General features: G+C 31.0%; 3 long non-coding RNA genes across 3 annotated transcripts; 1 reads left to right on the forward strand and 2 right to left on the reverse strand.

Moving 5' to 3' along the window:
* Positions 1 to 24,362: 24,362 nt before the first annotated feature.
* Positions 24,363 to 37,941, forward strand: LOC139492435 (uncharacterized). The gene is made up of 3 exons (XR_011656836.1): positions 24,363 to 24,440; positions 32,490 to 32,567; positions 37,870 to 37,941. It is a non-coding gene; the product is annotated as an uncharacterized lncRNA (long non-coding RNA).
* A 12,929-nt stretch (positions 37,942 to 50,870) lies between these two features.
* On the reverse strand, positions 50,871 to 57,800 carry LOC139492436 (uncharacterized). The gene is made up of 3 exons (XR_011656837.1): positions 57,753 to 57,800; positions 52,837 to 52,943; positions 50,871 to 51,963 (listed from the first exon to the last, which is right to left on the reverse strand). It is a non-coding gene; the product is annotated as an uncharacterized lncRNA (long non-coding RNA).
* Positions 57,801 to 58,521: 721 nt separating this feature from the next.
* LOC139492437 (uncharacterized) lies at positions 58,522 to 65,174 on the reverse strand. The gene is made up of 3 exons (XR_011656838.1): positions 65,139 to 65,174; positions 59,799 to 59,844; positions 58,522 to 58,599 (listed from the first exon to the last, which is right to left on the reverse strand). It is a non-coding gene; the product is annotated as an uncharacterized lncRNA (long non-coding RNA).
* Between the last annotated feature and the right edge of the window lie 6,915 nt (positions 65,175 to 72,089).

Consider the following 72,089-nt stretch of genomic DNA (forward strand, 5'->3'; position numbering starts at 1 on the left):
TAGGGACCATCTGAAAGAAGTAGAATTATTGATTTTCCATGATACAATAATAACTTTTTTGAAATTGCCACAAGGGCACAGATTCTTATTGTTATATTTAGCCCTGGTTTGGTCGAAAGAGGTCACAATTTAATTGAGTGAACATCATATATCTTTTATCGTGCTTCATTTGATTTTACTTTATACATTATGTCAACGATAAAAACAAAAACAATCAATACATCGTTTGAGACGATCCCTTTACGATATAAATCGTCTCTTTACAGTCGTTTGTTACCTGTCAATGTAATCATTTATCAAACACGTCAAACAGGATTAGTACATTGTACCTTCATCATTCTCCAATTCACAATTTTAAAAGTTTTCCACATTTATCTCCCTTTCGTGTACATCCTTGTAAATTATTTAGGTCGTCTATTAAAAATGAAATACTAAGTACTTGTTGGAACAAATTGTTTGTTACTTCCGATCTTTTCGTGTTGTAAGTAAACGCAACTTTTTATACAACAAAATATGTTTTTTTTTAATTTATTTTCGTTATTATTTACATAAAATAATCCGAATTGATCACACAATAATTTAACTTGGAACACTAGTTTTGGTCTAAAAAATGAACCAACCGAAAATTGGTGCTTGAAAACTCCCAACGTCAAAGAACAGACACATCGATTATCAAAAGACAACAAAGGTAGGAAATCACCCTTGTTCTTCGTCTGATCGGCAACTAAACTCTTGCAGAAGTGTGGCGTCTTTTTTGCTGTGCGGGATGTATGAATATGCAATCATATTTGGTAAGAATGGGGATGTTTAATCCGATGCCTTGTGTAAAGCGAGTACCAGGCTCATTGCACCTTAAACAAAACAGCAGCAAATTTTTTTAAGGGATCAGAATGTGACCTGTTGCAAAGCTAACTTTCTACGCCTATATAGAATATGTATGAAGTTTTAATTTACCTAACAATGTTAAATTTATTAACTAAACAATCGAAACATGTTTGTTGATTTACAAAAAAAAGCCGAAACTTAAAGCATGTCGCCTTTGCATCTTTCTTTTACAAAAACCGTAATTCTCGATTTTCTCATTTTTGAACATTCAATATACCATATCAAATCCTTACATTGTACACATGGTCCCATTCCGTAGAAAGAACTAAAGGCTTTTAAACAGGTTTCTGTCCAAAACCAGGGGTTCGCTCCTATATGTATTCTTTAGATGATTATTATTACCTTATAAATTATGCATGATTTCCGTAATAATATACAGAAAAACAATGCTTAAATTTCGTAGTATCGCTGTTGACGAATATCAACACTATTTAAGAATGCTGCATTATTTTTCAAACAAATAACTAGGTTAGGGGCACTATTTTCAACATTAGTTTATAGTTACAGGCCTGAGTAAGTATATTTTAAAGTTTATTGTGATTGAGTAAATGTTAATGCTATTTTTCTGTTAAATTAAGGTTCATCAATACACTTTGGTAAAAATGGCTGTGTTTACACCATCACATTTTCTCTTTGAGTACAGATAACACTGAGTAATTTGAAACGTTTTACAGTCTGGCAGCACCTAGAAAAATAAATGTTACATTCATTTTATGTGTTAAAAAGTTAAAAACCTTTATGGATTTTGATGTACATGTTCCTTCCTTGCAACAGAAAATAGTGAATCAAACAAATACCTGATTTTTTTTTATACAATCAACTCATTTACACTTTTTATATCACCTCTGTTGTGTTCATTTCTATTGCCCCTCTTTTGTCTATTTAAATAGATATGTCACAATACAATCAATACCTGAACTGGACCCTCTCAATGATTTTACCAGAATATGTTTATTGTATCACCACATGCAGCATTGAAAAAAAATGTTTAGCTAAATCAACAAAATACATTCAACTTTTATATACTGCCAGGATTTTAAAATTTTGAAATTACACATACAGTTTTGTCTGTACTCAAAGAGAGCTTCATGGTGTGAAAACAGCCATTTTTGTCAAAATGTATTGATGAACCTTAACAACTTTTTGGAATTTTGGATCCTCAATGCTCTTCAACTTTGTACTTCTTTGGCTTTATAATATTTTGATACGAGCGTCACTGATGACTCTTATGTAGACGAAACGCGCGTCTGGCGTACTAAATGATAATCCTGGTACCTTTGATAACTATTTACACCACTGGGTCGATGCCACTGCTGGTGGACGTTTCGTCCCGGAGGGTATCACCAGCCCAGTAGTCAACACTTCGGTGTTGACATGAATATCAATAATGTGGTCATTTTTATAAATTTTCTGTTTACAAAACTTAAATTTTTTGGAAAACTAAGAATTTTCTTTTCCCAGGCATAGATAACCTTAGCCGTATTTGGCACAACTTTTTTGAAATTTGGATCCTCAATGCTCTTCAACTTTGTACTTGTTTGGCTTTATAATATTTTGATATGAGCGTCACTGATGAGTCTTATGTAAACGAAACGCGCGTCTGGTGTACTAAATTACAATCCTTGTACCTTTGATAACTATTAACAGGTGATTAAAAAAATGTACATTGGAAAATATGTTTTTGTATATTCAAGACAAAAAACAAACAAAAACAGACAATTTATTCATAACGTATCTACATAGGTTCTTCAAAAGTACAGTAGGAAGCGAAGCATATTTTTTTTAATAATCACACAGTGTTTGACCTCAAATTGATCATTTTGTGGCATCTCAAAGGGGTTGTTTATATAGGTGCCTTTCCAAAATACAAAACAAAATAATTTTTATGAGCAAACCTCAAAGAAAATAAATCATGTCCCTAATATTATAACTACATCTTGTTTATCTTATACATTTAACCGGTTGACAATTATCTAACCGAACGATTGGAAGGTCAATGAATAGTTAAAGTAGAAACGGGTTATTTGTCGGTGAGACAGGCACCTGCAGACTATTAAATACCACAACATTGATTTATTTACGCTACTAAGACCGCGCCTTAAGAACACAAATTGGATGTTACTGAAAATGCTCAATAAGCAAATGTTAGACAAGAGGACATTTTGATTTCTTATCTTTGAATGTTATATCAATGTTTCATAAACATCAAATGAAATATTACGAGTGTCGTTATTTTTCACCTGCGTATGAATAAAACAGCGCACAAAGTGTTTAGTTTAACCAGAAATCTTTCTTTAATTAAATCTTTCCTATGATTCGGATTCTGATTCTTAAATATGATAAAATTTATATTATTTTTATTTGCAAAAAAAAGTTTAAATTATTAGTTATAATGTACAGGTGACAGTATATATAATATCTTAGTGGTAGCCTTTTAACCTTATGATATTATTGTCAAAAACTAAAACCTTGTTTTCATGTCGTGTTTACTGGAGGAAATCGGGTTGACTCACCAATATGTGTGCTATAAATTAAAAAGTTGGCGGTAAACTTTATCATCAAAATTTAATGATCTGTTTCTGTATGCTCTTTTATGTCATCAATTTCAATTCGCTGATATTTAAACGCTCGTCGTTTAACAATACAATATTTTTTAAAATTCATAGCTATACATGTTTTTTCTCTCACCCCTATCATTTTGTACATAAATCAGGCAATTGGTGTTTATGTATGAAATGTTTTACAGTTGATATTTTTCTAGCCTTTAATGTTTAACATATAATCATTCATTTTATTGATTTTGTATTTACATTGTGTCATGGATCAAATTTATTCATTAAGTGTATGTTCACCTTTGTCAATATGTCGTTTGATTGAGTTAAGCAATTTCGAATGATATTTTATAGTGTGACTTTTTTAGGTTGTGATTTTACACTATTATTTCAAATCAGGGCGACGGTTGGTACCTATTGAAACGTTTAAACCCGCTTCATTTGTTTGCCCCTGTCCTAAGTCAGGAATCTGATTTTCAGTAGTACTCGTTTATTGATATGGTTCATAAATGTTTTTTGTTTTTTTTTATATAGATTACATTGTTGGTTTTCCATTTTGCATGGTTTAACACATGTCATTTTTGTAGCCCTTTATAGCTTAATGTTCGATGTGAGCCAAGTTTCACCGTAGAAGACCGTACTTTGACCTATAATGGTTTACTTTTACAAATTATGACTTGGATGATAGGATTGTCTCATTGGCACTGCTACGACATCTTCTATTGTGTAGCTTTCTATGTTTTATGTTATTTGATTTATTGGTGAATGACGTATTAATACCCAAAGTTGTTAAGTACAACGTTATTTTGACTTTGGTGGGGAGTTGTCTCATTGATAATCATACCATACATTCTCGTTTAACATTAACCAAATCCTATCCAGTAAACGAATAGTTATTATGGGTTTTAAATGAAGTAGGAAAATAGTTCATTAGAAAAAAAAACTCATGCTGTACGGAACTATTTCTTTTCCTTTCACAGAAGAATATTAGATTGTCCACTAACAATATATAAAAAGATTGTAAATAATTTTGATAGTTTTGCATTTTGTAAAGTATATTATTTGTTATGGTAACGCTGTGCGAAAAGTTATTAGAAAATAACTTTTAAATCCACAAATATGGACAAAAGAAGTGTATGGTTATTTGTTTGTTCTAATAAATTTAAATCAGATTGTTTCTGCTTTTACAAAAACGAAAATATTAAATAGTGGTCTCCGCGCGATCGCTTTTAACGAATCATATGCCTAGAAATATATCGGAGAACAGACAAATGTTAATTTTTATTTATTTTGACCCTGTTTTATTACATGAGTAATATACACCAAAAACTGCTCGACAGTTAATAAACAAAAATATGGTATCATCTGACTTTAAATCGTGTGAATATAATACTTACAACTCAAAAGCAACATGTTGTCTTAAATTCAAAGAAAACATGTGCCTTTTGAGTCAGGACACTGAAACATTGTATCGATTTAACAGTGATGGTGATAGTTAAACTAATCCGGTAACGCTTTTTTTTCGTTCTTCCTCATAATATTTATCAAGGTAAAACTATTTTCGTGATCTTTAAGAGTTCCTACAAAATACAAACAAAGGTATTCGACATTCTAGAATAACCACATACAATGATTATGTGAATACCTATATATCTATTTCGTTTTCAGACTTGCTGATAACACTATAAAATGAACCTTCTCACTATTTTATTAGTGTATGAGGTGTTGGTACTTGTACAGTCTACTAATCTGACATGTGAGCTATTTGGAGTATGTTCAATTGCAATGAATGGAACCGAATTCAGTTGCGGAGAAGAATATGAAAATGTAACCAGAGCAGACAACCTTCTTGATCTCGAACGTTTTTGGTGAGCAATCTTAACTGTTTCACAATCGAAAAAAAAAATGTTTTGAACAAAACTATGAAAGGATTTTAATTTTTATAAAGACAAATTTTAATGGATTGATTTACATTTTTATGAATTTCAGTTGTGCTATAATTTATGATGTATGTTTACATAATTGTAACTGCATGATCCCAATTACTGTCTAGTATCTATTTGCGGTACACATATGTTATTTGTTTCACCGGCAATCCAAACTTTTTTTTTATTTCTTCTTACTGTTTAAATTTTTAATATGTTATTATAAATAATAGTTGACTTTGAGCGATTTATTAGTGTTGATAATGCAAGATTCAGTTTGGCATACAGTCACTAACTGTGTGTGTGACTTTTTTTTATATTACTACAATGATCTCAAAGGGAAAGTAAATAAAAGCGTAAGTATTTTGAATTGAAAATGTATGCAATAAAGGTGTTGTTCTGTCTTTCAGGTAAAAAAAAGGTGCAATGTTATATGATAGTTATGGTCAAATAATTGCATTTTGTATTGGGGTTTTCATTGTATCATTTGATAACTTATAGTAGGGTGTCCATTGTCTAAAAAGTCCTTTAGTAAAAGAGTTTAAATTAACGGATAACACACGGCTATTTTTATTTTGCAAATTATATGAAAATCGTGATATTTTATAATCATGATTTTCATCGCAAGTTTTAATGGTCACGATTATCTAAATGAAGTGTTTTAAAAGGAACCCCCAGATCCTGTATTGTACAGGATATCTTTACATGAAAAATATAAATATTACGCTCTTCGTTGGTGTTTAGAATAATACTTTTAATATAGTTTTAAATTGTATATATCATATAAAAAAATTGGAAAGTTTTGTATTGATGTTGCTATAATTATCTCAGCATTTTAACCAGACTAAAATGTTACCCCCAATTTATCACGTTTTCATCGAAAGGGAAATAATTACGTGTACCATCACGATACTGTCAACTCTGATTAATGAAAAGACATGTGTTCATTTTGTACGGGCGCGTATTAGAACCATCTTTTTTTTCAAATTGTCGGCTTTAATCTGGGAATTATCAACTTTAATCTTGGAATTTTCTACTTTAATCTTGGTATCATCAACTTTAATCTTGGAATTATCAACATTAATCTTGGGATAACCAATTTGCAACTCTCACCTTGGAACTATCTATATTAATCTAGGAAATTCAAACTTTAATCTAAGATATTTCAACTTTAATCTTAAAATTCTCATGTTTACTTGTTGTTTGGTTGATTCATTTGTTTTGAATAGCCAGCTAACTTTGTGAATGTACTCGTTTGGCTTAATTAATATTTTGATATGAGCATCATTAGTCTTATGTAGACGAAACGCGCGTCTGGTGTAATAAATTATAATCCTGGTGCCTTTGATAACTATTATCATTTTCTTCAAAAGAATATGTTATGTGTCTCTTTAACCAAACTTTAAACTTTTTATTGAATATATATGTTCGTTATAATTGTTGATAAAATCAAATTGGTCGGGTTCGTGTCACACAAGGAATATGGAACATCAGGTGTTTGTTATGGTCTTGCATAATGCTTTGGACCTAAATCCCCCTCGGTGTGAAAGACAACAAAAATGTATCAATAAATTATACATCAACATACAGAAACAACTGCACATATTGCAAAGCTGAACAGGCATTAGGTTTTTTTTCGAGCAAACCTCTTAAACCATTGACATCAATGTGCCAAGTTAGCTGCAGGAAATTTTGTCCGTATTGACCATGTGTTTTTTTTTTCGTCTGTCGCAACGCATTTGCATTTTTTATGCCTGGCTTTATAGCACCAACATTTATTTTCACTTTTGTATAAGTTTATATTCCTAAACATCCCGCATTTCGATTTTCAGAGTATTCATTTTCATCTAGTCATGTGCAAAAGCAATATTTTTTAGTTCCCACCAGGTTAAGTTATTAACTTTCAATATCCTCTTCTCCTCCCTCAGGATTAATTGGTCGTTCCCTTACTGAAAGCTAATAAAAAGGACGATATCAAGTGATAGTCTGAAGAAAAGTATTATCATAAACATCATTACCGTACAAACTAGGATTATATTGGTATCTATAGTTTGTTTTGCTTACTGACTGAATTTTGTTGAAATTCTTAGAGAAAAGGATTTTATATACTCTCGGCACGATATAACCGTTTTGTGTGAATATGGTGTAAAGCTATCAAGAATCAATCAATACAAATTTGACATGGAATTGACATAATCAATGTTCAGTGCAAAGGAGGTAATTTAAGGTCAGATGAATTCGGCCACAAAGACATATACACTCAGCCACCATCATACACACTAAATATATATTTGACCCACTACTTATAGTATCTGAGATAAGGACTAAGCCACTAAAAATAACCTTGTTTAGTGATAAATGAAATAAGATCGAGGTCAAAAAATTTGTTTACGACTAACATGTAGACCTTGCAAGGATCAAACAATTAATAACCCAATATAGTTATCTTAGAAATCGTATTAAAAGAGATGCGAAGTATACCAAATGGAAATTCAAGCTCACGGGGAATACTCGTAGGACGAACAATTGTTTTTTAACAGTCATTAAGTTACAATGAAAATGAGATCAAGGAAATTAATTATATGACAGACGAGAACTTAGTAACATAATGGATGAATATACGATAATCTATTCCTCTACCCTCTGATATATGAAGATATACAAAATTGTACAGAGTTGCAGACTCCACTATCAGAATGTAAGCTACAATGTATCTGCGAATTGCTTCGAATGCGATTTAAAAAAGAAGAACTGAAATCTGGTCGGTGGGCTTTCGACTTAAATGAAGACAATGAAACGCAATAACTACTGCTACAAGTAGCTTATGCAATTTGTCTATGTTGTATCAAACTGATGAAATCCTTATCTATATTAAATCGCGCGTTTGTATATATAAGCTGATATGAAGATAACTCAGAGATCTGTATTTGTGATTGATGTTGTTACAGTCCCCTTTTGGAACATCAGTTTCATGGCAAATGAAAGCCAATTGGTGAAAAGTGTGTAAGGTGGAGTGGTGAACCTGTTTCATGTTGTCATTTTGTTTTACTAATTTTGACGGACAACCCTCCCAATTTTTTCTCCGTTTACAGTATTTCTTATTTCTATAAAGTTAAGATATACTCAGACCTGCTAATCAAATCCAGTGTATGTTAATATGGAACTGAGTACATTTGTATGAGCTTCCGCACTCACCAAAAGAAAACTGGATTTTTCCCAAAAAAATATTAACGAGCACCTTTTATCAGAACACGGAAAAAAAAATCATTAGAGATTACTAATATCTAATTTATTAAAATTCCGAATTTGGAAATTCTAATAAGCCGAGGTAACTGTTGTTCAACAGGTGAATGGAACGATATGCATCCTGTAAGCACCAATGTCCATCTCGACACCTATTTGTCAACAAAAATATCGAATTAGTCCTCAATATAGAACTATAGTTATATTCCTTTGAAATGTTTGAATTTATTTTGCTGTAAATGCATATATGTAGGAACTACCAGCTGTTCTAACATGACTCTGTGTTATTCTTGAAATTTTAGCTGTCACCATTAAGCCACATTTAAGAAACCCGTGACCACTGTAAACAACAACAACATTAATATTTCGATAAGGCTTGTTGTCCTCTTTCCAATTATATTACATACAGTCGTGTGTTATTCCATTAACCCAAATCGATAAAACTCGTTGACTGGGCACCCTAATATTAGAAAAAATGGTTTTTAATTTTATATGTATTCCCTATCTCAATTGAAATATACATTTCAACCAGTTTAACAAGTTGTCTAGCTAGGACATACATACATTGTTCTTGTTGGGCCATGCTATTTTATATACGTATGATATTTTTAATAAAAAAAACTTTTCAAACTTGCAAAAAAGGGGACAAAATTCAAAGTCATAATCTATGGTTGGACTTCCATGTTTTAATTTAATGAACAATCTTTGAATAAAATATATATAAATAAGACATGTAGGTAAGAACGTTAAGATGAAACGAGCGTAGTAAATGGTGAGCCTGTTATATATGATTAGCGTATTCATATATGTTTTCATAAATATTTATTGTAGTAAGCTCCAGGAACCTTCAATTGCAAATTTGAATTTAAATAAGTGTTAAAAAAATAGAATTCAGGTATCTGGTACCTTTCATAACTATTCAATTTTAATAGTACCGAACCTTTACATGCTGTATCAATCTTAACTTTGTCGGCAGTCGTGAAATAGTCCTTCTAGGACTAAGTCTGCTTTTCAGGTTAACTTGATTTTGGTCCTAGGTTTGTCAGTATATGAAACGCGCATCTGATGTATTAAATAACCTTCAATAACTATAATCAGATCAATCTTAAATCATGTCAAAGGTTAACTTTGACCAGTCAAAATGTGCAGGTGAGGACTCCACACATATGTATTATACGAATAGTTTATATTTAAACCAGGAAAATAAAAAAGGTCAATAGTTTATGCCTTGAAGCAGATGTCATTGAAAGTTTATATCGTCCGGGTTGATTTTTCAAAAATGAGACCTACATGTATCGTTCAGAAAGAACCTCCATGCAGGTATATAAACTATGATATAACAAGTATATAACCATACTAGTTCTTATTTACCTGTAACATACACATTATAAAACATTTTCAATGTTCTACAAATCTTTTATGCATTTATATGTGTGTTTAAAAAATGTCCGAACAGTACTAATTCACTATATATTTCCAAGGCGGAGACATGGAAAATCAGAGGCATTTCACCAACCATTTTCACCCCTGACCGCAATCACCAATCAAACAAAATGACAATTCCCTTATGATTTTTTTCTATTATTTTGACTTTTTCTCTTCCAGTTTTGAAATATTTTTATTTCACAATAATTTGTGAACCCTATTGATTTTTTTCATTGAGCTTAAGGGACTTTCTTATTATCTGAATTCAAATTTTGCTTTACTTCTACTTGGTATCTGGCGCTATTGATCGAAGCCGTTCCCCAATGGTACCGTTAGTCAAATTCTGTTTGTGATGGAAATTTCATCTGGTCTTATTAGACGAAACAGATAGGATGCAAAATGGCTACTTTTGTAATTTCCTTGTTTTGTTCCTCTCTAGATATCGGTCTTCACTCTTAATCTATCTTATAATTAACTGTCGTATAAGTAAGAGGTGTAGCTAGATAATATAGGTGTTTGTATCCCTCATTTTCTAAACAACGACATGCCAAGTCATGCATTTACAGTTGTTTTCTATTCGTTAGGTTTGTTTGAGCTTTTGACCTTCGGTTTTGAATTAACATTGGATTTTTTGTTATTAGACTTTTTACTTGATATTTAAATGATCGTTAACATGCATGGGATATATATTTAAACAGTTATCATTGCATGTATGTATGGTGCATGTGAATACTGCATTCGAGGCATCAAAATTCCTCTTATATCTACAATTATAGAATTATGAATATCTTAATATATGTGCGAGTTAACAATTGAAGATTGTGCCACCTGTCAATCACGAGTATCTGTTTGTATTTGTATCTCTTGTCAGGAATATAACAGATGTTTTCCATTCGTTTGGTGTGTTTGAGCTTTTTATTATGCCATTTAATTAGGGACTTTCCTTTTGAATTTTCCTTGGCGTTCAGTATTTTTGTGATTTTACTTTTTGTCATGTCCATGATGTTTTTACATTTAATTTTCCTTCTCAACAAAGTTGCAGTGTCAATATTATATTAAAACTGTGATTTGGTCCGTGCGTAATATACATATGTATACTGTAGAGCTAATGCTTCTGGACCAATCTTCACCATTCTGCATCACAACATTATTGATATCTGGTTCTCTTTGGTAAACAATTCAAACGTAAAACGATATCGTCTTATTCAAAATAAAATTGTCTAATAATTCTATTTGAAGTAATGTAGTAACGACACTTGATTAGATTTCGCAGTACTTATATTCAATATGTCAATTTCGCTATACATCTTATGATATTGTGAAAATGATTTTCCTGTAAAGGCTTGTCATAAAAGTGAAGGACCATGTTTTCCTCTTGTAGAAGTGCACTTTTATGGATATAGTTTTTAATTCTATTATTATCAGTATATCTTTTAAAGTAGTCAAAAAGATAATTCTGTGTTTCAATGTTATTTTTGCAAAAAATGCTGGTACCTTGAAACAAAGACTGACCTAGCTGTTGCAGTCTAAAACTGGTATAAGTAATGCTATGTACATGTATGGACTTTCAATGAATTCACAATTTAAATTTGTATACCAATATTTCTTAAATTAGCAATAATCGATTACCAGAAAATACCAAAAACTTTGTATTTATTTAAATTGTCTAATTGTTTAACAAATTGACCAGCTGACTCGGGACAATTTTTGTATTCCTTTGTATATCTATGTACATTTTGGGGTATGGTATTTTTAATTGTTGAGTATTCACTTATCTAATTCCCTATATCAATTACACTACAAACTATTAAAGTCTGAAATGGCCTATATCTGTACTCGACTGTACTGATTTTTACTCGACCAGTCTGAATTGGTCTGACTTTTACTTGACATTACTCGACCCCAGTCTGAACCATACTTGACTGTACTGAATCGTACTTGACCCTTATTTTTGCCGTTGAAAATAGTCTGAACTATTACTCGACCAGTCTGAAACAGTCTTAACCCATTCTCGGCATGTACTCGACCTATTTTTCCAGTCTAAACCATACTTTACCAAAGGTCTGAACAATACTCGACCAGTCTGAACCATACTAGACCAAAAAACCTCTAGTTTTTTAACTGTTAAAATAAATTTCTTTTTAACTGACATATATAACAACAGCCAACAAAATTTATAAAAACATTTAACCTTATAAAAGAAATATATCTCTGATTATATTTAGGATAAAAAAATATATTATATATAACTTATATCAAAAAGGGATAAAATTAAACAAATAAATAAAATTGTTTTTCTGATTAGTGGTGAAATATAAAGTATAACCTCTGCTTTGGGGCAAACTCATAAATAAGATCACACCTGGTCAGAGGTATTAAGTTCTAAAAAAACATTGATTCAAAATTGCAACATCCTGTTTAAATTAAATAACATCATATACATGTATGTACTAGATAAGTAATACACGAACTTAAGAAAATAGGGCTTTCTTTTTACCTGTAAAACACACATGTACTGAGGTAATTAGAACATATTAAAGTGCTTTATGTATGACATGTTAATTTGACAAAAAAATACTTAAAGTAATTGAAATTTTTTTTTACTGATACTTTGGAATACATTTCCTTTTTTAAAAAGGTTATAAAGGATTGCTATGGAAATTCTATTATCATGATTATATTAAATTCTTGGTTTAATAAAACAAAACAATTAAGCTCTCATTTTTTTTAAATTTATTAAGTTGTTTTATATACTATTTTATATTATCTAAAAAAAAAAACATTCACTGCATTATCACCTGAACTCAACTGACACCATACATCTATACTAGGCTTTAGTTAATGGTGAAAATAATCCGGTTACCATAAAATACTACAGAAATTTTGATTAATATTGAAAATATTAGTCACAATTCATTTTTTTTAGATTATTTGATCAGCTTGTTTTATTTATATTTTAAAAGTTGATATTTATTATTATGTAAGTGTTGATTAAAATTGAGTTGAAGTTAGATTATGATTGATTATAGTGAAATTTTAATTTCAATACTGTATTGAATACATTTTTAATTTCAAGTTGTTGTTCAAATTCCTAAATTGATAAAATTCAGTTGATAGATACAAAGAATAGGTCTAGGTTGGTTAAGACTTGGTCGAGTATGGTCGAGTATGGTTCAGAATAGGTCGAGTAAGGTTCAGACCAGGTCGAGTACGGTTCAGACTAGGTCGAGTACGGTTCAGACTCGGTCGAGTACGGTTCAGACTCGTATAAAATGGTTAAGTACTGGTCAAGTACACATTAAGACTGTTGAGTATGGTTCAGACTACAGTCGAGTATTATCAAGTAAATATCAGACAAATTCAGACTGGTCGAGTAAAAATCAGTACAGTCGAGTACAGATATAGGCCATTTCAGACTTTTAATGGTTTGTAGTGTTAGTCGCTCATATAGAAGAACAGTTTTTTTAAAGTACTCTTTTTCTGGATTTAATATTTTTCAATTATAGATGTTATTTAACTCTTGAAAAACGATTTCATTCAAGTTTTTCTTTGTTTGTGTTTAAATTTATTTTTACTTTACCGACTGTGCTAGGGCTGTATAGCAAGTAAAGGTCTTTAAAAACTCTCATCATAATTTCTTCATGACATGTTCTCGCTTGCAGCATTAACAGATACAATCGTTGCCATTACAATAAAGAGCTGTATAAATTACGAAATATTTCCGTAATGATATACAGAAAAAGTCATGCGCGTATTTTCCGTTTTATTTGCTGGCTTAGAAAGAAACTGCCTTAGCATGCTGCTGTATTTGGCCAACACACAGTCACAGTAAGCTAAACATGGTATGCATTTTAAAATTCTTTGTTATTGATTGACATATGTAAATTCTTTTTCCTTTTTTATGTTTTTTTTTTTTGCTGCGTAGTTGCTGCGTAGTTATCAATTAATAATTAGTTTTTTTCAATACAGTGGGAAATATGTTAAATGTATATTCACAGTGTAGATACTATTCTGTACGCTCTCCGAAAGTCGCGATTTTCGAAGCGAGAACTTTTTGGATCACATTTTAAATTTGATGGGTATAATGAATTAAACGGTAAGTTGATCATCTGTACATTGCTTAATGATTAATTCAGCCGACATCGATATTCTCAAATGGTTTAGAATTAAATTCTGCACATTCATTATTCATATCTTTGCCTTAATCAAGAGATTTTCAAGTGCATCACTAAGAAAAAACAGTCGGCGAACCTAAAAACAACCTGTTTACCCTCTTAGTGTACAAATTAACGTAAAAACCTGACTTAATTAACTAAATGAAGTATATTTCAAGTGGTGGTAAAAGTTTCAACCAGATCTTTGAAGCCAGAAATAAGAAAAGTACACTTGTTTGAATTTCTCACTGTACGATCAGTCTCGCTTGTATATTTTAAACTGTATGATCAGTCTTTATGTCACTGTATTCTAGTGGTGATTTCAAAGTTATTTACGATCCATTAGAAGGTGGCATTTTTCTAATTAACACAAATATATGTCAATACATTCACATCCTGAAATTTTATGAAACATGTTTTAGCTTGATAGGGTGTACTCGACTTACTACATTAAGTATATAAGGATGTTTAAATGTTGCTAAAATAAGAGGAAGGTTTGATTTATACTAGTATATAAGTTTCAGAAATGTCCTCCATTATTCTTAAAATTGTACAAACACACAGATTTAGTTGCTATATAAAAATGCATGTATTTACATACATTCGAGGCTGTACTGTAGCCTATAATTGATCACAGTTCCTTCACTTTGTTTAAGATGTAGAGCTGTCTCTTTGACACTCAATTGTACACCACTTTGTCAAGCGGGGGGTTATAGTGATAAAGAAATCTGTCTTTCTGGTCCTCCGTTGGACAGGTACAATATGTTTCGCCGGTTTTGTAAGCGCATCTCCTCATAAACCACTTAATATACATTGGGGGTTCCGGCCATTTTTAAATGGAGAGGGGGTCCAATCCAGGAGAAAAGGGGGTTCCAAATATATGTTCCCATACAAATGCATTGATAGTTAAAAAAGGGTTTCAAACTGCCGGATCCCCTTTTTTGAATCCGTCACTGATATAACTATTAATTAATCTTATTAGGTTCCTTATCATAAATGTCATTATGATAATGACTGTATTGTGCACCTTCTATTTCGAATTTTAGTAAAAATCTGTTATGGGGTTACTTCATATAAGATATTACGGACTTGAACATTGCCTTATATGGGGGCACCCATCAGGTATTTCCAATACCTCCAAAACCAATCATTAAAGTTTTCTGAAATTGCTCGAATTATCCCCCTACGCAAAGCTGTCTTTATCCATTTTTTGTTATTTTAAAAGGACAAGCTTGATTTATGTTAATATCATCAATTGGTCAACGGCGGATGGTGTACATAATCTTTAAAAATGTAATAGCTAAACAGATAACTGTAACGATACACTATTACAAAGTCCACATGCGAATCATGTATTACTTTTTAGGCATTTGATTTAAAATAAGACTGATGGAACAAAAATACAATTATTTTGCCGTCTAAAACATTCATCAGAAATATATTTGTATTGTCTGATGAAAGTAATTACACGTTATAGTTCCCTGAATAGTTCATAATATCACATAAACAAGTATATACCTTCAAATTGCTGTTGTTTTTTCTTCAAAATCACGACTGGTCATACAGTCAAAAAATCTGAAATCGCTTCTAGAATACAGTCAGTTCTAGACTGATCGTACAGTAATTTATTTTGGGATCCTCAAGGAAAACATATTTTTCATGGGAAATACGAATATTCTACTTAAATACGAAAACAATATTGAAACAGTATATATTTAACTGTAAACTGATGCAAATATTTGCAATAAAAAATTATTTGCTTTGTACTACGAGAGCAAAATTGTCCATCGATTTCACTTTTTTTCTACCAAGTTGATGTGATGCACACGTATATTTTATATTCTAATGAATGTTTTTGTTACAGTTACTCATATTTATGATGCTATATATACCTTGAAGATGTTCAAAGCACTCTATAGATATAGGAGTAAACAAATGATGAGAAAAGTTACCGTAGGCAAGACCGTCCTGTTAGCCAGTTGGAAATCATTGCTTCGAAAATCGCGACTTCCGGATAGCGTACAGAATAGTATCTACACTGTGATATTGATTCTAGAAAATGAAAATAAAAACACTTGATTCAATACGTATAATCTGAAAAGTCTGAGAGGGTTAAATGACTTACGGGTTAGTCGTATAACATTTGACTTTGATATTTCATTACATAGGATATTATACTTATTGGTTTTTTTAAAATCTGATCAAACATCGTAGTGAATTAATCAAGTCTCTTGTATTGTTACTGCCTCATGTTTAGCTTATAAAATGTTCCTGTTTACCATTGGAGGGATTTGAATTTTAATAAATTATCAATATATTTAATGTCCCGACAGAACAAAAAATAATTGTAAGGTTTTTGAAAAATGTAGTGACTGTAGAATATATCCCCTTTACCAATTTCATTGTATGTATAACAATGCTGTACCATGCAGTACCACACATAATGTTTTAATAACTGTACATAATTTGACGACTGGTGGCGAGTTAGGCATGAATAGTGGCAGAAGCACTGCTTGTCGAAGAAAAAGCATATCAACATTACTTAACTCAAAGGATTAAAAAAAAGGGGGCCATAAAAAATCATACAAATCAAACGTAAGACTTATCAAACCAAGATATATTGACATCTCGATTACGCTTTTTGTAGAGTTCATGTGATTCTCTGTGTTTATTACCAAGACTTATGTAATTGATTTATAAGATTGGACATCAGTTATTTCAACGTTGGTGACTTGTTTTACATCACGGAAGAAATTAAAAGTGTCGCTTGGAAATCGAATACGTCATTTACAAACCATTATTTGTTCTTGTCCATTCGTTTTTGATGTGTTTTGTTTTTTGATTTTGCCATGTGATTATGGACTTTACGATTAGATTTTCCTCTAAGTTCAGTATTTTTTGTGATTTTACTTTTTTCAAGTTGTTTTATGTTACTAACTCAAATTTTCCTTAACTATGGTAGCCTATTTAAGGAATATTATTTCGCATTGCTGCTCACAGATTACCAATATATTTTAAAAGAAAAGAGTTTGTGAATTTATGGAGACAATGCAAATAGTCTACCAAGTCAGATCAGTCAGATTTATTAACACCTCTGTAAATTGACGTACTTACAACCTAACAATTCCCCACACGATAAACCTGGAATCAAACTTTGGTTTTCCTAAACAAACTCGACATTCGGAATTTTATTCAGAATAGGTAATGTTTGCAATGTTTTTGAAAAATATGGAATAATTTAGAATATTAAGACACGTTAGGGTACCTTCGTGCTAGAATAAGAGTGTTTTATAAAGGAATGTTTATATTTTCCTTACGTTTTGTTTTTAACCTTGAATTAATTAGGATCATTTTTTACTATAGCTAGTTCAGAATTTTAATATACAGGTGATAATATCCACAATATCTCTGTGTCTGACATAATCCATTAAAATATCAATTTCTACAATTTAAACGTTGTTCTAAATGTCGTGTTTACCGGGTGAAAACGGATTGTACAATCAATAATAAGCTATATAGGAAACTTGGGTTTGTCATTCTAAAGTTATTCGGGTTTTTCTGTTCGCCAATTTATCTGTTATCAAGGTTTTTAACACAGGGTTGATATATAAACACATATTATTCGATAAATACAGTTTATTCAAAACTAATAAGTATACCTGTTTTTGTTCATCGGAGATTTTGTACCTGCATCCGGCCGATAGAGTTTTCGTACATATTTACATGCGTTACATTATGGTCTTTTATAGTTTACTATGTGGTATGATCTTTGCTCATTGATAAAGACCATACGTTTACCTTAGTTGTTACCTACTGTGTCATTTGTTTTGTTTTTTTTGGTCGGGGATTATACATTAACAATGATATCCCTTTTGTAATAGAGTCTGAAAAAAATGCACGAACTCCACTAAAAACCGGGAGTAAAATCAGGTGCTCTGGAAGGGAAAGCATTTCCAGCACCGTAGATGGTCAATTGGCAATATATGAAAAGTTTACAAATATTACTCGTATTGATTTCTATATGATAGGAACGTTTTCATTCGTTTTTGGATATGGTTTTGATGTTTAATGAGTTATCTATATCTTTTGACACTGCTGTATTTGCATGATTGAGATACAGGTGTAATACCGCCATTGATTTTCCCCTATTAGTCTTTGTTAAAGTGGCACTTTAAAAAAAATGTACAGTATTTACATTTATTTCAACCAAAGAAATACTTTGCATGAATAAAGTTTAATCCTTTCCAGTGCTACTGTGAAAATTTCACACTACCTTCATTGCATATAAGAAAGTTACCATCACCGGAATTAAACAACCTAATTTTTACACTGTTATTTACTGGTTACCTGCTTTGGTAACTATGTAACCTTAACTTTCCAAAATATTTTATAAGGCCATCAAATAAAAAAAGAATGATGCTTTCAGACACCCAACATACATGTTTATGACTCAGAAAAACTTAAGTGCATTGAAATGAAGGGTTAATTTTCTACAACTGTTAAATTCAAGGGAATATTTTTTTAGATCTACTTTCGTATACAACCGGATGTGACGTACCATGATTTGGTGGTATTACACCTACAGCTAAAAAAGCTTATTATCATCGAAATGTATTTATCTGATTAAACGTATGTCAAAACACCATGTATAACTAACAAACGGCATTTTATATTACGATTTTTTAAAACATGTCCCTTGATATCGAAACATCGAGTAGGTCAATAAATTTGCTAAGTGCAAGTTCAAACGACATATAAAAAAACTTTATAATTTCTGTATGCCGTCTGCCAATTCTGCTTCTTTTCTCCTTCAAATAAAGAAATAACTAAAACACTAGTTTCAGATATTGTCAGGCACATAAACAGGAAAAGTTTAATCACAAAATTGCTGAACTCCGAGGAAAATTCAAAACGGAAAATCCCTAATCAAATGGCAAAATCAAAAGGACAGACACATTAAACGAATTGACAAAAACTGTCATGTTCCTGACTTGGTACAGGAAATTTCTTATGTAGAAAAGGAGGGGGATGAAGTTAAACCTCTTACTTGTATGACAGTTGCATCTAATTCCATTATGCTGATAACGATGTTGAAATAAATGAAACATGTTGCACTTCACTATCTACAAAAGACAAACAAATTATGTTTCAATACGTATTTGATACAGTTTTCGAATAAATATATATGCATACCTTTATCAAACGAATACAAATACGTGTGATCAGGCAAATAGTCAACGCCTTTGTCGGTACATTCAAATCGAGTGCATCGTATTTATAAACTGTGATTTATTAAACCCTTTACAATTCTATTGATATAATATTTATATTGCCATACAACAAAATTAATCTGCCAAGTATATAGATATATTTCTAAAATACCAACATACAATATTTATGCTAATGTATATATATGTTGTTGTTTTTTTTTTGCCCAGACATTGTGCTAACCATGATCTATATCTGTATACTATCCTTGCTTGGGTTGCTTCTGTGCGCAGAGTCGACTTCATTTGTATGTGAGCAGATGGGAATGTGTTCTATATCTATAAATGAAACGGAATTTAGTTGCGGAGAACAATACACAAATATAACCTTGTTTGACTTTCCTCGAGAACACCGTACGTTTTGGTGAGTTATCTGTACTGTTTTATAATAAAAAAGGCTCCCAAATTTCTTTTCATGCATATAATTTGCATTATTTGCATCCATTGAAAGAGTTTTCATTAAGAGAATTGGGCCAAAATCTGTACGCCGCTTATTTACTGTATATTACAAAAACTTCCAGAACTTGGATATTCAATTATCTCCCATATTGTTTTGTTGGGGTTTTTTTTTTTTTTTTTTGGCATTTTTACCTTTTGTTATTCTACTGGTGTTTTTTTTTTTCTTTTTCTAACGCACTTGAATTCGAATGTGTGTAATACAGAATTAGAAATCTGATTAATATAAATTAAATACGACCAAAGATTTTTTTAAATGCATCAAAGTTCTGCTTAAATATAACATACAAGACGAGTATATGTTATTTGTGCATTTCAGTAAATAGTAAATGACGTTAGCTCCACTGCTGTGAAATAATATCAGAGAAAATTGGCGCGGTCTCTTTTTGTTTCAATTTCTTTAATTATTATAATTGATTTTAATTATGTAGATAATAATAGTGTGTATTCTTCTTTGACATTTAAATTGCTACAAGAGAATATAAGAACTAAAAATTGTATTGTGAATCGGCATTTATACATCCCGACGTTTAGTTATTTTGCTATGATAATTTTTATATTCCTGTCTTGTACTTATGAACCGTATATATATATAGAGTATCAATATGCAATTTTAATTTTTCTTTGTGAAAGTAGATATTTATTTTATGTCGATTACGATTGTAACACAATGTTAACTTTTGTACTCCATTTTTTTACATTGGTATCTATCATGTCTTTTGTTTTTTCTAATCACACATTTATGTCAGTACAATGGAGTTATATTCAACTATCATACAGGTAAGATGCTAAGCTAGCTATAAAACAAATTAAATCTACCATTTTTAAAATAAGGAATTGTCTGTAGCACTTCAACAATATGATCATTTCATTTGATTCATTTGACATGTTAGAGCTTTTGATTTTTACATTAATGAAAGAATTTCTTGTTAAAAAGAAAAAAAAATCGACCGCTTAATCACATTCATTACGGAAAGTCCCTTATCAAATGGCAAAATCAAAAGCGGTAACACATCAAACGAATTGAGAAGAACTGTCTTCTTCCTGACTTGAAGTTCAGTATTATTTGTTTTTTGTTATCTTACTTTTTTCAATTTTGTAGGAGATGCATATGTGATTACGAAACAGATCATGACGGTGATCACGTGACTGACGCAAGCGACGCAGACATTTTGATATACCTAATGTGAGTACACAATAATATTATTTAGATATATGAGAAATACTTGCTTTTACAAAAATATACTTAGAAATGAAAATCAACATAGAATAACATTTCCAATGATAATGTAAAACAAATGACAATCTTGATTATTGAATCAGTTTATTTAATTAATACGTTACCGGCATGACTTATGAACGTCAAAAATATGTCACTCGAAGTTAGCACACGTTTGTTGCCCATGTTATACAAACCCGGCGATAAATGTTTTTTTTTTAATTTTGATAATACCTGTTGTCATCTGTAAAAAAATATATTCAAACTGCTCCAACATGAGAAGGAAAGATTAAAATGACACTCCACAAATGTATAGAAACCATCACAAGCCATTCTTGTACAGTACAACCTGTCTAATCCGACCCCTGATTATTCCAACACCCTGCGCATGCTTTAGTCGACACATTTTCATGGTCTCAAATTATGCCTTATCTTACAAAACAAAACTGAGAATGCCGACACCCTGCTTAACCTGACCTTTTTTCTTGTCCCCCAGTGAGTTTGATAACACAGATTACGCTGTATTTAGTTTTGATATTATGAAATCAGTTATTAATATAAAACGATGCGTTAATAGTACTTATAAGACAAGTCACCATCCAAGACAAAATATGTAAAAGTTAACCAATATAAGTCAAAGTGCAGCTTGCAACACGAAGCCTTTCCTCCCACCGAATGGCAATCTGAACCGAGATCCCAAACTGACTATAATGTAAAGCCAAAGAATGAGTAACGAGAAACACTTAGGAACCTCATCAACAAACGACAACCACTGAACAACAGGTTCCTGAATAATAAGTCAGAAATCGTCAGTCTACCTTTCTACTGGTATTGACAGTTCTTCCGTACACCTAGTTATGACAGACGTACCCTAGAACTGATCATCATGATCATAATAAAACGGTTTAATACAGGTTACTCTGTAATTTAAATGCATAAAACGATCCAAGAACTGTTCTTCACATTATCAGTTCTAGGGTACATCTACCCACAAGTTATCTAGAGACTTACATAAGAAAAGACCTGTCATTTCTACATTTGTAATGGGATAACTTTAAAAAACGATCGGTGGCTTTTTGTTAACCATATTTTGAAATCTTCTGAATTGCCGGATTCGAACAAAGACTTGCATTTGAATGCTGAATTGAATATCTTAATTTAAACAATACTTTTGCAAAATTAAGGAAACAGTAGTATACCGCTGTTCGAAGTTCATAAATCGATAAGAGAAAAAAACAAATCCGAGTTACAAACTAAAATGGAGGGAAACGCATCAAATATAAGAGAACTACGACACAACAGAAACATAACATTAAAATGTAACTCACACAGAAACGAACTACAATATAACAATGGCCATTTCCCTGACTCGGTAGAGTGCATTTTAAGATAAAAAGGGTGGGTTGAACCTGTTTTTGTGACATGCCAAACCTCCCGCTTTTATGGCAATGTTAATTATAACATTACAATGACAACATTACATGACAGGACTACAATACAAATAAGTTGGAGAAAATATAGGACAGCGAAACAAACGATTAATAGCTAACAAATGGTACCTAGTTAAAAATTTAATACGCCATGCAGACGAACGCCGTGTCCACACAAGACTAACCAGTTACGCCCAGATGAAAAACGTTTGAAAGCCAAAACAAGACAAAGCTGACAAGCACTGAGGGCCAAATGTTCCAAAAAGATGCGACCTATACGTCCAGGGTTATCCACGTGGGACAAGAACATCCTTTAATATTATTTAGAATTTAGAATAATACATACTTTTGCAAACAGTAAATTTTATAAAATGGCAAAGGTCTATATGTTATACATATTGAGTTCGTGTATAATTTTAGGGAAATGCGCATGTTCGTTACTTGTCACATGATACTTTTTTACAGACTATAAATCGTCAGCAATAGATTATCATCTTAGTAAGGTTAGTTTAATATAAACAATGTGATCGAAAAATGATTGTTTCGTTCTGTAACGACATGATCACATACAATTTAGTTAATGCGATATTTGTCCACGAAATTGAAAAAGCTTAACTTTGCCTCCATCAAAATTATATATATAATTTAATTTTGGATGTAACGCGTGTTCTGATTGGCTGACGTTATTTTGTTATCAGTCCATAGACATAATTTGGTCATGTGACCGTGAAATTATCAATGTTTTTCATGGTTTTCTACAGTTAAAAATGGAATTTAGAATTAAATTATAAGAAATGACAGAACCGCTTATTTTTTTATAATTTAATTGATAAGGTGATTGAGATACATGTGTTTTTAATTCCAGGTGTAAAGTTGGTGAAAAAGTGAAAAAAGTATTTGTTTGTTATCAATTTAATACAAATCTGCAATTGATATATCGAACGTAAGAATAAATATTAAATTAAGTTTTGTAAAAAAAAATGATACATGTGTACAATGCATTTAAGAAGGATTAACAAATATGATTGATTTCTTGTTTATACAGCATATTTCTAATCGAATGTTAAGTGACAAAATTAAGAATACAAGACATATAAAGTTATGATCCATTATGACATTAGAAAATTCCTACACTGTGCACACTTTCTTAAAGCTAAGGTCCCAATAATCAAAACAATGAATACCAACTCATGCAAATGCGATATTGTATGCGGTGAAAGATCTGCATACCTTTCCGGAACATCAAATATCAATCCGGCTACTCTTGTGTTTTGTAATGCTCACCAGTTAGTTTCTATCATATATTTTGTATACCGTTGTTTGTCTTTTGTCGTCTTGGTAGTGTTTATTAGTTTTTGACTGAAATAATTCTTGTTTACGTTAATAGAGTCAACATTATACTGTATTATATTTCCACATCAATTTTGATCCAGAACTTAGATTTCTGTATTCAAATCATAATTGAACTATCTTGAATTTCGAAACATGTGTTTAAAGTTGTTGAACACGAAAACATTGCATATAATGCTGGTTATGTCATTTAGCATAATATCATTTAAAAGAGGGACGAAAGATAAAAGAGGGACAGTCAAACTCATCAATCGAAAATAAACTGACAACGCCATGGCTAAAAGTGAAAAAGACAAACAAACAATAGTACATATGACACAACATAGAAAACTACAGAATAAGCAACACGAACCCAACCAAAAACTAGGGGTGATCTCATATGCTGCGGAAGGATAAGCAAATCCTGCCCCACTGCTTAACTAATGATTAACGTTATAATTTTGAGAAATATTTTAGATCAGGAAAAAACCCGATGACTATGTTAACAACGTGTCTCTTAGGAGAACCCAGTGTTTTGTCGAAGTTCCGTTTTGTGTAAGTTTTGATTACTGTTGCCATAATTAGTTACCATGTTTAGGTAAGTAGATATAGATTAAGGACAATAATACGTTATTTGTTTGTATATTATTTTTTTCTGAACTTTTTTTATCATCAATATGATAAAGGTTGTCTCTGAGAAAAAAAAATATTTCAGGTATTGTTTTAAAAACGAAATTACCTCTGATTACCTAGTTCCTTCCCTTAATATAAGGCCACCGATGTAGTATTTGTTTAATGGACGATGATTATCACGTTTAACGTCTGCCTCATGTTTGAATATGGCATATGCAGATATCCGTCTGTGAGTATTCAGGTATTGTTAGCGTGGACAAAATGTGTGGAAGAATAAAAATAATAATTAAAAACCAATTGTTCAGAGAACAATTGAAAGTCTTTCCACAACAAAGAAATTTGGATCAGAAGGTAGTTTCTTCATACTGATGATATAAATAATGGTTTAATTATCTTTTTGAGTGATGTAAGGGAGATAATATGCTACTTCCGGTCTCATATGATAGCTTCTTTCACACTGATTCCAAAAATATATAGTTTCTATGTACTTTTGCATGTAGAATGGGAGATAATTGGTTACTTCCGGTTTGTTGGAAGTCATTTTTATTCTTCAGTAATCAGTTTATGTATCTATATGACAAAATATATGGATTCTGAGTACTTGTATGTGAAAAATCTGCAAAAAAAGCTACTTCCGGTTTTCTCAAGGTCACTTCCGGTAACCATTTTTCAAGGTCATTTGTCACTTAACCTTTTGTATAAGGTCAAATGTCTTTGTAATGAACTTACTTGAAGATATAATCAAATAACCTCATATCAAGACATTTCAGGGGCAACAACTCCTATAAGATGCCATTTATTTGTATAAGACTAAATGTAGCATATCTTCATTACAATTAAGCAGACATTTTGCACTTGTTCTTTTTTATGTATCTCTCAAAGTGAGTGAGAAAATGCAAAAACAAGCAAAATTCACAATTAAGAATTTGACCTTGACCTTTGACCTTGACCTCATTTTCTAAGTTAAGACCTAAGGGACTCAAATAAAAGCATTCCAGGGTTATACGATTAATTGTTTATGAGTTAAATAAACATACCGACAAATTTATTCCGTAAAGGTACATAACTCCTATAAAATTTCATCGAATCGCTTCGATCCAAATTAGCCAAAAATTTCTGAGGATGTAACGAACAATTTGTAAAAAGAATTTTGTCGCTTTCTTATTTTGTTACGAAGGAGATGCACACACATGACAAACAGTGAATAGGGAGATAACTCTTACAAAGAAAATGGTTCGGCTTAGCAGGGTGAAATTTAAAAGCGCATAAACTATACGATACAATATGAAAAAAATCTAAGCGACATATTGCGAAACAAACATTTATCGCAAGAACAAAATTTGGCGGAAAAAAAAAAATAATAATAATTAAAAACCAATTGTTCAGAGAACAATTGAAAGTCTTTCCACACCAAAGAAATTTGGATAAGAAGGTAGTTTCTTCATACTGATGCGATAAATGATGGTTTAATTCTCTTTTAGAGTGATATAAGGGAGATAATATGCTACTTCCGGTGAAATAAATGTCACAACCGGTCTCATATGATAGCTTCTTTCACACTGATTCCAAAAATATATAGTTTCTATATACTTTTGTATTTAGAAAGGGAGATAAATGGTCACTTCCGGTTTGTTTGAAGTCATATTTAGTCTTCAGTAATCATTTTATGTATCTGTATGACAAAATATATGGATTCTGAGTACTTTTATACGAAAAAATTGCAAAAAAAGCTACTTCCGGTTTTCTGAAGGTCACTTCCGGTAGCCATTTTTCAAGGTCATTTGTCACTTAATCTTTTGTATAAGGTCAAATGTCTTTATGATGAACTTAATTGAAGTTATAATCAAATAACCTCATATCAAGACATTCCAGGGGCACCAACTCCTATAAGATGCCATTTAATTGAATAAGACTAAATGTAGCTTATCTTCATTACAATAAAGCAGACATTTTGCACTTGTTCTTTTATATGTATCTCTCAAAGTGTCGGAGAAAATGCAAAAACAAGCAAAAGTCACTATTGAGAACTTGACCTTGACCTTTGACCTTGACCTCATTTTCTAAGTAAGGACCCAGGGGACTCAAATAAAAACATTCCAGGGTTATACGGTTAACGGTTTATGAGTTAAAAAAACATACGAACAAATTTATTCCGTAAAGGTAGATAACTCCTATAAAATTTCATCGAATCGCTTCGATCCAAATACGCCAAAAATTACTGAGGATGTAACGAACAATTTGTAAAAAGAATTTTGTCACTATCTTTTTTTGTTACGAAGGAGATACACTCTGATGATAAACAGTGAATAGGGAGATAACTCTTACAAAGAAAATGGTTTGTCTTAGCAGGGTGAAATTTTAAAGCGCATAAACTATACGATACAATATGAAAAATATCTAAGCGACATATTGCGAAACAAACATTTATCGCAAGAACAAAATTTGGCGGAAAAAAAAAATAATAATAATAATTAAAAACCAATTGTTCAGAGAACAATTGAAAGTCTTTCCACACCAAAGAAATTTGGATAAGAAGGTAGTTTCTTCATACTGATGCGATAAATAATGGTTTAATTATCTTTTTCAGTGATATAAGGGAGATAATATGCTACTTCCGGTGAAATGAATGTCACATCCGGTCTCATATGATAGCTTCTTTCACACTGATTCCAAAAATATATAGTTTCTATATACTTTTGAATGTAGAATGGGAGATAATTGGCCACTTCCGGTTTGTTGGAAGTCATTTTTAGTCTTCAGTTATCTGTTCATGTATCTTTATGACAAAATATCTGGATTCTGAGCACTTTTATGTGAAAACATTGCAAAAAAAGCTACTTCCGGTTTTCCCAAGGTCACTTCCGGTAGCCATTTTTCAAGGTCATTTGTCACTTAACCTTTTGTATAAGGTCAAATGTCTTTATAATGAACTTAATTGAAGTTATTATCAAATAACCTCATATCAAGACATTTCAGGGGCATCAACTCCTATAAGATGCCATTTAATTGTATCAGACTAAATGTAGCATATCTTCACTACAATAAAGCTGACATTTTGCACTTGTTCTTTTATATGTATCTCTCAAAGTGTCAGAGAAAATGCAAAAACAAGCAAAAGTCACAATTGAGAACTTGACCTTGACCTTTGACCTTGACCTCATTTTCTAAGTAAGGACCAAGGGGACTCAAATAAAAACATTCCAGGGTTATACGGTTAACTGTTTATGAGTTAAATAAACATACCGACAAATTTATTTTGTAAAGGTAGATAACTCCTATAAAATTTCACCGAATCGCTTCGATCCAAATACGCCAAAAATTACTGAGGATGTAACGAACAATTTGTAAAAAGAATTTTGTCGCTATCTTTTTTTGTTACGAAGGAGATATGCTTTGATGATAAACAGTGAAAAGGGAGATAACTCTTACAAAGAAAATGGTTCGGCTTAGCAGGGTGAAATTTAAAAGCGCATAAACTATACGATACAATATGAGAAATATCTAAGCGACATATTGCGAAACAAACATTTATCGCAAGAACAAAAGTTGGCGGAAAAAAAAAAAAAATAATAATGATAATAATTAAAAACCAATTGTTCAGAGAACAATTGAAAGTCTTTCCACACCACAGAAATTTGGATAAGAAGGTAGTTTCTTCATACTGATGCGATAAATAATGGTTTAATTATCTTTTTGAGTGATATAAGGGAGATAATATGCTACTTCCGGTGAAATGAATGTCACATCTGGTCTCATATGATAGCTTCTTTCACACTGATTGCAAAAATATATAGTTTCTATATACTTTTGTATGTAGAATGGGAGATAATTGGCCACTTCCGGTTTGTTGGAAGTCATTTTTAGTCTTCAGTAATTTGTTCATGTATCTATATGAAAAAATATATGGATTCTGAGTACTTTTATGTGAAAAAATTGCAAAAAAAGCTACTTCCGGTTTTCTCAAGGTCACTTCCGGTAGCCATTTTTCAAGGTCATTTGTCACTTAACCTTTTGTATCAGGTCAAATGTCTTTATAATGAACTTACTTGAAGTTATAATCAAATAACCTCATATCAAGACATTTCAGGGGCGACAACTCCTATAAGATGCTATCTAATTGTATAAGACTAAATGTAGCATATCTTCATAACAATTAAGCAGACATTTTGCACTTGTTCTTTTATATGTATCTCTCAAAGTGAGTGAGAAAATGCAAAAACAAGCAAAAGTCACAATTGAGAACTTGACCTTGACCTTTGACCTTGACCTCATTTTCTAAGTTAGGACCTAGGGGACTCAAATAAAAACATCCCAGGGTTATACGGTTATCTGTTAATGAGTTAAATAAACATACCGACAAATTTATTTTGTAAAGGTAGATAACTCCTATAAAATTTCATCGAATCGCTTCGATCCAAATACGCCAAAAATTACTGAGGATGTAATGAACAATTTGTAAAAAGAATTTTGTCGCTATCTTTTTTTGTTACGAAGGAGATACGCTTTGATGATAAACAGTGAAAAGGGAGATAACTCTTACAAAGAAAATGGTTCGGCTTAGCAGGGTGAAATTTAAAACCGCATAAACTATACGATACAATATGAGAAATATCTAAGCGACATATTGCGAAACAAACATTTATCGCAAGAACAAAAGTTGGCGGAAAAAAAAAAAAAATAATAATAATAATAATTAAAAACCAATTGTTCAGAGAACAATTGAAAGTCTTTCCACACCAAAGATATTTTGATAAGAAGATAGTTTCTTCATACTGATGCGATAAATAATGGTTTCATTATATTTTTAAGTGAAATAAGGGAGATAATATGCTACTTCCGGTGAAATGAATGTCACTTCCGGTCTCATATAATAGCTTCTCTCATGCTGATTCTAAAAATATATAGTTTCTATATACTTTTGTATGAAGAATGGGAGATAATTGGTAACTTCCGGTTTATTGGAAGTCATTTTTAGTCTTCAGTAATCAGTTTATGTATCTTTATGACAAAATATATGGATTCTGAATACTTTTATGTGAAAAAATTGCAAAAAAAACTACTTCCGGTTTTCTCAAGGTCACTTCCGGTAGCCATTTTTCAAGGTCATTTGTCACTCAACCTTTTGTATCAGGTCAAATGTCTTTATAATGAACTTATTTGAAGTTATTATCAAATAACCTCATATAAAGACATTTCAGGGGCAACAACTCCTATAAGATGCCATTTAATTGTATAAGACTAAATGTAGCATATCTTCATTACAATAAAGCTGACATTTTGCACTTGTTCTTTAATATGTATCTTTCAAAGTGTCTGATAAAATGTAAAAACAAGCAAAAGTCACAATTGAGAACTTGACCTTGACCTTTGACCTTGACCTCATTTTCTAAGTTTGGACCTAGGGAACTCAAATAAAAACATTCCAGGGTTATACTGTTAACTGTTTATGAGTTAAATAAACATATCGATAAATTTATTTTGTAAAGGTAGATAACTCCTATAAAATTTCATCGAATCGCTTCAATCAAAATACGCCAAAAATTTCTGAGGATGTTACGAACAATGTGTAAAAGAAATTTTGTCGCTATCTTTTTTTGTTACGGAGGAGATACGCTCTGATGATAAACAGTGAATAGGGAGATAACTCTTACAAAGAAAATGGTTCGGCTTAGCAGGGTGAAATTTAAAAGCGCATAAACTATACGATACTATCTGAGAAATATCTAAGCGACATATTGCGAAACAAACATTTATCGCAAGAACAAAAGTTGGCGGAAAAAAAAAAAAAATAATAATAATAATAATAATAATAATCAGAAGAAATACAATAAGTCTTTCCACAGAAAAGTGGAAAGACTTAATAATCAGAACAAAAACAATAAGTCTTTCCACAGAAAAGTGGAAAGACTTAATAATAATAATCAGAACAAAAACAATAAGTCTTTCCACAGAAAAGTGGAAAGACTTAATAATAATAATAATAATAATAATAATCAGAAGAAATACAATAAGTCTTTCCACAGAAAAGTGGAAAGACTTAATAATAATCAGAACAAATACAATAGGCTTTCCACAGAAAAGTGGAAAGACCTAATAATAATAATAATAATAATAATCAGAACAAATACAATAAGTCTTTCCACAGAAAAGTGGAAAGACTTAACTAGATTTGCCATTGCAAGCAATAGCGGATGGCACTCTTCCCCTATTGCCAGGTGAGCGGCAGCCATTTTGAAAATTCCAAAGTCGTAGACCGCATCTACAAATATGGCATATGCAGATATTCGTCTGTGAGTAATCAGGTATTGTTTGAATGCAATGAATGTTTCATTCAAAAATATATATGAATGTTTTCATTGTATTAGATGTTGTCCATCAACCGAGACGATATATATATGGTGCCAGGTTTTCGTTTTTGTTCAAGACTTTGGTCATTATTGGTAGTAAAGCAACTTTATGTAGTTTCCGTACTGGGTCATTGTTGGTAGTAAAGCAAATTTATGTAGTTTCCGCATTTGGTCATTGTTTAATTCGACCTGTTGATACTGTTTATAATGCTTTTTTGTCATTTTTTATTTATACGGATCTTGTCTGTACACCAGCTTTGATTATTTGTAATATCTTCACTTATTCTTACAACATTTGTATAAACTTCAAGATTATAAAAAAACCGGTTTTTTTCTAAAGTGAACATTGATTGGTTAAATATTTCTCAGTCATGTCCTGTTTTTGAATTTGTTTGTTAGCTTTTTGGTCATGAATGTTTGTCTCTAATATTTAATTAACTGTGCATTTGTATTCAGATATCGCAGATCAAATTTATTCGTTCATTGTTTAATCATACGTTTTTTGATTGAGTTAAGTCTGCCAATTGATATTTTATCGTATGTTTTCCTTTGTTGTGATGTTATGCTATTGTTTCAGAAAAAGGGAGAAGGTTTGGATCCATTAAAACGTTTAATCCCGCTGCAAATGTTTGCACCTGTCCTAAGTCAGGAATCTGATGTACAGTAGTTGTCGTTTGTTTATGTAATATATACGTGTTTCTCGTTTCTCGTTTTGTTTATATAGATTAGACCGTTGGTTTTCCCGTTTGAATGGTTTTACACTAGTAATTTTGGGGCCCTTTATAGCTTGTTGTTCGGTGTGAGCTAAGGCTCCGTGTTGAAGGCCGTACTTTAACCTATAATGGTTTACTTTTTAAATTGTTATTTGTATGGAGAGTTGTCTCATTGGCACTCACACCACATCTTCCTATATCTATTGGTAGTAAAGCAACGTTATGTAGTTTCGGTACTTGGTACAGGACATTTTAAGAAAAAAGAAATCTGTTGAACCTGGTAAAATTGCATGCAATGTTAAAATAATATTACTAAATCACTACGTGACAGAAATATAGCACACACACGCACACACACAAGAACATTAAAAAACAAAGAAACGCAGAAACAAATGATATGACATGGGACATAGCATACAATTAACTGAACATAAACACACATATTCCATCAACGACAAACTCCACAGGATATCAAAAACAATGACGAGCCTACGTAACTAGTATGAATCTTGAACTTTACTTAATTATATTCAATATATGTGTCCAAACAATTTTCATGACAATGATGGTATTAAAAGGCAATTTTATAGCTATTTGGATCATTAACGACAAGACGACAGAAATGTTGTCCAAATTAATGATATGTTAGAACTGTACATATATATTCAAAGGTTGTTTATGTACAAAACTCAATTTATAATGACGTCAGTTAGAGATATTGTTTGATCAGCTGATTTTGTTTCAGAAGCAGAAAAACCTTGTTCTCCGAGATATCTGTGTAGATTATTTTTTTCATTCATGATATTGATATGCCCTGCTTCAGATAATCTATCATGCACAGCTGAATTTCTATGCATATTTTTGTATGAACATGAGACATTTATGATTACATTGTATTTTGATTATTTTAGACGTTCACATGGCAACTTGATATCATCTAACATGTCCTTCGCTGGAACGAATACCTTGGAGAATAAACTATATGAAATGTATGTATATCTGAAACAAACTGTTATGTTAAAATATAAGTATACTTTTCGTTCTACGTGTAGTTTAATGTATTAAAATATCAATTCTGACTTGGGTTATAGTTTGAAACAAATAAGCTGTTTGACAAATGCAACGCCCTTCAAATGTTAAATAGATTTTTTTTTTTTTATGTTTTACCATTCAGATTTTGGCAGTTTTATACAACATTGTACTAACTTTGCAATAAAAACTAATTGTTTTCAGTATGCAAAACAAATCTTTTCTAGTTTGTTTGACGATAACAACACGTTTTGCATTCAATGTGAATGAAGCTCAAGGTTGATGAATCTTGTCTTATAAATAAATGTATTAAAATAATTAGATAGCTTTCCGGAACTACATGTATACAAATCTTACGAAACAAGGTCAAATAAAGTAAAACATTGTAGATTTCAATACAAACTTTTGTTTATGAATCTACTGTTATACAGTTTAATATTTTTTAATATAAAATTGACACTATTGTTAAAATATCCTAATATCACGGTGGGTAAGGTTGTCCTGCGAGGGAACGTTCTGTGCTGGTGATTCGGTCCTGACGGATGCTGGTGGGTCCTGATTCTGTGCTTGTGGGTTTGTTTACATTGTATCAGAACGGCAATAGAACAACTATTTGTTGCTTAATTTTTCTCTGATACGTCATAAGAACCATGCAAAGCATATTACAACAATATTTTATTTCAAACGTCGTGCAAGTTCGCTAAACGAAATTGTTCTGACGCCGTGCTGGTGACTAGAAAAACGGTTCTGTGCTCCTATGTCCTGGTTCTGTGCCGTTATATTTTAGTCAAAAATGGCAAATATTCAAGATCATTGATGCTTAAATGTGATTGACTAATAAGCTGTTATCTGTTTTCTTATTGTATATAATCATACAATTATTGTGAATCTGTTTACTCCAATTATGAACAAAATAACCCGTATCTTTTTTAATTGACTGTCATTTAAAATGATTTAAAAAGCCGTTATCGATTATCAATATATTAATGAACTGAACAAAACATACAATACAAAAAGTTTTGCATTTTATAATTCCAAAAGAAAGTCTGTTGTCAAACATTTTTGATAAAGAATTCATGGTGGAGTGAATGATGTGTCCAACTTTTCTATATTTAAATATATTTCTTGACTAAAAATAAGAATATGCCTTAATTTTGATTGAAAACGAGTGAAAAACGAGTGGACGGGAAAAAATACCAGACTAACTTTTTATTAAAGTATCGGTAATATCACGAGGCTTTTAAGTTTTGTGTGCCAAACACACCTTCTCTCCAGTAATGACTCGTTACTGAGGTATTTCACTTCACGCATTTATTTCATTTTTTTTATACAGTGAATTCTTAGTATTATAACAATAAAATGTAGCCTTTTTATATATATCTTGTCATATAGTCGAATCTAAAGCCAGATATACCAGTTTTTACATTTAATATGTGTGTTCAGGACAAAACAGTCAATTCAAACACGCATTAGAAGTAAAATGCAATAAAATGATTGACCATTTATACCCCCCAACAAAATAAAATAAAAGAGTTGTTACCGGATGTGGGGGGGGGGAGGGTCAGATATGCAAATTAAATTCAATATTTTGTCTTTTCGTGTACGTTTTTGTTTAGTTGAATTTATACTTGTTTGCACCTCGGAATCGGTTTTGTTAAATGTGCTTTTAATTTAAAAAAAAATAAAATATCTCGTAGCTTCATACTGCCAATTGAGTATAATTATACAAGTATATAAGATGCAAAAAAACTAAATTATACACCTACATTTAACTTTAAAAAGTCATAACAGTTAAAAATCAAAGTACTGATGTACTGAACATCGGATGACCACATGTTCTTGTGGATGGTCCGACAACCATTTGTCTTAGAAAAAAATCACATCTCTATACCTGAAAGTGAGGTTTGTTAACAGATATAATTTCTTCATTGTGGGACAAATTCGTGCGTGGATGATAAATTAATGACAGGGAATTAAACCTCACCGTAATGACTATTGTATTGTAGTGATAGAACTCAGTTTACTCTGGTTTATTGTTATATTCATACTTGCATATTACAGTTACATGACTGTATATATAATGTTCATGTATTTGTTTATCATTCTTTTCTACTATATAAATAATAGTGCAGTACAAGGGCATATTGGACACTACTGAAATAATTCAATTTTTCTAATAGAATGGATTTGAGTAGGCATTCGTACTTTCCCGTAAAAAATGTTTAATTATTCATGCAGTAATCGTTCCTTGAGATTGCAAAAGTTCTTGAGATATTCGTCCGCATGCGTGTGCATAGATATTAATGATTTTTTTACACAGATATCGGAATATGTGGTGTGAGTGCCAATGAGACAACTCTCCTTCCAAATAACAATTTATGAAAGTAAACCATTATAGGTCAATGCACGGCCGTCAACATGGAGCCTTGGCTTATAAAGGGCCCCAAAATTACAAGTGTAAAACCATTCAAATGGGAAAACCAATGGTCTAATCTATATAAAAAAACGAGAAACGAGAAACACGTATAAATTACATATAAACAAACGACATCTACTGTACATCAGATTCCTGACTTAGGACAGGTGCAAACATTTGCAGCGGGATTAAACGTTTTAATGGTACAAAACTTTCTCCCTTATTCTGAAACAATAGCATACATGTAACATCACAACATAGTAAAAAAACACGATAAACATCCATTGGAAGGCTTAACTCAATAAAAAAACGTAAATTAACACACTATGAAAAAAATGTATATACACATAACATAACATTTTTAATTAATATTATTAATATTTATCTTCTTAAATGTCGATAAGTATTCATTAAAGAAATAGATTTATAACAAGCGATAAGGAATGTTGATGATCACTATGTATTCGTCATGTTTATGGATCGGTTAAAAACCCCAAAACGAAAGTTACGTAAAGAAAATCTAGGCGATATCAATACACCGGAATACCCTCACTGTTATACGCTGTAACAATACAAATCTACACACTTAACACAACTAATTTGAAATAATTGGTTTCAACACGTTTCGCTATAAGCTAACTTGTGTCGAAGGGCGGCGTGAGCTACATATATCGACTTGGCGTCCGTAATAACAAAAAGATGTTCTCTGAAATTACTTGATTAAATGTTACCAACTGATTTTTCAAGAGTGAATCTAGGAAAGACAATATTCATCAACAAACATGCCCAATGTCTATTAAAATGTATATGAGATTTTGAATTAAAATTAAGTTAAAATAACGTAGCTAACTACATGTATAAGGAGACTAGCATTATCCGATAAATCGATAGAGTCTCAGTTTATATATGTATAGACCTATTGGTGACCTTCTTCTGTTGTCTGTTCTAAGGTCGGGTTGTTGTCCCTTTGATACATTCCCCATTTCCATTCTCAATTTTATATGAATATAATTATGAAAGACAGCAGGGTCACCAGGGTGTGAATTCCCGGTCATCTGAAGTTAATAGCTCTAGAAATCGACAGATAATCATGACGTTTAAAAAAATCTCTCTTGTTTTCGAAGTTTTTTTAGTTTTGTTCTGCTTAAACAAACTGACACATTAATATAGTATTGTTGATTTTTTTTTAACTTATGTTCAATGTATACATGGGTAACACCGGTTACTAGGATAATAATCCTGTCACGTATGAATTGGATAAAATAAATCAGAAGAAAGATGGAAATATGAACATTTACATGCGATGGGTGCAACAGCATACCAACAATAAGCATGGCTCACCATGGTTGGAGCTTAAAAGTAAATCAAACTCCATGAAAATTTGATTTAAATATACAAAAGAAGATGCGCTTATGATTGCCAATTAAATAACTCTCCACCAGAGACAAAAATGACACAGAAGTTAACAAATGTAGGTCCCCTTTGATCTGTTTGTTCCAACAAAGTTATTGAAATTTTTTTGAGAATTTAACCTTTAGGACAAGAAAAAAAACTATTTAGAATTTAATGCAAAGAAGTTTTAAAGTCTTTCAACAAAACACACTATCATTTTTTTCTTATCCTATGTTAACATCCATGCAATCTCCACCCCTTCATGATCACTAACTGTGAAATACTTCTTAATTGGTATCTTCCAAATGACTATATAATGTCTGATTCATACATATGAAATAACTGTTGTGAGCACAATTCACTGCACTTTTAAAGTTCTGCTTTATCAAACATTAAAATATGAACTTTTGGACAGGTACGATTGAGATTTTTATCTAAGAAAACTTGGTTTATCTACCGGTATTAGTTATAAATGTGGCTTTGAACTAGCTTTCAGTAGCTGCAAGTATGCGTTGTTCAATAATAAGTGTCTTAATGTTATTATTTTATGCGATAAATTGTTGTGGTGTTATACCACTGTACCAATGAATGAGGAAAGGAGGAGAGGTTGGTTGGATGGAGTTGCGAGGGGTGTGTGGAATGCATATTTAACTGAAAAAAACCAGTCAAACCTTAATATCAATATAAGACGCCCACTTATAAATGTCGCTTTACTTTAACCACCTTTTAAAACTGTTTAAGTTAACATATCATGTAAAGAATCGTCAATTTGTATCCAAAATCACCAGCGCCGTATCAAGACCCACCAGCACAGTATTAGGACATAAAACAACTGAGAAATTGCAACATTTCATTATAGTGCCTAGTTTTTCACAAAATAATTTTGTCTTTTGGATTTGGATATAGAAAGCGGACTCCATGAGCATTTTTGTGTTATTTTTTCAGTTCTAGATTTTCTGAAAATGAGCACTTTTGTGTTACGCTTACTGAAACAGTTTAGATGGTCACATTTTTAATGGTTTGCCTATGAACCCATAAGAAACAAAATTGAAAAATCACAACGGTTTCCTTACATCTTTTATTAGAGAAATTGTAAAAAATCATCATCGTCTTTGTTTACATTTTTTCAATGATCACCAGCACCCGTCAGGACCGAATCACCAGCACAGAACGTTCTCTCGCAGGACAACCTTACCCACCTATCGTCCATGCGTTACATAAATTATCTATTCATACTAGTACATTTTATTCAGAATATTTTATAGAAATAGCAACAATTCGACGAGTCGTTTTAACATGACATTAATATTTTAAAACTTTTTATCTTCGTCATTTGAAATCTGGTGGGTATGACCTTGTGGTTTTCTTAAGGACATTCCATTAAGAATTTTCCTGATAATTCGGGATTTTTGTTAAATTAGTTTCTAGCATATCTTCTTGTTTTTATATTGCAGAGCTTTTGACAACAATCAGATAACTACATTGAAAAGGAATGACTTTAGTAATTACACAGAATTGCGTGTTTTGTGAGTATTCACATATATGTGTTACACAGTTTTGCGTTTTGTGTGTTTGTATTCACATGTGTCTGCTAAACAGTTTTGCGTATATTGTGAAGATTCACAGATGTTTCGTTTATCTGTTTCGGTGTATAGTGTGACCTTCATTTTAGATGATCTAGTACAAATATGTTTGTAGTGGTCAACTGTAACCTGCCTCGCTTTGGTGAAGACCCTTTGGTCGTCCTAGGCTGCTGTTTGCTCTCTGGCCGGGTTTTTGTCAATTTAATACCTTCCCTTTATCCATTAGTGTCTAAAAAGTATACTCGAATACAGACAAGAAAATAGAACTCTGTATGCGGAATATACTTCTTCATTTCATTTAATTATTTCTGGGTATGACCAAGTGCACTTAATTTTCCATAATATTTCTTCAATTTTAGAATTTGTGAAGAATGTATATTGTGAGGAATTTATATTATGAGGAATTATATTATGAGGAACTTAAATTATGAGGAAAACTTAAAATATGAGTTCAAATGCGTTGAAGAATAAGAAATGTATTGTGTTATGGTAAATGTTTGTATTCTTATTTTATTTTTGCTAATGTGCTTTTTCTATATTCATTTTTGTACTTCTTTGCTAAATATTGGATGTTTTTATAGTGATTAAGGTTATAACACAATATTGACTGATGTGTCCCTTTTTTTTACATTTTCACCAATAATGTCTGTGTGTTTGGTTCATTCATCGTTGTCAATACAATGGAATTTTAAGCGACTGTCAAACAAATGAGAGGTTAAGATACTATAAATAAAAGCAGGTTCAATCCACTGTTGTCATCGTAACAAAAGAGCCTGTACCAAGTCATGAATATAACGGTTGTTGTCCAATCTTTTGATTTGTTGGAGCTTCTGATTTAGCAATCTGAAAGGGACTTTTTGTGATATGACTTTTTACAAATCAAATCTTCGATAACGTCCTGTCAGTTTTCAAAATCCTATGTTTGGCAATAAAAGAGATTGTCTCTATTATGTCATTTCTTACAAATCCAACGTTATAACCATATTGAATATTACATCTAATTCATCACATTTTATTTCTTATTAAGATCACTACGCAAGAACCAAATAACAACAATAGAAATTGGTGCTTTGCCTTCTCCTGGAAATCTCGAAGTTTTGTGAGTAATTATATCTGCAAATACGTAACGTTGAATAAAAGAAATTAAGATCTAATATTGTGTGCTTTGTTTTCTGTAATGACGAAAAAGCTTTAGTTTGATTTTTTCAGTGATTGATTTGTTTTGAGTGTTTACTGTCACATTGGTCTTATTTAATTTCTTTTTTGTGGCAGTACAATGTTTCATGCCTGGAAGGAACACCTGATCCAGACTTATTTTCCTAGTCATTTACAATTTTCGAGTCGTGCGCACCTGCAACACGCAGAATTTTTATTCATAACCAATACTCGAAGATTGATACTATTAGTTACATACTGTGCTAAAGACCTAATACGGTATAAATGGAATTTGCTGAACCCATATATACCGTATTACGTCACTAGCACACTATGTAACGAATTTATCTTACCGACTATCTTAACGTGTGAAATTAAGACTAGTGATTCTCAAAATGAGCAAGTCTTCAATACTGTTAGCAATAAGAAAATACTTCCATTGATCCTACAAAAACAGATGCCAACAATAACGACTTGTAAGGTTTAAATGTGTTTTATGAATTTAGTTCAATCTTAATCATCAATTTCTTCGTCTGTTGGAACTTTTAATTTTTTTTCTCAGTACCATTTTGTTTTTATAAAGATACATAACACCATTTCTAACCGTGAATGATATAAGCCCCGCCCCTTCTTAACTTATATGTAATATAAAGGGACGTAATTCCACTACTAACCGTGTATGAAATAGGCCCGCTTCCCTACTAACCTAATATCAAATATATACGGTTTTCACGCGGACGCTTTTAACCAATCATATTCCTTGAAATGTATAGAAGGTAAGATAAATAATATTATTACCGATTATTTTGCCTGTTCAAGTTTTCCGTGCGCCATTATTCATGTGTTTTAAATTATTAACAAGATTCTTTCAAACACCGTTTTGTTTTGCAGAGATATTGGGAACAATTTACTTGATTCAAATAGTATATGCTATCTCAAGAATTTGACCGAAGTCTGGGAAAATGTGTCCATCGTTGCTGAGTATATTACTGACGGAAACGTGCTTTCAATTGATAATTATCAACAGTGTTCAGATGATACAGGTTATGCATATATATCGTTACTAAGTTATATCCAAAATTGTGTAGTTTAATGTCTGGAGATACCATGATATTCGTCAATCTGCAAATTTACAAATTGTGTTTTATTTCAAATTTTACAATTTGACAGAGATTAAATTCCAACAGCGGATGGTACATGGATAAAATGGATACATGTAACATGGAGACTCGTTTACAAAAGGTCACTTCCGGTTGGTTTTTCAAGGTTAAATGGTTTGATACCTTTTTCTAAAAGTTGTATATCTTTATCATGCATACATATAGAAAAAAAAGCAAAGGTCAAAATCTAGAACGTCAAATTAAGCTATGACCTTGAGATCAATTTCAAGGTCATAAACCAAGGACCTCAATTCAAAAGACCATAGGTCTTAATTATATTTAGTTAATGAGTTATAATCACCAAACGCGTATTTTTAAATACAAGAGGGGAGAAAACTCCCTTTTACATTCAACGTACGCTTGCAATCAAAATTTACATCTTACGACATGTCGCAACTAACAATTTAGTAAAAATAATTTGTTGATATCTTATACATTCTTTGGATATAAGAGAAAATAAGCCAAATTCAAATATTAGAATATGACCTTGACCTTTGACCTTGACCTAATTTTCATTTTTTGGGACCATGGACCTCAAATCAAAAGATCCTAGGTCTCTATCACTTATGATTTATAAGATAGAAATTCATATCACTTATATCAGATGCATAAGGGGAAATAACTCTCATATGGAGCGGTCATATCGCTTCGGTCAAAATAGGACAAATCATGCGAAGGATATAACGAGCAATTTTGTAAAATAAATTTGTCATAATCTTTTACGGTTGCGAAGGAGATGCCGTAACAAGGAAAACAGTGTTTGGGGAGATAACTCCTACAAAGAAAAGTATTCGTTTACGCAGGGTAAATTTCAAAAGCGCATAAACTGTTCGATATCATATACAAAATATCTAAGCGACATATTGCGAAACAAATGTTTATCGCAAGAACAAAATTAGGCGGAAGAAAAAAAAAATAATCAGAAAAAAAACAATAGGTCTTTCCACAGAAAAGTGGAAAGACCTAATAAGAATATTCATTGTATTAAATTTCAAGGGCCCGTTTTCGTTCATATACATCTATATTTATATAATTTTTATTTACAATAATTTATTCTAAGAATGTATTATTGAACACCTATACTCCATACCTGAAGGTTTTTTAAAATAAATAAATAAAATAAAATTTAATGTTTAAAGTTAAGAAGAGTTTGAAGATGAATAATTCCAACTACAGATCTGTATGTCACTAAAAGATCAGATTACTTAACGATTAGTACCAGTTGCATTATAACGAAGCTTGTCTCTAGTGTGAAAAAAAACCCAAAATTATTCTAACAGATGACCAGTGACAAAACATTGAACAAAATCTTCAGGATTATATAAGCAAACAAAAAAGACTTAGATGTATTTGTGAACTGTTTGTATGCCATCACATGACAAATCGAAACGATAAGGAAATTGATTTTTGGCCATATAGCAATTCTATTGTTTTATATGCATTCTGAACTGTTCCGCTAGAATATTTGTGATAAGATAAACTGGACAGAAATTTGGGGGGGGGGGGGGTAATGTTCACTCATTACAGATTTCAGAAATTGAAAAAGAAAATTTCAAATATCATGTTGCCAAAAAAAAAGAGGGGCAAGGGTATATTTTTTGGGGGTGAGGGTTCAAATAGCAACAGCATAGTGTATTGCACAAAAGCATAAAAAAGAGATAAATTTATTTATTTATTTTATTTTATTTTTTTTGGGGAGGGGGGGGGGCAATTCGCAACAGCATAGTGTATTGCACAAAAGCCAAAAATTAAATATAAATTCAAATGATATAACCAATTCTAAGTTTTTTGGCTACCGTTATTCTGAGTCAGAAACCTATATTGCATCAAATACTTAATTACAATCCAAATTCAGACCTGTTTCATGCACGAACATTGTGTCCATTTTTGTCCCAAATGTTTAGGATTTGACCTCTGCGGTCGTATCCAGCTGCGCTTGGCGAAGCAATTTATTGTATCAGTTTGTCTGTAATAAATAAGACCGATGGAATATTCTTTTAAATTATTTAATTTTTTATCATGAGATATTTTTAAGATTATTTTTATATAGAACAAAATTCATATTGAATGTAAAATAAATTAATTCTGTGTCTCAGCCATACAGATAACTTTACTTCAAAATAAATTTATTTTATATTTTATCATAATCCGAAATCGCATTGGAACTAAAATAAATTTATTCTGTGTCACAGCTTCACCATACAGATAACTTTACTTCAAAATAAATTTATTTTATATATTATTATAATCCGAAATCGTATTGAATGTAGAATAAATTTATTCTGTGTCTCAGCCTCACCATACAGATAACTTTTATTTACTTCAAAATAAATTTATTTTATATTTTATTATTATCCGAAATCGCATTGAAACAAGAATAAATTAATTCTGTGTCACAGCCTCACCATACAGATAACTTTACTTCAAAATAGATTTATTTTATATATTATTATAATCCAAAATCGCATTGAATGTAGAATAAATTTATTATGTGTCTCAGCCTCACCATACAGATAAATATTATCATAATCATAAATGACATTGAATGAAGAATAAATTTACTCTATGATTTTCTCGAACTAATAATAGATATTATGGCTCTATATAATAAATTTATTTTATACATGATCATTTACAGAAAGCACCATGCATTTAGAATAAATTTATTCTATGTTGCATCCTTTACAGAGAGTTGGCTAAAAATGGACAGCTAAGTGTAGAATTCAGTATAAATTTATTTTGAAATGTAACAAATAAATACTAATATAACAGAGTTGTCTTTGTTTTTCATGATTTTTTCTCAAATACATGGGTTATAGAATAAATTTATTACGTTCTGGTCCGAATTTGGCCTCTAATTGCACTTGTCAGAATTAAGAGTGAAAAAAGAGGAAAATTGGTTTTTTCCTTTTTTATTCTGCTCTCAGTTCCTCTGTAACATAAAAAAATACACTCTTACTAACTGTATTCTTATTTTATAGAATGCAGATTTTCTTTTATTTCATAACAAGTACATTAAAATGTAACGATGACGCTTTAACATACTAATCGTCGAAACGTTAAGAGCTAGATAATCAATTTGAACCTTCCATTTGTAATTTTGGATCTTTTAACAGATGACTATGCTGTATAATCTTTTATCATGGTAGTAGGCCGTACGGTGACATATAGCCGCTATTTCTGTTTCATTTGGTCTTAAATGGCGAATTGTCTCATTAGTAATCATACCACATCGCAAAACATTAAGCATGTACTTTTGTCAATTTTGCATGAAAGAGTTGAAAGGTACATAATGTATTTTTTTTTGTCAATTGCATTGAAAAATTTGTTATCAACCATGTCAGGACCAAAGCATTATTATTATTTTGTTTTGTTCATGTTATTGTAAGATGAATTACATAAAATGTCACTTTGTGAATAATTTATACCATGTTATGTTCTATATATTGTTGGATTGTCTTTTAGGCACAACGGACACTGACACAATTTCAACAGCAATGCCAAGAGCTTCAAGTACAGGTATTCTATAAATAACCAAAACTCATTTACTTGCATTATTAGATAATTTATGAAATGTGTTATTATTCTCATCAGTTATATAGTAAAACACAGAAGAAGTAACGAATTGTGAAAAGAAAATATTAAACTCTCATTTTTTATCAGCATGAACCAGTGAATACTCCTGTTTAATGGACTACTAGTATATAAACACAAATAAACAGCAATTTACATGGAGAAGAAAGGATAAATCGCAAGCAAGTAGACTAGACATGATTTTTATTGGGTCAGAATTTTTACCTCTTATAGAATGGTGTAAAATTAAACCGGCTGTTATACAGTCTACTGATCACCAAAGTGTATTTTTAAAATTTAAGCCAGGGTTATCAGAAAGGGGAAATGGGTATTGGAAAATAAATAACTCAGTATTACAAAATAAAGATTATCAAGAATGTATAAAATGTTTAATTGATAAATGTACATTTAAAAAAGACTCAATAGATTGTAGGCTTTTATGGGATGGATTTAAAATCGAGGTAAGGGAAGTAACTACAACTTACTGTAGAAATAAAGCGAAGTTAACAAGAGAGCGAAGGCGTAGTTTAGAACAAGATCTGGAACAAAAGATGGAACTTATAGATGAGAGAAATAATGATGAAAATCAAAATTTGGAAAAAGAAATTAAAGATATAGAAAAAGAATTAAGTAACATTTATGACGAAAAGGCAAGAGGGGCACAAATTAGATCTAGAGAAAAATGGGTTGAGTTTGGGGAAAAGAACAATTCCTACTTCCTCGGTCTAGAAAAGAAGAGGCAAGTGAAAAAATCAATAAGCAAACTAAAAGGAGAGGATGGGGAATTAATTACTAATCAAGAAAATTTACTCCATAAAATAAAAAATTTCTATGAAAACTTGTATAATGTAAAATCTGCAAATAAAAATTTAACTGAAAAATATATCAATGACACAAAATTAGAAAATCAAGTAGACGAAAAGGATAAACTGATATGCGATGGAAAAGTTACAGTAGAGGAATGCACGCAAGGCATTTATAAAATGAAACTAAATAAATCACCAGGGCTTGATGGTCTAACGGTTGAATTTTATAGACAATTTTGGGATAAACTTAAATTTTTAGTTGTGGATGTTCTAAATACTGGCTACGATAAACAAAGTTTATCATACTCACAACGTACCAGTATATTAACTTTAATATTTAAAAAAGGAGATCCTTTACTTTTGGAAAACTACCGTCCAATTTCACTTCTAAATGTAGATTTTAAACTTTTGTCATATGTTCTAGCTCAAAGATTAAAAAAGGTACTGCCAAAAATTATAAATGAAGACCAAACCGGTTATGTTAAAAACAGATTTATTGGGTTTAATTTGAGACAAATTCAAGATGTAATAGACTACGCAGACACATATAATATTAAGGGGGCATTAGTTTTTGTAGATTTTACAAAAGCGTTCGATTCATTGGAATGGGATTTTATGTTTGGAACATTGAAACATTTTGGTTTTAACGATTCATTTATTAACTGGGTTAAAGCAATGTACACAGATATACAAACATGTGTTATGAACAATGGGTGGGTATCAGAAACTTTCAAAAATTCACGTGGAATAAGACAAGGCTGTCCTTTATCGGCTCTTTTATTTGTTTTGGCTGTTGAAATTATGGCCCAGAGATTAAGAAATAATAAAAATGTAAAAGGAATTAATATAAAATTAGATGGGAAAAGTCATAGTATCAAGATTTCACAATTAGCAGACGACACAACACTATTTTGCAAGGATAAAAACGATGTGGTAGCTGCAATGAACGAAATAGAAATTTTTGGTTCCTTTTCAGGTTTACTACTAAATAGAAATAAAACGGAGGGATTATGGATTGGAAAATTGAAATCTTGTAAAGATAAAATTGTCGGGATTAAGTGGGGAGATAAACCTATTAAAGCTTTAGGGGTGTTTTTCGGACATGACAAAGAAGAATGCAAAAAGTTAAACTGGAATGGTAAAATAGAAAAGATGAATAAATTATTTATGATATGGAAAAAACGAAATCTTTCTATTTTAGGAAAAATCCTAATTATAAAGACTTTAATATTGCCTTTGTTTACTTTCTTGGGAAGCGTATGTCTAACCCCAGAAAATTACATAAAAGAAATAGAAAACAGTAGCTATAAATATATTTGGGATGGGAAACCAGACAAGATTAAAAGAAACATGATGATTGGTCCATATGAGAAGGGGGGTCTTAAAATGGTAGACTTTAAAAGTTATTTTGTGGCTTTAAAAGCATCATGGGTAAATAGATTGGTAAATGGTAAACTTGAGACTTGGAAGCTTATACCATTTAAATACTTAAATGTCTCAAACAATATTTTGTCAATATTTAATATGAATTTTAGTGATATCAAATCTTTAAGATATCTTAAAGATATTCCTGTGTTTTATAAAGGAGTAATAAAGTCTTGGAATTTGACTGGCGGGGGGCAAACAAAACAACCAGACACATTTTTTGATATTAGAAAGCAAGTAATATGGGGAAATAAATATATAAAATTTGATAATAAATCAATCATATTTGAGAACTGGATTAAGAGTGATTTAATTTACATAAATGATATCTTAGATGATAAAATGTCATTATCAGAAATCTACATTCTAAACAAATTAAAGTTAAAAATAAACTGGATCGCCGAGTTTCAAAAATTAAAAAAATCTATACCAGTAGAATGGATTCAAATTGTTCAAAAAGAGAGTTCTGTCAAAACTACAATTAATATTCAGAGAAATAAAATCGTATGGAAAAATAATTTTATTGAGACTACATTATTAACAAATAAAATGTTATACAACTCTTTGGTAAATACAAAACTAGAGTCGTCAATAGGGATAAACAGATGGCTTAGAATCCTACCAATACAAGAAACTCTTAATATGAATTCATTGTACAAATTTATTTTTGAATATATGACTGAAAATAAATTAAAAATATTTAGATGGAAATTATTACATTATATTGTTCCAACTAAAAAACTGTTATTGCAGTGGAAAGTAACTAAGACAGATAAATGTAATTTTTGTAAGCAAGAAGAAGATTATGCTCACTATTTTTTGAAGTGTAGATATTTGAATAAATTTTGGCAAAAAATCTATGAACTCTTTAAAAGAAGTAAAATAGATTTTGATATTAAATTGCAACATCTGGTATTTGGATATAAAATCACAGATAGTAATTATTATTTTCTGAATTATATACTAACAGTATTAAGTTTTTCTATATATAAGTCATACTATGTATCCGAGCAGAGAACAAAAACTGTTGATGTCTTTAGCATTTTTGAAAATGAATTTAATAAAAGAATAGATGCATATAAATCAAGATGTCCAATATTATTGTCAATTAGAAAGAATGTTTAGCATTGATAAATCTCTGCATAAGACAACTATACAACTTTATATTATTTTTTATAACTTAATAAGTTTGATCAGCTGTTTATTTCCCTGGATAATCAGTGGAGTGTAACAGGGTAAATCAAGAGAAGCTTGGACTCTTGGTGAAACTTGTAACAAGCAAGATTAGATGAATAAATATTATTATGTTGTTAAAAAAAAAAAAAAAAAAAAAAAAGTATATGCTCTGGACAGAATCATCTGCTATGTTTACAATGGGTCGGGTTTTGTTTAATACTTTTATCTGCTTGTTTTAAACCTATTGTTTACAAATACACCACGAGTTCTACCATGACGAAAACTGTAATAATCTTTAGTTTATTAGTAACTGGATAATGTGAAAAACTGATACAGAATAAATATCTACTAATGTACTTTATTTTACTAGTATTATAAGAGATTTCGAAGCAGACACGAGTTCATGGTATTCCCTCGGTTGTTTTTCTTTTTCTTTTTGTTATGTTCATTATCTCTTTCTAGTCTAGAATAACGAGATGTGCACATTGGTAAACTATATGTACTGTCACCTTAATTGTGACAATGACCGTTGACAAATATTTTGCACTCAACAGGAACAACTTTCGGAAGAATTTTTTGTTTTCTTATGTGTAATACATATATTTATTTCTTACCGCAAAAATGTCAGCGAATACTGTTCGTAACAAATCTAGATAAGTTGCTTAGTTCTGGCAAAGCTTTGCCCAATACTCTTGTTAACAAATTGTACTTCTGATGATTAGGATATAAAAACAATGAACTCGATTGATACGCATGAAAAATCGTAAGACGTAAGATATATAGAAAGATTAGGTAATAGTGCCAATGAATCAATTGTCCATCCATTTATAAAAGTTTAAGGTCAAAGTATGGCTTTCAATACGAAGCCTTTTGTTTTTATTTCAGGCGTTCAAATAATAATGGCTATAATTGGCTGCATTTCTGGGATAGTTTCTGTTATTACTATCATAGCTTCCATAATGAAAATGTTAGGTAAAGGAAGAGTTGAAGTCCAGGAAATTGAAATAAGGCAGGTAAAAAGTCATTTAAATAATACAAAATTAGTTCCCTGGAAAATAAATTAGGATATTAAAGTGGAATGATTACAGATTTCTACACAACAAAACATGTTAACTGAAATTACCGAATTATCGGACAATTTAGTTTGATATTGAACTGAACAGATCTTTATTGACTACAAGCGAATGTTCTGATCGATACTGAATTAATACAGCATAAAATTACATGAAAAAATATCATTAACATGATCTTAAAATTTGTTGTTCGTACTTTTTAAGATTGTTAGATTCAAATAGCTACATTTGTATTTGAGATCAATAACCATTTTTCCTTTTTTTATATACCAACATCTTTATCACATTATAAGAGGAACAACTGTTGATGAATGAGCACATAAACAGTACGGGAAAAATTAGAGGGGCGGGGTTACGGGGTGATACGGGTTTAGTATTACAAACGACAAACGAGCTTGTGGATCGTTTCAAAAGAAAATAGATTGTTATAAATTACAGTTTGTCCATTTTTTACATAATTATCTGTGGTCATTTTTAGTTATTCACATTCCTTCTAGTATGTTTCGAAATTGTTACTTTGAATGATGTATCAAAAATTTGAAAAAAAAATAGAAACTATTGCCCTCTTATTTGTAAATGGTAATTAAAAAAACGATCATAGCCGTAGGTTTACCTATGTCAATTTGATATAATAGAAATGTCTCGGATATTATTGAAATGGGGCAAAATAAGGCATTATTGAATATGCCTGGCAAATACATTTATCCTGATTTAGAGTAATTTCTCGCAATTTGATTGGCTGATATTGTCCTAATAAATTTCAGTACAATTTTTTATCTCTTCAATTGGAATTATCTCCCTTATTTATTACGTCAATTGGAATTATCTCCCTTATACCATTGACCAATAAAAATAAAAAACAATTGAGGTGCTTTTTAGTCATAATATTTTTTATTTTTCACATTTTTTTATTTAATATCTAGAATATATTTATTGATATTGTCCTAACATTGAATTTGAACATAATAATATGTAATATAACAAAATCAGGATAAATTCGTTACACAGTGTTCAATTGTCCTAATACGGAATTTATCGGGTCAATAAAATTCTCGTATTAGGACAATTGCACACTGTGTAACTAATAATATCGGAATGGAAGTGGGATTTTATAGTCAAACATTGTTGTGTATATCTCGCTTTTCATGTAATAAATAAACACCTTACATTGAGTGAAACAACGAAACACGAAACAATCTACCACAATGTAAAATCACAAAAACATTCCCATATTTAAAAAAAATGTTTATTTTCATGCGTATATATTCTACTTATGTAAAAAAAAAAAGAGTAACCATTCTATAAATTTCTGTCGAAGGTTGCAATGGAAATTGAAAGCGTATTTACAGACCAAACCTTTCCTATGTTCGATTTTGAAGATGTAGAAAGTGGGTCTGGTTTCAAAAGCATGCCACCATTGGAGCACCATGTCTTTCAGCATAATTCACACAGAGACTGACAACTCATATCTTGCTTCTCGTTTATTTTAATTTTTCCTTTTTACATATCTGTGAACTACGATCCACGGCTTATCATTGATCATGTATATATGTATGAAACTACGTTGTTGAATGTTTTAAGCTGTTACATTATATATTACATTTTGTATATGCCATGTTCGTAATTATTTTTTTGTGATTAAAATATTTACAGCTACAAAATACATCATTTAAAGTATGATGTCCAACAAAGAGTAGTATTTGAATAAAACGATGGCGCCGCGGTTTATAATTCAGTGAAAGGGGCACTAGCTACAAAACATATAATAACTCTAAAATATTTTATTTTTTTTGGTTCAACCGGTAATGAAAGTGAAAAAGTGAAAAATATAATTTGTTTTGAGCAGCCAGTATGGCAACATCGGTGATGAATAATTCATATACATGTGAATACATTAAATCCATATTTATTGCACTTCATTTCAACCCCTTAGCTAGATTACGCATGAATTAGGCTATTCAGTTACTTAAAAAATTGAAACAAAGGTAAATCAGTGATTGATTGCTTCTATCCACATAAACGCATTCTTATACATTTAAGAACGATGATTAACATATTTCAAACCTATGATATGAACTTAAACAAGTCTAGAAAATATTTAACGAGTTCGCTAGCTAGTTCCATCTATATTTGTGTGTATTTAGTTTAAATGACTGTTTTAACAAAAGTCTTTGGCCAATGTGAGCACTGGTTTGATGTCTGTATAATAAGGAGACGAGAGAAAACTTGCCAATAAGACATCAATACACCGCAGTTCAGATGAAGTTGACGTCAGCAAGTATTATAGGCAACCGTATGATCATCAACAATGATAAAAACTCACAAAGTTAAATAGGGTATAAAAGTTGTTTACATTGTAAAGTTTGGCGTAAGTTATTTATTTATTATTTCTAAGTTGGCCAAAATTGTTGCTCTTCAAAAGGATCACGTTTCTTTTGATTTATTAAGCAGAATTTAGAACGAAGATTGAAGCTGTTAGCATTACAAATATATTACAGACCTTTCAACCATACTTTATGGTAAATATATAAGACATACTAAATACAATATTATAATCTTAAAGGTCCACATATATGTTTAGGTACGACATACAGATCTGTAATTAAAGTTTTTCCATAGAGATAAACAACTCGAACATCTAGGCTATATATATTTATGTATATAAAACAAGTCGAAAAGGGTACAACATTACAAAAAATAAGTAAAATCAAAAACAAATGTTAACTATTTTGGATAACTAGTTTCCTCCATCAGTTAGATGACAAATGAGTCTTATCTTAACATGTGGTAGTCAAGCTGAACTTATAGTCTTAAACGTTATATAATTCATCACAGTTCAATACGTTGGTATTTTTTTCAATATTGATGTTATGGAAGGGGGATGAGATTCCTTACACTTGCATTTATATTTACTAATACCATGTATACGTTGATTTAAAAAGTGTAAATCGTCCTATACAACTTCAAATATCTCTAAATATTCCCCAAAAATAACAAAGGTTTGCTAATATGTTTATCCCCGCCACATTCTGTATGTATGTGCCTGTCCCCTATCAGGAGCCTGTAATTCAGTGGTTGTCGTTTGTTCAAGTTTATTTTTGTACATATATAAGGCCTTTCGTTTTTCTTTTGGACTGTTTTACATTGTCACTTTAGGTCCTTTTATAGCTGACTATGCGGTATGGGCTTTGCACATTGTTAAAGCCGTACGGTGACCTATATTTGTTAATTTCATTGTCATTTTGGTCTCCTGTGGAGAATTGTCAAATTGGCAATCATACCACATCTTCTTTTTACATGCACAATTAGATGATTTTATTAGCTAACATTATGGATGTTACAATGACATATTAGCTTCAAAATATTGTACATTTTATACACTGTCAGACATTTATTAGTTTCCGTTTCTTCTTTCACACTTGATGACGTTTATTGTTCCCTCTCTCGCGTTGTCCAAACCATTATATATAATTCATAATTATATTCACACTCTAGCTGATGTGTTAAATAAATACGGTTTTTCTTCTGTACTACACTTCACAATCCTCAATATGGCTTTTTTGTAACTGCATCACGAATGTTTTCTTCGGGTTCGACCTGGAAGTAAAATGACACATTGTAGAAAATTCGAAAGCATTATTAGACTAACGGCTGGATTTCATTTGCGTGGTTTATATGCTGCATAAACCTTTCGATTTTGTTTATTCTTAAACTTTCAATAAAGGAGATGTGAAATATGTCAAACCAGAGGCATTTAAATTCATCAATGAAAACAAACTGTCAACACATAATTTATGTATTTGTGCATGTTTAATAACTCTTTTTTTTTCTTTTTTTTTTTTTTTGGTTCCAAGTTTTGGTTCTCTTACATTTGATGCGTTTCCCTCGGTTTTGGTTTGTAATTCGGATTTGTTTTTTTTTCTCTCTATCGATTTATGAATTTCGAACAGCGGTATACTACTGTTGCCTTTATTTAAAGAACATCATTCAGCATGTCTTCCATAGTGATCAATCATTATAAAATCAAGATAATACTTTAATCCCCTTTTGTTAACTCAACAACCGCTTAAATTGCTACTTTTTTTCTTCTTCTCTTGAAAACTTATTTTAACAACATCGTTTCGATGAAGATTGTTGTCCTGAATATGCATAAAACATTTTTCAATTGACATAAGGAAAACAATAACCTTTCAATAATCAAAGATGATTATTATCATGTAACGTTTACATTTCATGAATTGCAAATTAGAAATTGAAAATATCAAAACATCTCACAATAACATCAAACTTGTTTACATTTCAAACTAAATAGTTTTTTTTTTACTGATAAGATTTTCATGTACCTTTTCTTGTGTCATCATTTATATAACATATTTATCTAGTAACATAGATTCATAAGCTTGTTTTTTTTTCGTCATTTCTCAAGAATGGTTGATCACTTTATGATGTATAATTAGTATAAAATGTTACCCAATCTGATGATGAATTAAAATCGGACATTGCAACTGTTTCTTGGACATCATCAGAAGAGTTTTCTATTTCCATTGGTTCACAATATTCCGATGAATCTTCAATAGCTATTAATACATTACAATATTTCAAATTCATTGAGTGAGGAAACCATTTACGATTTAAGCAGATATCAGGAAACACTTACAAATTACAGTTTGCACTAATGTCAAGATAAATATGACAAGTACATGATTGAATTCAGACCCAATATGTGTACTTGGCAGTAAATAGATGTAAATTGTGAATTTTCTCCCTAGCTACAGTAGTATTAACAACACTTAGTCAACTGTAACTCATATATCGATAATGGTCAACCTTATGACGTCGGTGACACTTTCGATGAAAGAACTTCAAGTTTATTATATTGAAAGTAACCCAAGTTGGCCAAAATTGTTGCTCCACAATAGGATCATGTTTCTATTAATCTATTAAGACGTACTTAGAACGAATATCGGAGCTGTTAGCATTACAAATATATTTCATACCTTTAAATCGGACTTGATGAATTGTATATATATATAATATATATATAGATTGCCTAACAATGTAATTTTAACACACTATTTAGTATGTAAATATAATAATGATTAAAATATTTACAAAATGATGAAAATAAACGCAATATTTCGCTAGACCAACCAGCTTTATCAAGCGTGCATCTATCCAGGTGAAATCGGATCATCTACAATATATATATATATATATATATATATATATATATATATATATATATATATATATATATATATATATATATATATATATATATATATATATAGATTGCTTAACAATTTAATTTTAACACACTATTTAGTATGTAAATATAAGAATGTTTAAAATATTTACAAATGATGAAAATAAACGCAATATTTCGCTAGACCAACTAGCTTTATCAAGCGTGCATCTATCCAGGTGAAATGTAGATGATAAGAAACTTTTGCAGCTCAACGTCTATGTTGCACTTAACTGCCTTTAGAATAAGAAAATTTTGCAGCTCAATGTCTATGAGTACTTGAATTTAGCTGCTTTGAAAATAAGAAAATTTTGCAACTCAATGTATATGTTGTATTGGATTTAGCTACCTTAAAAATACATAATTGGTAGGTGAAGTTAGCAACGTCCATTGGCCAATATTACGGGATAACACGGACGATGCTGTGTTTTAAATTATTCTTTATCTTCTTAAACACATATTTGTGTTTAGTTACTACGTAATTTGAGCAAAAGACAACTCGACCACTTAGGCTTTAATTATTTATATATATAAAACAAGTCAAAAAGGGTACAACATTACCAAAAAAAAATATTCAAATGTCTCAAAATATTCCCAAACATCAAAGGTTTGTACATGCTTTGCACAATAGTTATCAAAGGTACCAGGATTATAAATTAGTACGCCAGACGCGCGTTTCGTCTACATAAGACTCATCAGTGACGCGCATATCAAAATATGTATAAAGCCAAACAAGTACAAAGTTGAAGAGCATTGAGGATCCAAAATTCCAAAAAGTTGTGCCAAATACGGCTAAGGTAATCTATGCCTGGGATAAGAGAATCCTTAGTTTTTCGAAAAATTCAAAGTTTTGTAAACAGGAGTTGAACAAATTAGATGACTTCATTAGCTAACAGTATTGAGGTTGCCTTTGAAAACAACGATTTTTTAAACTCAAAATATTATAGATTTTTTGCAGACATTTATTATTTTCTTTTTCATCTTTCAAACTTGATGACGTGTATGTATTATCCTCAACTTATTATAAGTGTTTTGCCGTTTGTTGAAGTTTGAAGTTTGAAGTTTAAAGATATAGCCTCCCTGGCATTTTCCAAACCATAATTATATTCAGACTCTAGCTGATGTGTTATAAATAATATTATTTTACTTCTGCACTACAAACCACAATCCTCACTAAGTTAATTACATTAAAACCGTGGATACAAATACAAGGTCGAGTAATAACCTCTACTAGAGAAATTCTTTTTGGACATTCCCATGAAACGCGGAGGTTTGACTGGCCACAAAAACGGGTTCAACCCACCATTTTTTTTCTGAAACTGTGCTGTTCCAAGTCAAAAATATTGCAGTTGTTATTTTATAGTTCGCCCCTATGTATGTTACATTGTCGTATGTTTTGTGTTGTTCTTTACTTTTCGTTGTTTTCCTCTCATAGTTGATGTGTTTCCCTTAGTTTAAGTTTATAAACAAGAGTTGTATTCTCTCAAAATATTTATGACTTTTGAATATCAGTAAACTACTGTTGCCTTTATTTATAACGCAAGCTCTGACATACCGTATCACTTGACACCATGTTAACTGCAATAATATGTGCTCCTCAAATATTGGTAAATACAATGGGAAGTTGACAATTGACATACTGAATTCATCTCTATTGATTTTAATAAAACATGTTCATGTCGATGTCTAAATATCAACATGCTAGAACGATACCTTTTCCAATTATATTCAGTGGGATCTTTTATTTTTAATCAATGTGACCAGTTTATGCGGTTAACTTTGTCCGTTTTCCATAATTTCGAGAAAGGGCATGACCATTATAGCGTAACGTGAAGTGAATGGAAATTGTAAGCTCAACTTCATTGTTTGATCTGCATTTTTTTTTATTAGGACAAAAATTTATAAAAAACATGGGTATCTATCAAAACAGCCGGAAACTCCAGCTATATATTTATTACGCATGATGTAAAAACTTTCAATTATGAAACCCTTGATAACTTTTTATGAAGTCAATTGCACTTGAAGGACAAATATAATGTTCGTCTCACAAGGAAATTTACGTCGCATGATATCACAAATTTATGGTTTTGGTAAATAAAACGCATAAAATCACTTACATTTTCGTCTAAAAGGCTGAAGATACACAAATTGACTCATGGACGACAATGCTATATGGATTATTGCAGATATACTGTATTGTTCGTTAAAAATTACAAGATGGAACGTTGTACGTTTACCATTTGATTTTACCATTTGATTAAGGACTTTCCATTTTGAATTATTTTCCTCAGAGTTCAGTATTTTTGTTATTTTTCTTTTTGCCTAAATAATAAATAACTAACACAAAATGTCTTTATTTCATTAAGAACTAGGAAAACGTATAACTTTTTTTATGTTTTGTCTATTATGCATACACATTCACTGAAATATTAAATATACTTACTTTCCATTTCATTAGGACTTGCAGGAATGTGTTCTTCATGAATATCCTATAAAATTTAAGAACATAGAGCATTTGAGTGAGGCCTAAGTCAATAATTTATTGTAAAGAACAAACATTCTAATGCAACAAATTTGTAACGTTCATTTTGATTGGATAACGTCACATATTTACATGGCATCAATTGATAATTGATGCTATGTGACGTACGCGCAAGCGCAGACGGCATATGACAAACTTTAAATACATGTTTTAACGTTGTTTTTAGTCAGTTTCATTAGAAGGGTGATAACAATATTGTATTTTAAGCTCCGACGGCATCAATTGGGGATTTGATGGTCGCAAATACCCGTTTACTGTCTCCGCTAACGCGTCGCCAGTAAACTTAATTTGCGACCATCAAATCCCCAATTGATGCCGTCGGAGCTTAAAATACAATACAGTTATCTCCTAATTTTCCAGTTTGTTATATTTGTGTTACACCATTGACGACTGTAAACTATGATTACTATCGATAGGCAATTGATACAATATATCTAACAATAACAATGGAATGCTTCTCAAAAAATCCAACCCATCTTAACCCACATCATTCATTTAAGCTTATTTCCGTTTTAGCTCACCTGGCCCAAATGGCCTAGTGAGCCTTTCACAATATTTGGCGTCCGTCGAACGCGTCTGTCATCCGTCGTCGTCGTCGTTAACTTTTACAAAAATATTCTCCTCTAAATCTACTTGGCCAAATTTAACCAAATTTGTCCACAATCAGCATTGTGAAATCTAGTTTAAAATATGTGTCCGATGACCCAGTCAACCAACCAAGATGCCCGCCATGGCTAAAAATAGGAAATACGGATTAAATGTAGATTTTGTCTTTTATGTTGAAATTGTTCATCAGGTCAAAATGTATCTGCCCTGAAATTTTCAGATGAAACGGACAACCCGTTGTTGGTTGCTGCCCCTGGATTTGTAATTTTAAGGAAATGTTGCCGTTTTTTATTATTATGTTGAATATTATTATAGATAGATATAAACTGTAAACAGCAACAATGTTCAGCAGAGTTAGATCTACAAATAAGTCAAACATGACTAAGATGGTCAATTGATCCCTTCAGGAGCTATTGCCCTTAATAGTCAATTTTTAACAATTTTCATAATTTTTGTAAATTTTTGTGAAGTTTTACATAATATTTTTTTCTGTTACTACTTGGCCAAGTACATTATAGATATAGATAATTGTAAGAGGCAAGAATTTCAGTAAAGTAAGATCTACAAGCACATCACAATCACCAACACATAATGTTTTCATGAATCCATCTGTGTCCTTTGTTTAATGTGCACATAGACCATGGTGAGCGACACATGCTCTTTAGAGCCTCTAGTTTCATTATGAAACGGTGTTCAATAAAGTGCGACCCTTCGGTTGGTTTACTAAAATAACTGATGCATAAAATATTCTGCATCGCACAGTCCATCAATATCAAAATATCAAATACTACAATCTCAGAAATGATCTCATCGCAGATATATTCAGTTAGGCGTCATAAAAGAACAAAACGAAATAAAATACGTTTATCTTAAAAAAAAATTAGCACTCAAGTATTCTCTAAAGTTGGAATTAAGACTTTCAAGTAAATTAAATTGTTTTACCACTTGGTCGATTATGAATTTGACTTCACTAAAATTCCAAAATCTACTTACGGTGTATCTCATTGGTACTTGCAGGAATATGTTCTTCAGGATAATCCTAAAGAATTAAACAAAACCAAAAGCTTTTGATCGAAGTCTATTAATCTTGAACATTATTTTAGACAGCTTTTTAGGTCGTCATGTGAGCACAAGCATGAAATGTAATGAATGAAATCTCGAAATACCGTTGATTCTTTGTCGTGCTTTGGAAACTTGTATATTCAGATTGTTCCAATACTTGTTATGTTTTAATAGTGAGGCCATCCAACCCTACTTTAAGGTTTGCTTATGTGCATTGTCTCTACGCCTTTTGTGCTTCGTTGATGCATATTTGTATGTTTGTATAGAGATTAAGATTATGACACAATGTTGACTGCTGTATTCCTTTTTTCTACATTTTTACTGATTACATCCATTACGTCTGTTTGTTTTGTTCACTGATCGTTGTCAATATAATGGAATTTGATGCGACTGTCAAGCGAGTGAGAGGTTTAGCTAGCTATAAAACCAGAATAAGTTCACAATTTTCTGCATAGGAAAATGCCTGTACCAAGAAAGTTCTTAAAATATTTTCCCATTTGCATATGGACTTTAATTTGCCTTTTGCATTTTCCTTGGGGTTCAGTATTTTTGTGATTTTACTTTTTATTAATGAAGCGATGTACCCTAAATTATGACGCTACTTTTGTTACCGAAACTAAATACCCAATACAAATAAAATTCTCCATCACGTATGAATATTCAAACCTACAAACATAGAAGTGAACTCTTATTATATGTACCTCTTCTTGAACATCAACACTAGTTGTTGGTCCTCTGTGGTCGTTAGAATAACGATTGCTGCTTTCTATGTTTGATTCTAGAAATAGAAATATTTCGGCGTTAAACGACTGCATTAGAATAAGTTAATTCCCCTTCTGAAACATGATCTTGTTTCCGAACAACACCATACACTTTTGGAATAATAGATAAATTGAATCCTGTTATATCACGTATTGTACTAAGGTTTTTTACAGTTTTAATTTTGTTCGAAAAATTGCAACAATATCTTTTTATATGTGTGGGGAGAATGAGTGCAGTTACCAGACATGGTGTTTTGATTATTTCGAAGGTTATATTTTCTTCCAGTTTCGACCACAATTTGTTAACAGTATTCTTTATTGTGTTATTTTAGATTTAATAATTTCTTTCTCTTTTTATTGTATTATAGATGAAAGTGTGAATTAGTTTTAATTTAGAAACTTATAATATATCATTACTAAGTGTACGTCATTTTTGGATGCATAAATGTGACCAAACGTTTTACTTATTCGATTGTCATTGATGGTATTTGCATGGTTATAGTTTTATGTTTATGTTGGACGGTTTGTTGTGTTATCTAATCTGTTCAATTATCTAAAATCAGTATCAATCTATTACTCAATTATTTTTTTATTGTTTAGTTTAAAAAAACGCATCGCTTGTACGCGTGTGCATAATCATTCAATTTGTACTTCATCAGTAAAAGTTTCCTCCACAAACTACTACACCAAATTTAAAGTTGAAAATAAATAAAATCGACATTACATAAGTATTACAGTCATTATCATTACGATATAAATATATGAGTGTGTTTAAACTCATTAGAAACATATTTTTTTTGGAAAATGTTTAGGTCTCTAGATACCAGATATCTTCAAATATGTAATGGTACTAATTGAGTGTTTACATGTTTGAATTCGCATGCCGGTTATTGCATGCATACACTTGCTATAATTTACGCTAAGTTTCATTTGGATATCATCCCAAGTTTTTGTTCCCGTTCATGCTGATTGATCTGTAGTTTATTATGTTGTGCTTTGTGTACTATTGTTTGTCTAATAATGAGCGTTTACTTTTCTACCCACCACGTTGTCTGTTCCACTCTCAACATATGTCCCTCTGGTATCTTTCGTCCCTCTTATGTCTCGTGAGCATATATTCCACATCTTCTTTTCTAATCACAAATATGAGGACTTCTGGCTTGTTTGAATTCGAAGAATGTTGATAGGGTTATCCATCATTTAAACATTTACTTACTCCTTGTATCAATACACGTTTTCTGTTCGAGTTCTTCTTGGTTTTCCTAAACAATCCGATTAAATATTATTTTCAGAAAATTGTTTGACACATAAATTCATTCATAGGATTAAGTCTATATAAAACACACTGTGTATCATCGCCACCGGAAATTTGGTACTAACGAAGCGGAGAGAAATAGAAAAAAAGTAAACAAGTTAAGAATTCATTCAATTTAAAGCATTTCCACTCATTTGATGAATGTGCCGCTTAAGAAATGATTTTTTGATATATTATTCTTTAAATTATTACGCCGATAAGTACAAAATTAAGACAGGATTTTGTGTTATACTCCAAAACTTGCACTTAGTACCGGAAAATTTCGAGGTCGATCGTCCTCTGTCGACCCATTCTCAAGATATTGAACAGTTTTTCATAATTTTTCCAGACACGATTTTAGATTATTATAGTTTGGAATCATATTACTGAAATTTATTGTAAAAAAGATGTTTTTTTACAGAATATAGACCATATAAAATAAAGTTTAGGGTATGGCAACATGCTCGTGTTGACACATTTACTGTTTGGCAATTTGTTTTCAACTGTATGGCAACTTGATAATTTTAGAATATTTATTTACCGTCCTTTCAAAGAAAATAAAGTACTGAGTTCAAATTACTAATTATGCATTAGATAAAAAAACCATCTGCTTGGCAGAATTTAAGGTGTATACACAATATAAGAGCTGGGGGGATTTAGGCGGGTGCGTGGCGGACGTGCGCCCCCTAAAATTTGCAAGGTATGGATTGTCTTCAAATTATTTGAGTATCAGAAGAGACCATTCTATTTTTTTTTACATTCAAAGTATATAAAACAGTCAGTTTAACAGAATCAACATGATTACTTATCAACTGACCTGCGATTTATTTAAGTTCTATAAATGTTATATAATACAAAGGAAGGTGTCAAACGCGGAGCTGCGTTTGATTAAGAAATAATTGATGCAAGCTAAACTTTACTGTAGTTTTAACATGGGTAGGCATTATATTCGTGATTATTATTGCCTGAGCGATAGTGAGAGCTAAAATAAAAAGAATATGATGCCTACCCATGTTAAAACTACAATAAAGTAGTAGCTTGCATCAATTATTTCGATTCTGATTAGAACAAGTAAGGCAATTTCTATGTCCGATGTGTATTGGTGTAGCGCCTTTGAATATGCTCTTCCATGAATCTCACTTTTTCTTTGGTAAACAAGCAAACGACTGACAATTATGTGATTTTTAGGGGGAGCTAAGAGTTTGAACAGCCTGCAAGAACGGATGTCGTATCTAGGTCAAATATGTCAATTTCCAAATGCACCACATTAAAGTCATAATAAAAACATGTGCATCATTTAAGAGTTTAGAAGTGTTTTAAATTAATGAAATATATTAAATACAGGGACAATTTGATAAAAATTCACTATTCTGCAGTAGTCAATATACGTATGTGCAAACAAATTTTATTGGATTTAGAGCATGGGTTTATTCACACAGCGAAAGAAGCACGTCATATTAGAATGAAAAATAAAATAGGTTTTTAGCAGTTAAAGTACAAACAATTGTTACATTGTATTTGCGGATTTTATAATACATTTCTTTGATAATCTAAGTTCCAAAACATCCCTAGAAAATAAATATAACCTCGTAAATGCATATCTCATTCTGGCGGTAATGTAAAGTCTGTCACGACCTCCGATATTCAAAAAAGTAAAAACAGATATTATGAAAGGACAATAAAAATCACGACAAAAAGTAGAAATTTTCGTTTGAAAAATCTAATAATAGTATTGGACCGTCAGGTGAGCTGTTGTGATCTGTCTCGTCTCACTTTGCTTCCGTCGGTCCGCTCGTCTATCTGTCAACTCTTCACATTTCCATCGTCTTAACTGAAGTTGTCGGGGCTGGTGTGATGGTGTGTTAAAGTTATCCTTAAGTGAACCGATTTCATTTCAAATTATTGAAACCATGTACAATTGGCTTAGACACATTGAGGATCTGCAAACAAGGGTTATTTTTTTTTGTAATGAATCTGTATTTCTTTATGCATGTAACAACTACCAGCAGACTGTCTTTAAAGGATTGGTTGAGATATTTATTACCTGATAATGCTATATAGATCATTTTACAAAAAGTGCTGGTGTCTTGATTGTAGATAGGTTTGCTTAGGAACACAGAATCAAAATAAAATGTTCGCATAATCTTCAGCTTCTGTTTTTGGGCTGCAGCTTTATAACTGTAGCTTTATAAACTCGTATATATGCAATATAAAATCTCTATTGCGTAAGTTAGTGGTGTTAGGAGATTGTTGTAGATTTTTCAAATTTGCCGGAGACCTTGCCAGCATAACTTGAAGGTTCTTCGCGGAACAGCAATACATTGTTACACCTCTGTCCTTCCATCCGTCAGTAAGTCACTAGTGATTGTAGATTGTTGTCAGGGTGGATTTAAGCGGTTTTTGCCCGAAACTTTAATTTTTCGCTAATTTTACCTCACAATAGTTCGAAATACCTACATTGCACCCCTTTAGAAGAATATTTTAATGACTTTACCTCAAAAAATTTAAAACTTTGCACTTTCCCTAATCTGAAATCCTGGATCCGCCCCTCAAGGCTTGAACACAGTCCTATTACATCTCTAAAAACCAGATGTATACAATTTGAATACGACATATACAAAAGCAGGTAAATATTGTAACTGTTTCACTGACCTGTTTTTATGCCCTGACGTAGCGTTAAGTGTACCCATGTCCGTGCGACCCGTCAAATCAAATAACATGTAATAAGGACTGGTTGAAATTTTTTTCAATCCTGACGGTGTATACTCATAAATTCTTTTGGAAAAATCCACGAAAATATAACTGTTGATTTGATAGCATTCATTTATTTATTTGCCCTCGTAAATAGTTTCGTTTAAAAAAAACGTAATCGGTAAATTCTTATCATGAAAGAGTCGGGTACACCTTTTTACATCCAGGCGTGCTTAAGTTTCACCTTTCTTCCTTCTTATTACGAAAAATGATTTTAGCATCTACAAAATGTATCTAAAGATTAGATTATTTACACACGCACACACACAAAATTGGGGATAACTGTTTATTTTGAAACACAATTAATTCACACTTATATTCAACCAAACAGATCAGACCGAGATCCATACTTTATAAGTTTCAAAACAGAGAAGGTGACTTTGTTTGAAAACAAATAATCACTGCTACTATATCTTTTAACGCAAATGCAAGTCTTACTTGTATCATTATACAATTTTAATTGATTGAATTTGCTGAAACTAAACAAGAAATGCAATCTTATTTTCAAAAAAGAAACAAGAAAATTAATTCGAAACACAATTCACAACTTATTTCTCCTAATTTTCGATGAAAACAAAGTATTTTCTTTACTTTATGTGTCTGTCAGAATTCTCGATCGTGTGGTTCTGTGGTTGTCGTTGGTTCATCTCTATCATATTCGTTGTTTTTCATCAATGGTTTCGTTATAAGTTAGGCCGTTAGTTTTCTTGTTGAATCCTTCCACATATTTAATGTCGGTGCTTTTCATAGCCGACTATAAGGTGCGTGTTTTCGTTGTTGAAGGCCATAGGATAGCATGTAATTGTTTACATACACTCACGATGGATATATCTCATTTGCTATCATACCACATCTCCACTATTTTTATTTAAAAAAACCAGCACCAACAAAAGGTGAATGGTAGGTTTATTTTATTGAACTTACAAAATTTCACCCTAACAACAAATTATAAGACAACTGCCGTTAGTAGTATAACGATATATGAATGTATTTAGGATAATATGGTTGAAAAAAAAACTTTTTGTACTAAGTCGAATAGCGGTACGCAACGACGACTTCTGAACGGAATTACGGGCGTATATTTAATATAGTTTATTTTGTATATTTGTAAGCCTGTGAAGCTTTGATATCGACAAATATCGTCACTTGATATTAACAGTGACAATATATTGCAAGACGTCGTACAGACAAAAGTTGTTATTTTGCAATTCGCCGTACAACGTCATGCAATTCGCCGTACAATAACCAAACAATGTTTTTGTCCATATTCTTTAAAAGACATTTTTTTACAACAAATTTCAGTAAATATGATGCCACACTGTAATAATCTTAAAACGTGTCTGGAAAAATTATGAAAAACAGTTCAATATCTTGAGAATGGGGCGACAGAGGACGGTCGACCCCGACATTTTCCGGTACTAAGTGGCAAGTTTTGGAGTATAATACAAAATCTTGTCTTAATCTTATACTTATTGGCCTTATAATTTAAAGAATTATATATCAGAAAATCATTTCTTAAGCGGCACCCTCATCAAATGAGTGGAAATGCTTTAAATTGAATGAATTCTGAACTTGTTTACTTTTTTTTCTATTTCTCTCCGCTTCGTTAGTACCCAATTTCCGTTGGCGATGATACACAGTGAAACACATATGCAATAACTCTAATGTAATATCTGAAATATCCTGGCAAAATAATTGTTCACCATAGTTAAATTATAATCAAATATATATATAGTTATGTTGAAATATTAGGATAACTAGTAGTGGGAGATATTATGGAGATAATTGTGCAAATCGTGATACAAGCATGAAATTTGGAATAGAGGTTGACTAAACGATAATTTAAAAAAATCAGCTGCTGAGATACAATAACAATATGTTAATGAATTTGAACTTATTTCATATAAATGAATACAGCGGCTGTTATAATTGTATCATTGGTCAGTGAAAACAATGTTTGAATCGGAATATCTTTTTTTCAAAAAGATTTGTACTGCAGTAAGTCACAACTTCTTAAGGACAAATTAATAGATATAAAACAAAAGCTTACCGAGAAAAAATTGTGTCGACATCATTTAAATGTTAGTAAACTCTGAATATTTGAATAACAAATTTAACTTGGTAAAGATATTTGCCAATTGTTATAACGGTCGGTCAAAATACATCATCATGACCACTACAGGTAAGATAATTTATATTGAAAAAGATAAATGTTCCCGCTTCTAAACCATGACTTCTGATCGAAATCTTTATTTTTCATCGAACAGTAATGTGTGATTATTTATGAAATTGCATTTAACACGTAAGAAAGAAATACTAATGATTTCTTAACCGGTGAATAATTCAAACTTTAATCAACAGATCATTGCAATTTTTATTTATTAATTAAAAGAAATACAAATAATTCCTTTATTTCAGATGTGGTATTCATCCATATCACCTTATTTTCTTATGAAAAATCCTACAATCATTTTATTGAACTGGATTTATATCTTTTATCTAATAATGTACCTCATCTAGGTCGTCTGCTTGTATATTGGTGGGTCTCTATCCAGGTCAGATTCTAGGGAATAAAAGTTGTCTCTTTCCAGGTCAGATTCTAGGGAATAAAGGTTGTCTCTTTCCAGGTCAGATTCTAGGGAATAAAGGTTGTCTCTTTCCAGGTCAGTTTCTAGGGAATAAAGGTTGTCTCTTTCCAGGTCAGATTCTGGAAATAAAATTGAATAATCAAGACAGCATCGTGTAAAATATATCATATTTAGGAATTTCAATAGTTCTTACAAACACGCAGTAATAAAATATTATTGTACAATTTGAATAGCATATAAAAAATAAAGAGATGTGTTATGATTGCTAATGTGAAGTGGATGTTAACAGTTCAGTTGCAATAGGTAACCTTATCAGATGGATACAAATAGAAATACATCTAACAAAAGCACAAAGTTGACCTGGACATGTACTTATACATCTCAATGACAAAAGGACACTTAATACAGACCTGAGATCTTAGCTCAAACAATTACGTTCATGTTGATTTCAATTCACCACGTAAGAGAAAACAAAATCTATTAACGAATGGTTAACTTCCTTTAGATCATAATGTCGAGATCGTGTTAGCTGGTGTTAAAGAATTTCTATAGTAATAGAAAGATATGTAATGAATACCTACTTTTATTTTCGTTATTCTTTTTTGACTCGTACTTTTCTTTACATTTCTACAAATAGATTAACAACTTCAACTTTTATTAACACTCTAGACAGTTTACACTGTAACAAGAGGCAGACAAATAATACAAGTAATAATTTACAATTTACAAACATATATCACATAAAACAAAATCATGTCATGTTAACATTATTTTCACTAATGGAATCAAAAATCAATCAAAATCACAAAACGAAGAAATACAATATTTCGTCTTCAAATTTCAACTATTTTTTATTTTGTTTAGCAAGTTCGGAAACAACATCTTGTGATCGAAATAAGATGACAGTCCTACTGACAAGACTTCATAAAACAGCATTCATGAGACGTCAAAACTAGGTGAGCTATTTTAGATATGTGTTATGTTTAGAATAGTTAATGAAAAGCAATTCATCAATACGTACCTTGTCTGCAGCTTATATTTCTTATGTTTAGATGTTTATTGACCTAACTATTTTTTATAAACACTTTAATGTATTGATGTATTTAGTTAGTTTTTTGTAGATAATTGAATTTTAATGTGTTATGTCTTACTTTTCTAAGAAGTAGGTTCAGTAAGAACCTTTTTATCAAATATATTACATTTTCTGTTAAGTGTTTGAGGTATGATACAATGTGGTAATGGTTATATAAGTATTATTTTAGAATCTAACAAGAACAAGTTGTATGATTAGGTCTGCATATGATACTCCCATGTTATACACTGTTATATAGTTTAAGGAAAATATCGACTTGTAATTTGTTGCGATTCATGTACTATATACATCATCATGTACATTACACAATATTACAATCTACATAGTATACCTCTTGATTATTCTCTTCTGATACGTTATATAGATATAGGAAGATGTGGTGTGAGTGCCAATGAGACAACTCTCCATACAAATAATAATTTAAAAAGTAAACCATTATAGGTTAAAGTACGGCCTTCAACACGGAGCCTTAGCTCACACCGAACAACAAGCTATAAAGGGCCCCAAAATTACTAGTGTAAAACCATTCAAACGGGAAAACCAACGGTCTAATCTATATTAACAAAACGAGAAACGAGAAACACGTATATATTACATAAACAAACGACAACTACTGTACATCAGATTCCTGACTTAGGACAGGTGCAAACATTTGCAGCGGGATTAAACGTTTTAATGGATCCAAACCTTCTCCCTTTTTCTGAAACAATAGCATAACATCACAACAAAGAAAAACATACGATAAAATATCAATTGGCAGACTTAACTCAATAAAAAAATGCCTGTATTGTTTGTATCTTTAACTACCGTAGAATAAGGTGGTGGTCTTTCACTGTTCGATTCTTTAGTTAAGAAAAACATAAAAAAAAAAAAATGTTACAGTATTAGAATAATTAACATTTTACAAATAAAGAAATATGATTTTACCTAGATGTCCCGGTTCTCGTGAATAGGGCAATGTAAATAAGGTACACTACAAAGTATATGTTGAAATAAAAGCCAATCAAATATTGAGATGTACGGTTAACCGAAAATGAAGCTCTGTAATGTTTATTTCTCCTCTTAAATTAAATGATACGTAAAAATATATTGAAATAAAAATATATGAGTAAGTAAGAAATTATTTCGTTTGTATAATTTAGACATCTTATAATATATTCGAAGTCAGTATTCGTTTAAAAATGTCTTCAGAAATATAAAACAAACTTACTATTGTAGAATTCTGTGTTGCCTGTTGTTTTTCTTTGGTCAAACTCATCATTATGATCGTACGAATACTAACACAAACAATATTGAAAAATGTTCAGATACATATACTTAATAGCGAAAAATGCTCACTTGAGATTTCTAATGGATAGTGAATAATATACAATTGAAATCTAATTATCATACCTTAATTATTTAAGTATGTATCATTAACATGATTAAGGTATCACAGATCAAACTTTTTTGTTCATAGTGTGTTAATTTGCCTTTTTGTATTGAGTAAAGCTTTCCATGTTGTGATGTCAACCTATTTTTGTTTCAAAGAACCAATGCACTAAATTCAATTTATAGGATTTAGTTGAACATTTTAAACCTGTTTTGGGGAATGTATTACTTGACAAGAACAATATAAATGTAGGACAAAATCGGACGAAAGTTGTTCAAAGAATACGGTACCAAGCATGTGACAAAATGACGGGTATGTAACAGAGGTATCGTAATTGCTGATGGATTGGTGGATAGCTACTGGTTTTTCAACGTTCAGTGACAAGTATTTCATGCATACTGCAAGACCAAACTAAGTTGGGCAGACGACAAGAGCGAAATGGAGACAAATTCGTTGTTCAAAATTTATTTCAAAGTGTTATTTATGAAGTAAAACGTGTATACGAAAAGTAAATTTTACTATTATTTATTGAACGAAATAAAAAGATGAAAACCGCTAAAAGAAATTAAACCCGATGAATGACACTCCTTGTTAGATTTGGGTTTGGCAGACCTTAATGGATAAAACAATTATTCAAATTACACGCATCAGCGCACACAGGTTTGTCGAATAGGCCAGTTGTTTGGAGGAAAGTTACCGAAAACCACGCCTACCTTTAACTAATACCCAATCAAATACCTGTACAGAGATTGTGTTGCGTTTTCAATATTTGAAAAAGTTTAGACTCCTAATTCAAACTTAGAAGTATAGAGGTATAGAATATGCCCGTAATGCAATTTTTCAATAAATTTTATAAATTATTTCACGGACCTAGTGAGGAAAAAATACAAATTTAAAAATTTGCAAATTACAAATATTTCGAAATCCTTGATTATGCTAATAACGGAATAGAAACTAAGTGGATATCATATATGACAAATGTTTTTGATAATTACGGTATGATCTGCGGTATGATTATGTTCAATATTATAATGCACAGTTTGAAATAAATGGGTGTCAAAATGTATCAAACAAACACCCATAGACCAGTTTCAACAAGAATACTTTGCTGTTATTACAGAATTGCATAAAACTTAATGTTGTCGTATTTCAAAAAAAAATAATAATTTGAAAACTACTTTTCATAATGACATATTTACCTTTCTAAATTCATTTATATATTATGCAAATATAGATGTGGTAGTCAGCCGCCACTTGCCGATCGAATCTGGAAGGTGGCAGGATTTAAAGAGAGTAAACATAATCTACCGTCTCTGTGACACAAACAACATTGGTGACGAGTACCAATACAAATATGAATTGTAGAACATTTTAACTATAGAAAGAAGGACATTTTTACGGAACTACTGTTAGTCAAACCCTAATATCTTTAAAGTTTATCAACAGTTAAACTCATCAAATAATTCCTTTAAACTATAAAAAAAAATTACACGAAGAAAGCCTAAGGGTGAAGTACAAGTGAATATATCATAAAGATTATATTTAATCCCGATTCGTCCATGGAAATGGAAAACTCTAGATTCTCTTTGATATTTACCTGAGTGATCATAAAACAAAAATCTAACAAGACTTTCAAAAGTTGGTCAAAAATGAATAGAAATAAAAGATTTGTGTGTAGACGAGTAACAACATTGCATTAGCATGATTAGGAAATTTGACCAAATGAATGAAATAAACTTTTAAAAAATAAGTGCACATCTTTCTAGTGGCGAAAACCACGCATATCGAGTTACGAAAGAGAATAAGTACATTAATAATAATTATGATGTCAATTTTATGAAATTATAGGGTTTTAATCAGGAAATAATCTTAAACACGATTCGTGATTCCCCATGTATATAGATTAAAACAGAACTATAATTTTTATTCTTAAATTAAATTCTGAAATACAAAAGCATGGCTCTGATACTTGACAGTTCAGCGAACACTATTACATGAAATACACAATGCTATTGACCGAACACAAAGGTGAGAGATTCAAATTGTAAAATCAGCCGCTGGACGGTAGAATTTCGATGAATCATTCAACGATAATAAAAGACTTTTGAGTGTGCAAATATGATATAAATACTTTTAATTTGTTGAAATAACACCTTTTTGTCAAATGGAATACTTGTTAAACTGTTCCAGCCATTGTTACTAGTGACTATCAGTCCATTGCGATATTTCACAGCTCTTTTGCAAATTTTGAAGAAGAAAAAAAGAAAAAAGAAAAATTAATAGTCCTAGGAGACGTCTTCATTTGTTTAAAAATGGTATGAACGAATACTGTTATATGTTATGAAGTGCAAGCTTATGTTGATTTATCACATACATGTGTTTCTATGGATTATTTGTCCAATTTCTCTATTGTATCTTCGATTTCTTGCACATAGATACATGAAATTAACTGAAACTCGAAAATCAATACATTTTCGGCACTATCAACATTAACGTGTACTGCATTAGATGTAAAAGTATTAGCCCATACAAATTTTAAACAAATGAAGTTGTCTCGCAGGCCTCTAGATTTTTTGGAAAATTTAGTGCTCACCCAAAGAACCAATTTGGCCACAACATAACAATTTCAAGTTTATTTACAATTCACACAGTGTGCGAATGTTAAGTATGTTTAAATGAGCATAATATGTTCCCATAGTTTAGGACTTTATTCAGTATAGGTTAAAAATTGCAGGCAAAGTTATATGTTTACGAAGTGTCCTATATTTAGACTTTAGTGGAACCTTAAAGTACACCTACTAGGATGCACTCGACTCAAATGACTCAGCACAATGTTTTTGTAAAATTTAAATCTTGTTAAGGGCTCTTTTTAAAAAAATAAACGCTTTCACAAAAACAAGTGATTAATCTATGTTTAAAATTATATTACAAAAATGTCTGTATTGAAGCCTGTAGATTTTTTACAAAAATATTGGTTTCATTTGCCACAATATCCCCATTACTATTAATCCAATGCCAATGGAACAATCAATAGTAATGCCTTGTCCAAAGTTTTCCCTTGATATATTTACAAAATGACCTATCTCATGGTTACAGAAGGGGTCATAAACCTTGAACTGTTCAACATGTGTCGTGTCGGGTCTTTTGGTTAGCTTAATGTGGTATGAACTTGATCATTTTTTAGAGGTAATACGGTGATTTATAGTTGCTAATTACCAAGCCATTTAGTATCTGAAGTAGAATATTCTCAGTGGAAATCATACAACAGGGATAACTTTGTGTACATGCAACTTTGCACAAATCCGCTAAATTTTTAATCCCTTTCTATTGTTAAGGAATGTTATGCTTCTCAATGATCAAAATAAGTGTTTGTAAAATATGTTAATTTTTTTTTTATTATTTTGTACTGAGGTTTATACAATATTAATTTATTTTGTACGGTGTCGAACGCTTTCCGCATGTCTACGAACCACACGAATGTCGATTTATATATGAATTCGGCACAGTTATACCCAAAATGATGGCAAGTAACACCCCCACCACTAACTCCCAAACTAAAGTGTTCCCTTTTCCTTTACTATATCTTTACTTCCCGAGAGATACCGAAAATCCAACAGTGGCGCCATCTCAAATATATTATGAAAAGCAGCATAAAGGGAATGTACAAATGTCGAAGGAACAAATCCAACACTTCGTTATTCGTTAGAAAGGTGTTGATTCCCCAGTATAATACGCTTTTACAAATAACATACAAGCAAAGATGCTTATTGACATCTACAAATTTATAAAATACAATCGAACAGTTAGGCAATTTACTAATAACTACTAAACATATCACAAATGTAGCACTAAATAGCAATTAACAAAAGTTAAATTGACAAATAACAATTTCAAGAAATATAAAATATACATATCCCCAATGTACAAATTTACACATGTACTAGTAAAAAAATTGACAATTTACAAATGATGTATTTTGAAATTACACTGTAACGTAACAAGTCAAAAATTGATAATTTACGAATTTAGAATGTTTAACCCATTAAATTACGGACCTTTATTTTCAAAAGATTTCAGGATTATCCCTTTTCAGGCTTGAAAAATAAATGAACCCGGGATATAATGTTTTAATTTTAGGGGGAATTCTGGAAAAAGTGTATATGATTTCACGGGATTCCAGAATAACTCCCCTCTTACAACCCTCATTTAACATTTTCTGGACTAGCTTAGAAAATATATGACCTTTAATTATTGTATACCCTGATAAAGCAAGTACTTTAATGCTAGTTGTGTATGATTATATAAAATGTATTATCATTATTATTATTATTATTATTATTATTATTATTATTATTATTATTATTATTATTATTATTATTATTATTATTATTATTATTATTATTATTATT

Source organism: Mytilus edulis, chromosome 10 (genome assembly GCF_963676685.1).
Source record: "Mytilus edulis chromosome 10, xbMytEdul2.2, whole genome shotgun sequence".
Lineage (NCBI taxonomy): Eukaryota > Metazoa > Mollusca > Bivalvia > Mytilida > Mytilidae > Mytilus > Mytilus edulis.